This window comes from Pan paniscus, chromosome 8 (assembly GCF_029289425.2).
Source record: "Pan paniscus chromosome 8, NHGRI_mPanPan1-v2.0_pri, whole genome shotgun sequence".
Lineage (NCBI taxonomy): Eukaryota > Metazoa > Chordata > Mammalia > Primates > Hominidae > Pan > Pan paniscus.
The window spans coordinates 61544078-61615593 of record NC_073257.2 but is presented as its reverse complement, the minus strand read 5'-3'; the positions used below and the strand labels follow the sequence as shown (position 1 = coordinate 61615593).

The 71516-nt window shown below is 47.2% G+C and overlaps 1 protein-coding gene across 1 annotated transcript; it reads right to left on the bottom strand.

Moving 5' to 3' along the window:
- Positions 1-21347: 21347 nt before the first annotated feature.
- C8H10orf71 (chromosome 8 C10orf71 homolog) lies at positions 21348-49654 on the bottom strand. The gene is made up of 3 exons (XM_003809032.5): positions 49591-49654; positions 32568-32670; positions 21348-26439 (listed from the first exon to the last, which is right to left on the bottom strand). Exon 3 carries the CDS (start codon positions 26293-26295, stop codon positions 21988-21990), a length of 4308 nt encoding a protein of 1435 aa, XP_003809080.1. The 5' UTR covers positions 26296-26439; positions 32568-32670; positions 49591-49654; the 3' UTR covers positions 21348-21987.
- Between the last annotated feature and the right edge of the window lie 21862 nt (positions 49655-71516).

Genomic DNA, 71516 nt, shown 5'->3' with positions numbered 1-71516 from the left:
CTTCCAAACCTCATATTGAAATTTGATCCCAAAGTTGAAGGTGGAGCCAAATGTGAGGTGTTTGGGTCATGAGGGCAGGTCCTTCAAGAAGAGGTCAATGTTCTCCCTCCCAGATGAGTGAGTTCTTACTCTCTTCGTTCACACAAGAGCTGGTTGTTGAAGAGCCTGGCACCTCCCCTTCTCTCTTGCTTCCTCTCTCACCAAGAGATCTCTGCAAAGGCTGGCTCCCCTTTGCTTTCTGCCATGAGTGGAAGCAGCCAAAGCCCCTCACCAGATGCAGACGTGCAATTTCAAACTTTCCAGCCTTCAGAATTGTGAGCTAAATAAACTTCTTCTCTTTATAAATTGCCCAGTCTCAGGTGTTCTGTTATAGCAACACAAACTAAGACACATGGTATGTTGGCAGGTGACAAGCACTGGGGAAAAAGTAACGAAGAGGAATAGGGGAGGGGAGCCTGGCAGTGCTGGGATGATGGACTTGGGTGATAGGAGACAGAGAGGTGGTGAGGAATGGGAAGCCCTCATGGGTGGGGGATGCTAGTGGCCACTGCAAAGCCTGGTATGACACTTCCCATGCCAGGAACTCTAGGAGTCTGAATCCCTCTGGCTTTTCTCACCCAGGTGCTGTGCAGTCCAGGGCCTGCCTGGGAGCTTCAAGCAGAGCACCAGCCTATATCTCACAGCCAGCATTGCTCACAGACAACATGAGGAGGTTCTCTGCTCAGGGTCTGAGCCCTAAGCCTTGAACACCATCCCCAAAGTAGAGATGCTCCTCAGAGGCCATGGCCACTTCTGCCACAATTGCTTCACCAGATTATGTTCTTGGAGTTGGTGCAAGGAAGGAGGGAGTAACTTTTTCCAATTAAGTCTCATTTGCTTGGTCATCTGAATCTAATTCCGTCCTTTATTAAACTTGGGCCTTCCCTGTGCATGAGCTACAACTGCAGCTGCTGCAGAATCCAGAGCCTCCACCAGGTTCTGAGGAGCCCTGTGCTCCTGGAGGTCTTCTTGCAGCTTTTTCAAGCCCGTGTTGTGGGAGGAAGTGCAGCGAGCAGTGACCTTCTCAGCCTCCAGGATTGGGAGGGGTCCTGCCCCTGGCTTAGCCCTGCTAGGCTCTCAGGGCCATCACTGGACAATAAGCCTCTGCTGAGCAGTGAGGTCCTGTGGCCAAAGGAACCAGAAAGTGATGGTGACAGTGCCTGACACTTGTGAACATTTAGTGGGTGCCAGACCCTGGGCATACTAATTCACTTAATCCTCATCACCATTGTATGAGGTTGGGATTAGAATGATCCTCATTTTACAGATGAAGATACTGAGGGTCAGAGTGGCCTGCCCAATCACTGAGTAAGTGGTAGTCTGGTGGGAATGTGAACCCAGGCAATCTGATTTTAAGCCTGTGCCTTAGCTCCTCATAGGTGGGGCCTCTCTTTGGTAGTGACTGTGAGATGCCTCTGCGGAGTAGGAGTTGGGTAATTGTTTGTTACTCTGGCATGCTTTGGTTGCATGTCTTCGGGGATCTCCTTCAGTGAGAGGTGGTGACTGGGGGATACCTTCTCTCAGACCCCTTGACTGAGGAAGGCCAGACAAATGCTGCCCCAACAAATGCTGCCCTAGCTGACATCTTGCCTCAATCTCATGAGTTACGCTAACCTGGAATATGCAGCTAAGCCACTCTTGCATTCCTGACCCTTGATAGTGTGAGGAAGTAAGGTGACTTTTTTTTAAAGCCACTATGTTTTTGATATTTTGTGATGTATCAATAGATAACTAATACAGTGTTTGTATGAATTAATGTTCTGTCAAGCAGTCTACTAGAATTCCCATAACTCCCTATTCTTGTCAACACTTGGGATTTGTCAGAATTGATGATTTTTCCAATTTGATGGGTAGGTGATGCTGTTTTATTTAGACTTTAATTTACTTCATGAACTTTAGAACTCTGTTGTTAGGCACATGCACATTCAGGATTATTGTGTCTTCTTGATTAATTGGCCCCTTTATCATTCTGAAATGTTTCTATTTTTTCCTTGTTCTAAAATCTACTTTTGCTATTGCAAGTGAGAGGATCTCATTCTTTTTATGGCTGAATACTACTCCATCATGTATAGGTGCCACATTTTGTTTACGCACTTGTCTGTTGATGGACACTTAAGTTGCTTCCAAATCTTGGCTATTGTGAACAGTGCTGCATTAAGCATGGGAGAGCAGACATCATTTCAATATACTGATTTCCTTTCTTTTGGGTACATACCTAGCAGTGGAATTGCTGGATCATATGGTAGTTCTTTTTTTTTAGTTTTATGAGGCATCTTTAAACTGTTCTCCATAGTGGTTGTACTAATTTACATTCTCACCAACAGTGTACATGGTTTTCTTTTCTCCACATCCTTGCCAGCATCTGTTATTGCCTGTCTTTTGGATAAAAGTCATTTTAACTGGGGTGAGATGATACATCATTGTAGTTTTTTTTTTGTTGTTGTTGTTGTTGTTGTTTTGTTTGTTTGTTTTGAGATGAAGTCTTGCTCTGTGGCCAGGCTGGAATGCAGTGGCATGATCTTGGCTCACTGCAACCTCCGCTTCCTGGGTTCAAGCAATTCTCCTGTCTTAGCCTCTGGAGTAGGGCTGGTACTACAGGTGCATGCCACCACACCCACCTAATTTTTGTATTTTTAGTAGAGATGGTGTTTCACCATATTGGCCAGGCTGGTCTCAAACTCCTGACCTCAGGCGATCCACCTACTTCGGCCTCCCAAAGTGCTGGGATGACAGGCATGAGTCACCATGCCAGGCATCCTTGTAGTTTTGATTTGCATTTCTCTGATGATCCATGATGTTGAGCACCTTTTCATATGCCTGTTTGCCATTTGTATGTCTTCTTTTGAGAAATGTCTCTTCAGATCTTTTGCCCATTTTTTGATCAGATTATTAGATTATTTCCTGTAGCGTTGTTTAAGCTCTTTATATATTCTGCTTATTAATCCCTCGTCAGATGGGTAGTTTGCAAATATTTTCTTCCATTCTGTGGGTTTTTCCCTTCACTTCGTTGATTGTTTCCTTGCTGTGCAGAAGCTTTTTAATTTGATGGACAATTCTCGTTTGTCCATTTTTGCTTTGGTTGCTTGTGCTTTCAGGGTATTGCTCAAGAAATTTTTGCTCAGATCAATGTCCTGGAGATTTTCCCCAACGTTTTCTTGTAGTAGTTTCATAGTTTAAGGTCTTAGATTTAAATGTTTAATCAATTTTGATTTGATTTTTGTATATAGTGAGTGACAGGGGTCTAGTTTCATTCTTTTGCATATGGATATTCAGTTTTCCCAGCACCATTTATTGAAGAGACTGTCTTTTCCCCAGTGTATGTTCTTGTCACCTTTGTTAAAAATGAGTTCACTGCAGCTGTGTGGATTTGTTCCTGGGTTTTATATTCTTTTCCCTTGATCTATGTGTCAGTTTTTATGCCAGTAGCATGTTGTTTGGGTGACTATGGCTCTGTAGTATAATTTGAAGTCAGGTCATGTGATTTCTTCAGTTGTGTTCTTTTTGCTTAGGATAGCTTTGGCTATTATGGATCTTTTGCGGTTACATGTAAATTTAATGCTAGGTTTTTCTATTTCTGTGAAGAATGTCATTGGTATTTTGATAAGGACTGCATTGAATCTGTAGATTGCTTTGGGTAGTATGGATGTTTTAGCAATATTGATACTTCCAATTCACAAACATGGAATATTTTTCCATTTTTTTTGTATCCTCTTCAATTTCTCTCATCAGTATTCTATAGTTTTCATTATAGAGACGTTTCACTTCTTCGGTTAAGTTAATTCCTAGGTATATAATTTTATGTGTGGCTATTGTAAATGGGATTATTTTTTAAAATTTCCTTTTCACATTGTTCACTATTGGCATATAGAAATGCTACTAATTTTTGTATGTTGATTTTGTATCCTGCAACTTTAGTGGATTTGTTTATCAGTTCTGGTAGTTTTCTTGTGGAGTCTTTAGGTTTTTCCAAATATAAGACCATATCATTTACAAACAAGGATGATTTGACTTCCTCATTCCCAGTTTGGTTGCCCTTTATATCCTTCTCTTGTCTGACTGCTCTAGCTAGGACTTCTAGTACTGTGTTGAGTAATAATGGTGACAGTGGACATCCTTGTTGTGTTCTAGATCTTAGAGGAAAAGCTTTCAGTTTTCCTGCATTCAGTATGATACTAGCTGTGGGTCTGTCACATATGGCTTTTATTATGTTGAGTTATGTTCTGTTAAACCTCATTTTTTGAATTTTTATCATAAAGAGGTATTGAATTTTATCAAATGCTTTTTCAGCATCAATTGAAATGATCAAATGGTTCTTATCCTTCATTCTATCGATATGATGTATCACACTGATTGATTTATGTATGTTGAACCATCCTTGCATCCCAGAGATAAATCCCGTTTGGTCATGATAAAGGATCTTTCTAATGCATTGTTGAATTCGATTTGCTAGTATTTTGTTGAGGATTTTTGCATCAATATTCATTAGAGATATGGGCCTGTAGTTTTCTTTTTCTGATGTGTCTTTGTCTGGTTTTGGTATGAAGGTAATACTGGCCTCATAGAATAAGTTTGGAAGTATTCCGTCCTCTATTTTTTGGAATAGTTTGAGTAAGATTGATATTATTTCTTTAACTGTTTGGTAGAATTCCGCAGTGAAGCCATCAGATCCTGGGGTTGTCTTTACTGGGATACTTTTTGTTATGGCTTTGATGTCATTACTTATTATTGATCTGTGCAGGTTTTGGATTTCTTCCTGATTTAGTCTTGGTAAGTGGTATGTTTACAGGAATTTGTCCATTTATTCTAGATTTTCCAATTTATTGGTATATGGTTTCTCATAGTGGCCACTAATGATCCTTTGAATTTCTGCAGTATCGGTTGTAATGTCTCCTTTTTCATTTCCGATTTTATTTACTTGGATCTTGTCTTATTTTTTCTTAGTCTGGCTAAAGGTTTGTCAATTTCATTTAACTTTTCAAAAAAATCAACTTTTTGTTTGATTAATCTTTTATATTTTTTCATTTCAGTTTCATTTATTTCTGCTCTGATCTTTATTATTTCTTTTCTTCCAATCTTGGGTTTGGTTTGCTCTTGGTTTTTTTATTCTTTAAGATGCATGATTAGTTTGCTTATTAGAAGTTTTTCCTCTTTTTTGATGGAACCATTTACAGCTATAAACTTTTCTCTTAGTGTTATTTTTGCTGTATTCCATAGGTTTTGGTATGTTGTGGTTCCATTATCATTTATTTCAATACATTTTTCAATTTCCTTCTTAATTTCTTCACTGACTCACTGGCCATTCAGGGGCATGTTTAATTTCCATGCATTTGTGTAGTTTCCAAAATTCCTCTTGTTATTAATTTTTAGTTTTATTTTTCCATTGTGGTCAGAGAAGATGCTTGATATTATTTCAATTTTTCTGAATGTTCTAAGACTTGTTTTGTGACCTAACATATGGTCTATTGAGAATGATCCATGTGTTGAGGAAAATAATGTGTATTATGCAGCTCTTGGATAAAATGTTCTGTAAATATCTATTAGATCCATTTGGTCTATAGTGTAAATTAAGTCTGATGTTTATTTGTTGGTTTTCTCTCTGGATAATCTGCCCAATGCTGAGAGTGGGGTGTTGAAGTCTCCAGCTATTATTGTATTGGGCTTATCGCTCTCTTTAGCTCATATTATACTTCCTTTATATATCTGATGGTCCTGTGTTAGGTGCATATATATTTAAAATGGTTAAATCCTCTTGCTAAATTGATCCCTTTATCATACTGGTGTCTCAGTATGTCTCATGCTCCCCCAGTCCACTGTCTCTGGGTCTGGTTCAGCACCAGGCCTCACCTAAGAGTTGCAGTCCTTATGGCATAGACTGCCTTTCAAGTTTACTTGGAGGCACAGAGTAGTGTAGCCCTCAATAGTGAGGTTTGCAGGGACCCACGTTTGGACTGCTGGGGTAGGCAATTCCCCTCTGGCTAGGGCTGGTTTAAATGCTCCTTCTGTGGGTGGGTGTCAGCTGTGTTTGGTCTGGTTTTCCTTTCTGTTCTAACAGAATAGTCCCAAGTTCAGTGCCTCACAGTTTTTATGTTCTTCCTCCCCAAGGGCCCGGAGAGGCTGTCTGTGCCAAGCCACTGCCAGGGGTGGACGAGGAGTGGTGTTGGCAATTCAGGACTGTTTTTTCTCTCTTCAGTGTCTATCTCAGCGATATGAAGTTAAAACCAGGTACTATGAGTGCTCACCTGATTTTTGGTCCTTAGGAAGATGTTTTTTTCTGTGTAGATAGTTGTTAAATTGGCGTCCGTGCAGGGGTGATGATTGGTGGAGCTTTCTATTCTGCTATCTTGCTCTGCCCCTCCATCTCTGCTATTGATGTCTAATTTAATTTTCTTTTGGTCGGAGAACATACTTTTTATTGTTTGAACCCTTTAAAATTTATTGAGATTTGCTTTATGACCCAGAATATGGCCTATCTTGGTAAATATTCTATGTGCACCTGAAAAGAATATTTTTATGATGGTTGAAGTGTTATATAAATGTCAGTAAGATCAAGTTGGTTAATGGTGTTTTTCAAGTCTTCTATATCATTACTGATTTTCTGTCTACTTGTATCAATTATTAAGAGACTGATGTTGAAATCTTTGTGATATGGTTTTGTCTGTGTTCCCACCAAATCTTATGTCGAATTGTAATCGCCAGTGTTGGAGGTGGGGCCTCGTGGAAGGTGATTGGATCATGGGGGCAGTTTCTCATGAACAGTTTAGCACTACCTTGATGCTGTTCTTGGGATAGTGAGTGAATTCTTATGACGTCTGATTGTTTAAAGGTGTGTAGTACCTACCCCCAACCTTTCTATTACTCCTTCTCCTGCCATGTGAGACATTTGTTCCCCTTTGCCTTCTACTGTAACTGGAAGCTTCCTGAGGCCTCTCCAGAAGCAGAAGCTGCTATGCTTCCTGTACAGCCTGCAGAACCATGAGCCAATTGAAGTTCTTTTTTAAAAAAATAAATTACCCAGTCTCAGGTATACCTTTTTTTTTTTTTTTTTTTTTTTTTTTCTGTTTTTTTGAGATGGAGTCTTACTCTGTCATCCAGGCTGGAGTGCAGTGGTACGATCTCGGCGCACTGCAACCTCTGCCTCCTGGGTTCAAACGATTCTTGTGCTTCAGCCTCCTGAGTAGCTGGGATTACAGGCACGTGCCACCACACCCAGCTAATTTTTGCATTTTTTTTTTTTAGTAGAGATGGAGTTTAGCCATGTTGCCCAGGCTGGTCTTGAACTCGTGGCCTCAAGTTATTTGCCTGCCTTGGCCTCCCAAAGTGCTGGGATTACAGGTGTGAGCCACTGTGCTCAGCCTTCAGGTATTTCTTTATAGCAGTGCAAGAATGGACTAATACACTTTGACTACAATTTTTTAAATTTATCCTTGTCATTTTATAAGTTTTCACCTCATGTATTTTGAAGCTTTGTTTTTACTTAGGACCCCTATATTATCACCTTCACTCTTTGTAATATTTGTTTCTCTGAAGCCTGTTTGTTCAATTCTGATGTAGGCAAGTTAGTTTTATTTTTATTGGTGTTAGCATAATATGTCTTTTTCTATGCTTTTACTTTTAAAACTGTTTGTGACTTTACATTGAATTTGAATGTCTATTGACAGGTTATAATTGGGTTTTTCTTTTTCAATCTAATCTGACCATCTCTGTCTCTCATTTATGTTTAATATAGTTATCTATTTTGGATTTAAATCTACCATCTTGATATTTGTCTCATATCCTCTTTCTTTCTTTTTTCTGTCTTTCCCTCTCTTCTTTTGGAAACATTATTTTCTATAATTTCATTTCACTCCACTCTTGGTTTAATCTCATGTTTTTTTTTTTTTGTAGTTGCTCTAGAATTTACAATTTAATCCTTAATTTAAAACAACCTTCCAATATTATCATACTTCTTATAAAAACCTTACAACAATATTTTTGTCTACCTCCTTTTATCCCTTGTGCTATTGTTGACATATATTTTGTTTCTGTTTACATAAATCCCACATGCGTTGACATTATTTTTGCTTTAAACAAATATCTTTAAGTATGCTAAATGTAAAAAAATGGCTGTTTTACTTACCCACATATTTCCCATTTTTATGGTTCATTAATCTCTAGTGTATATTCAGATTCTCAGCTTGCCATCAGATATCATTTTCCTTCTGCCTAAAGAACTTACTTTTATATTTCTTGAGGTACATATCTTCCAGAGATAAGTTGTCCTAGAATTTTTTGTCTGATTTTATTTAATCTTTATTTTTGGATGACATTTTTGCTGGCCAAACACACATTGGCAGAGTATTTCTTTTAATACTCTAAAGATGTTGCTACACTGTCTTCTTACTTGCATAGATTCTGGTGATAGGTCTGTTGTGATTCTTATCTTTGATCTTTTGAACACAATATGTCTTCTTTTCCTAGAGCCGCTTTAAAAATTTTCTCTTAATCACTGGTTAGTTAGCATGGTTGTCTTCAGATTTATTCTGCATAGCATTTGTTGAACTTCTTGGATTTCTGGATATATATTTATTACCAAATTTGTGTTATGCCATTCTTACATCACTATAAAGAAATACCTAAGACTGGGTAATTTATAAAGAAAAGAAGTTTATTTGGCTCACAGTCCTGCATGCTGTAAAGGAAGCATGGCACTTGCATCTGCAGGGCTTCTGGGGAGGCCTAAGGAAGCTTACACTTGTGGTGGAAAGCAAAAGGTAAGCAGGCACATCACATGGCAAGAGCAGGAGCAAGAGCGAGTGGGGGAGGAAAGGTGCCACAAACTTAAACAACCAGATCTCATGAGTACTCACTCACTCACACTACTGTGAGGATGGCACCAAGCCATGAGGGATCCGCCCCATGATCTAATCACTTCCCAGCAGGCCTCACTTCCAACACTGGGAATTACAATTTAACATGAGATTTGGAGGGGACATCCAAACTATATCACCAAATCTGGAAAAAATCAACCATTATTTCTTGAATTTTTTTCCTTATCTCTTTCTTCCTCACTTTGATTCCAATTAAGTGTATATTAAACCCATTGATATTGTCCCACAAGCCACTAATGCTATTAACTTTTTAGAAGTTCTTTTCTATGTGTCTTATTTTATATTGTTTCTCTTGCTATATCTTCTAGTTCACTGGCATTTTCTTCTAATTGTCTAATCCGCTGTTAATCTGATCCAGTATATTCTTCATTTCAGATATTGTAATATTTATCTCCAGAAGTTACATTTGGATTATTTCTTATATCTTACATTTGTCTCCTTACCATGCTCATGTTTTTCTCTACATTCTGGAATGTATAGAACATGTTTATTATAGTTGTTTGAATGCCTTTGTCTGGTTGTTTATTATTTCTTTCATTTAGGGTATGTTTCTATTGAGTGAATTCTTTTACCTGATTATGAGTTGTGTTTTTCTGCTTTTTGTGTGCCTGGTAATATTTGATTGGCTACTGAAAATTGCTGGATTTTGTTGTATTCTTCTAAATGGAGTCCTATTTTGTATGGTGAACAACTAAGTTACTTGAAGTTAGTTGGATCCTTTAGAACTTATTTTGATGAATGTTCTATAAACTGTCCAGAAGGATAGCCACTACTCACATGTGTCTTGTGAACACTTTTTATTTAGCTAGTACAACTGAGTAACTAAACTTTGAATTTCATTTAATTTAAAACAGCCACATTTGGCTAGTGGCTACCCTATAGGACACTGCAGATTTCAAGCTTGCTTTCAAGCTTTCTAAAAGGTAGAGCCAGTGAGCCTTTATTCTAACTTATTTAGCTTCATTCCAAAGTGATACCCTTCTGAAGATTCTAGTCAATGACCTGTGTCTTGTGAGGTATTTCCACTCTGATGGGTGGGACATGAACTATTCCCAGCTTTGTATGAGCCCTGGGGATTATTCTGCATATGCATTACTGGTACTTCACTTCCTAGCAGTTTCTTCTCAGATATATGTATATCACTACTAAGCCCAAGACTTGAGAAGACCCCTCTGCACATTTCCAAAGCTTTCCTTCTGTGACGCTTCCTTCTCCCCAGTATTCTGCCCTGCAGATTCTGGCTTTTTGGGTCTCTTCAAACTCTGATCTCTGTGACTACAAAGACAAACCACCAGGCTCTTGTTGGGTTTCCCCTCCCTGCATTGCAGCCTGAAAATTTCTTTCAGATAATAAGCTGGTAAAATCCTGGGACTTACCTTGTGCTTGTGCCCTCTCTTCAGGATTCCAGTCCTATGCTGCCTATTGCCCAATATCTAAAAATTGTTTAGTTTTTTCATGCAGAAGGAAGGGAAGACAGAAGAGACATGCCTTCGTGATGTATAGTTCAGTTAGTTTTGGTGGTTAATTTTAGTGACTGGTAAATTCAGCTAAGAGCTTATTCATGGAGTATCATAAAATTATTCATATCCTTTTGATACAAAATTCCCATTAAAAGTTGAAAAGGCTTTTGGCGTAAATCAGAGTGACCCAATTTTATGGGTCTACTGATGATGATACCTTGAAAGGACACATCTCACCTGGGTTGCTGGAGTCCCTGCCTAAGTGGCAGAGAGTAAAGACTCATACCTAGTAAATCCTCTCTACAGCCATCAACATAGGGCTCAGGTTTACTTAGAAAAACCCTTACCCTTAGCTTCTTAGTCCATTTTGTTCTGCTATAACAAAATACCACAGACTTGATAATTTGTAAACAATAGAGTTTATTTGGCTCATAGTTCTGGAGGCTAGGAAGTTCAAGATCAAGGGGCTGCATCTGCTAAGGGCCTTCTTGCAGCATCATAGCATAGCAGAAGGCATCACCTGGCTCAGGGGCCATGTGTGTGAGAGAGGAAAGGGGGCCACACTCATCCTTTCATCAGGAACCCACTCCTGAGGTAACAATATTAATCCATTCATGAGGGTAGAGCCCTCATGACCTAATCACTTCCTAAATGTCCCACCTTTCAACATAGTTGCATTGGGCAATAAATTGCCAACACATGGACTTTAGGGGCCATAATCAAACCATAGCCTTTAGCATCTTCTGCCAACAGTCTGGAGGACTGAGACTAGATTGTAATGTGATGTGGGCATTTTTTGGAGGGAATTTCTTCCTACTTTCTCCTTGCTTCTGGCGGCTTCTGCCCCACCCCTGACCCTTGCAGAGTGTGGGAGCTGGGTGGGCCCATCCTTGTCAGCAATGATAATATGCTGTAGGAACTCAGAGTGGTCTGGGTTCCTTCAACAAATTCATTTAGCTGGGTCAGCTGGTTTAAAGTTTTTGGAGCCTCAAGAACTTGCTCAAAGGAAGCTGTTGGAATTTTCTGGGACATTAAAAAAATCTTAGTGGCTAATTTGACTTCCTAAAAGCCACCTGATTTGACCTTTAAAGCCACCTGTTTCAAAAACTCATAGAAAAATTGATTGAGATATGAACATGTAAAGCATCCTTTAGATGCTCTAGAAGTTTTGAAAGCTCCTCTGTGCTTCATAATGTTCAAATTCTACCCACAGATTTAAACATGTGTGTGTGGATGTTTTGGGTAGTGATGCCGTTTACCTTTTGGAGCCATTTTTCCTGGGATAATATTTATTTCTCCATCTATGAAACTAAAATTAGACAGATTCATTGGATTGAATGAGAAGAGAAATAAAATAACTATCTTAATTTACCCTCCTGGTCCTGAAGAACAGCACCCCTGCTTTTCTTAGGTGACTTAAAAGTTAAAAGCACATCTGTACTAACTTGGCCTTCCCACTTGGTAAACAAACACAATGAAGACTGTAGTCTGAAGCTGAATTATCCCTGTGGTAATAAACACAGAATTCAGGCATATCCACCACTTTCACTTAATACAATTTGCCTAATGTCTTCATCATTTCATCGTAACAAAACCAAATAATACTTCAGTTCTAATTTGAGCTTTGGATGTTGTTGTGAGTGCTGGGCAAGACTTTTGGCCTCCTTTTCTTGGCAGGCATGACATTTCTCATCAAAGAATATTAGTTAGATGTAAGTACTTACATAGGGGTTACATTGCAGGATGCCTGTTCTTGGATACCTGAGATCCCATCTGTGGGGTTCAGTCTAGAAACCACATGGGGGTTTGGGGGAAAGCGCTCACTGTGACTTGGAACCGGAGCTCATCTACATGGTGTCCAACAGCTAGTTGGGTAAAGTGAAGAAACACAATCAATATGGCATTGGTTGCTCTTCCAAAAAATTCTTTTTACTGGCTTCAACCCAACAATTTAAAATAAGAAAATAAAAACTCAACATAAGAGCTGAAAGATGTTTACTAGTTGCCTACCTTGTACCTGGCACTGTGTTAGCCTCTGGGGATACAACATGATGTGGATAGGCAAGATTGCTTCCTCCAAAACTGACCATTGCCTGAGTTAGGAAGACAAACACTTAAATAGGCAATGACAATATGTCCAATGATGGGAGAAGTACACAGTGCTGGTGGACTAAGAAAGTGAGGTGCGTGGTTAGGAGTTAAGGCATCAGGGACAGCCTCCTAGAGGGACATGACATCTAATCAGGGTACTTTAAGGTACATAATAGATATACAAGAGAAGGCTATCTGTTTTGGGTCTCTAGAAATTAGAAAAGACTGCAAGGTTAAACTCTGGAGGAATTAGACAAGAGAAGGTTATAAGGTTGGGATCTGTAAGAATTAGGCCAGAGAAGGCTGTAAGATTAGGATCTGTAGAAATAAGACATTAAAGACTGTAAGGTTAGGATGTGTAGAAATCAGACAAAAGGAAGCTGTAGGGTTAGGATCCACAGGAGGTAGAAAAGAGAGGGCTATAAAGTTAGGATCCTTAGGAAGTAAATAAGAGAAAGTTGTAAGATTAGGATCCATATAATTTAGAAAAAAGAAGGCTGTAGATTAGAATCCACAGGGAACAGACAAGAGAAGGCTGTATGTTAGAACCTACAAGAAGTGAACAAAAGAAGGCTGTAAGTCATGACCCACAGGACGTAGTCAAGAGAATGTTGTAGGTCAGGATCCACAGGAAGTAGTCAAGAGAAGGCTGTAGGTCAGGACCTACAGGAAGTAGTCAAGAGAAGGCTGTAGGTCAGGACCCACAGGAAGTAGTCAAGAGAAGGCTGTATGTAGGTCAGGACTCAAGGGAAATAGTCAAGAGAAGGCTCTATGCAGGTCAGGACCCACAGGAAGTAGTCAAGAGAATGTTGTAGGTCAGGACCCACAGGAAGTAGTCAAGAGAAGGTTGTAGGTCAGGACCCACAGGAAGTAGACAAGAGGAGGCTGCAGGTCAGGACCCACAGGAAGCAGACAAGAGAAGGCTGTAGGTCAGGACCCACAGGAAGTAGTCAAGAGAAGGCTGTAGGTCAGGACCCACAGGGAGTGGACAAGAGAAGGCTGGAAAAGGGTGAGGTTTCAGGGACTGTGTGAGAGTAGAGAGGGAAGGGAGACTGGGAGAAAGAGAGGGCTCTGGTTATCTGTTGCTGTGTCATAAAGCACTCCAAAACCTAGTGGCTTAGAGTAAAAATAACAACAATCTTCATTGCTTTTCACAGCTTTGTGAGTCAGGAACCTGGTCTCTGTCAGCCCATGGATGGAGCTGAAACAGTATGGATGAGCATGCCTAACTGGCTGGCCACCTCTCCTTCTGATATGCTTTGAATATATGTCCCCACCCAAATCTCATGTTGAATTGTAATCCTCAGTGTTGGAGGTGGGGCCTGGTGGGAAGTGTTTGGGTCATGGGGGCAGATCCCTCATGGCTTGGTGTTGTCTTCATGATAGTGAGGTCTTGTGAGATCTGGTCACTTAAATGTGTGTGGCATCTCCCCCACCACTCTCTCTCTTGCTTCTGCCTTTGCCATGTGACATGCCTGCCCCTGCTTTGCCTTCTGCCATGATTGGAAACTTCCTTAGATCCCCCACCCCACTGTCCAGAAGCAGATACCACTATGCTTCCTGTACAGCCTGCAGAACTGTGAGCCAATTAAACCTCTTTTCTTTATAAATGACCCAGCCCCAGGTATTTCTTTATAGCAATCATCACACCTGTAATCCCAGCAATTTGGGAAGGTGAAGTGGGTGGGTCACTTGAGATCAGGAGTTCGAGACCAGCTTGGCCAACATGGTGAAACTCTACTAAAAATACAAAACTTACCTGGCCATCGTGGCTCCTGCCTGTAGTCCCAGCTACTCGGGAAGCTGAGGCAGGAGAATCGCTTGAACCCAGGAGGCGGAGGTTGCAATAAGCCAAGATTGAGCCACTGCACTCCAGTCTGGGCAAAGAATGAGACTCCTTCTCAAAACAAAAACAAAAACAGAAAACCAAAAAACCAAAAAACACACACACACAAAACCAGCCTAGTATACCCTCTCGTACATACGGTCCCAGGGCCCCTCCAGACCATCTCTCCATATGGGCTGATGTGGCTTTCCTTATGGTGGAGTGACCTAGGATACACAGACTGCCTCTGTGGCCACTGGGACTTCAGGAGTGTGTATCCCAGAGGACCAGCAGAAGTGGCATGGTGTTTTCCCACCTTTGACGGAGGGGGTCAAAGTTTCTCACCTTCTGAGGCAGGGGGAGTTGAACACAGCCGCAGAAGAAAGGGCATGTGGAAAGGGCTGGAAATGGTCTGTTTGGTCATCTCGGAGAAGCTCCGGGAAGCCGAGGTGTAAAGAAGCTGTAGGGACAGGCAGGCGATGAGGCTGGAGAGGATGGAGACTCCAATGCATGATGACCTTGCAAGCTGTGCCCTGGAGCCCAGCTCTATCCTGAGGTGAGCAGGAACATTTTGATACTTCCTGGATCAGGAAGGTGCATTAATCAGGACCTCAGGCTACCCCGTGGGAGCAGTTGGGAAGGAGGTCATAATAGAAGTGGGAGCAGTGAAGAGATGCCAGCAACAGTCCTGTGAGGGATGATGGTGGGTACAGATGGATGATGGACTGATAAATACCTGGAGGTATAATTGACAGGTTTGGGGCCTAACTGAATTGGGGGCAAGAGATTGGGAGCAGGTGGGATGGCAACCAGGACTATGGCTTGGACCACCAGGCAGTGTACAATTTCTCTATACCCTAGCCAACACTTGCTATTTTCCATTTTCTTTTTGATAGTAGCCATCCATTGGGTATAAGGTGGTATCTTATTGTGGTTTTGATTTACATGTCCCTAATGATTAGTGATGTGGAGCATTGGTCAAAAGGTTTCAATCAAGAGGTATCCGCCTTTTGGGAAACCAGCACATTGGACAGTGGAGATGTGGTAACTGTGTGTGGGTCAGAACAGATGGGGGCGCCCACTGAGATCAACTTGCCCTGTGCATGGAGATGTAGTAACTGTGTGTGAGTCAGGACAGATGGGGGGTGGGGGCACTGCGATCACCTTGCCCTGTGCAGGGGTCACTCCTCACACAAGTACATGAAGACTACAAGTGCAAGAAAACAGCAACGAGGTCTCCACTTCTGTCAGCACTGGCTGGCAGTCTCTGCTAGAAGCTAACTGTTCGATTAACTATTGACTTGGCCTGCTGACTTTTTCAGGCTACATCAGTGAGGAGGAATGGGCTGGTGAAAGCACGGGAATGCCGAAGGAGACTGGTGACATATATGGCCTTTGTAAATGGGAAAGAGGACCACACGAGCCAAAGGTTTCCAAATTCAGAGGAAAATAGAAGAATGATCACGAATGACAGGAAGGCAGGTGCTGACAATGTTCTCATGAAGGGGCCTAAGGGAGGGCTCTAAAGCTCAGGAAGGATGGCCACAAGGGGTGGGAGTTGGGGCTGGGACCCAGGAGCAGGACTGATGCCAGACAAGGACCCAGGGAAATGGCATCCATGTGACAGTGCCCAGAGCAAGCTGAGACTCGAGAAAAATTCTGAGACAGTGCAAAGACTTAAAAACTAAACCACAGTTTGGCAAATGATGAGCACAAGAAGGTTAACTCCCTGTTTGGGGATAGTGGTTAGTGGAGCACCTTCATCCTCGGACATCTGCTTGCGTAGGTCAGAGCCCCAGGCTTCACCCAGTTTAAAGTGTTACCCTAAAGTGTGGTGCATTGACATGCTGAATACTTTGAACTGAAGAAGCAGCCCCAGAACCAAGGTCCCTCTGACCTTCTCTAGACCCTGTCCCACACCTCTTTGCCTCTCCCGAAGGGCAAGGAGGGGCTTTCTTGACTAAGGGAAGTTCCTCCAGAAGGAATGCAGTTGTCTTGGACTCCCTTCCCTAGCTTGTCAAACAGAGATGAACTTACAGGAAAGAAGGCTTGGAAAGAAGACTGGAGTGGATACCACACCCAGGACCCAGGGGAACTTTGCTCTAGGCCATTGTCTGTTCTTTGGACCCATTTATCTTCCCTAAAAAATCATTTACTCTTCCTCAGAATTGCAACCCCCAACTCCCTCTCCTCTATAAAGAGGATATTTAAGTTTCAACCATCTGGTTCTTCTTAGAGTTGCACACTTCGTGCAACTCCCCTGGGCTTGCATGTTAATAAATTTGTAGGCCTTTTCTCTGGTTAATCTGTCTATTGTCAGTTTATCTCAGCAGATTCAATTATGGAACCTTCAGAGGGAAAGTTTGAACTTTCCTTCAAAGGGAAGTCTTTATTTCTAACAATGCCCCTCCTCCCTTCTGTGGAAGAGTAGCCTCCTGATAGAGCTTTGGGGCACACCTGGAGGAGGAGAGGAAGGTGTGGCAGCAGGAAGCAGGCCAGGTGGCTCTGCACAGGGCTGGAGGCTGCACTGGGTGGCCCTCAAGGGCTGTCATGCCTTTCCCCATTCACCGCTTCCACATGGAGAAAGTAGTGCCTCTGAGTTCTTCTTGCCCCAGGTCCTACCTCCACATAACCTTCCACAGGAGGGTGTCCCCTGAGCAGAACTCTGGGCCTGGCAGCTCCTGGCCAGTATGTGGGGCCCAGATGTGGAACTGTGCTCTGGAGTGGCATTTGTGAGACTGGTTTAACCAGAAACTCCCGGGAATTTGCACCTCTGCATTGACTCTTTCCCACACTTGGAGAATCTGATGAGGTGAATTGGAAATAGGGCTGGGATGAATAACAAGTGTTAACAAGTGCACAGATGATTCTGAGGCCCAGGCAGGCTGGAACATTCTGCTAGAAGCCAGCAGCTAAGGGAGGAGCCCACCCATCCACCTGGTGGAAGGGAAGAGCCCTCTGCTCAGGCGGCTCTGTGAGGTGACACTGAGGAAGCCTAAACAAGACTCTGGTGGTGACAAGCTCAGGGATGTGGCTCCGAGTTTGCTCCACTCACTTTGGACTTCACATCTGAATGATTTGGAAGACCTGTACAAACAGGTGTGTTCAACTTCATGGTGTATCTAGGCCAAAATGTTTCCTACATGCACAGAGTTCAGGTTTTGCCACAGAGCTCCCCTTTTGTATGCAAATGTTTTCCATCGTGTGCCTATGGCCACACCTTGTTGAGACCTTGCATCCTTGCCGGTGGCATACTGGAGCCCCAAAAGTAGCCTGGGGTCCCAAAAGATAGTTAGGTCCCTTCTGATACCTGAATCCATCCTTGTCTTAGGAAAGGGGTCATCAGCTTCCATTGTACATTTCCAGTGGCAGGGAGCTCAGTTATCCCTAGCAGTTGACGTAATGTCAAGACGATCCTAGTGGCTGGATGTCGTGGCTCACGCCTGTAATCCCAGCACTTAGGGTGGCCAATGTGGGCGGATCACTTGAGGTCAGGAGTTCGAGACCAGCCTGGCAACATGGCAAAACCTCATCACTACTAAAAATACAAAAATTAACCAGGTGCGGTAGTGCGCACTTGTAATCTCAACTACTCAGGAAGCTGAGGCAGGAGAATTGCTTGAATCCGGGAGGCAGAGGTTGCAGTGAGCTGAGATCGAGCCACTGCACTCCAGCCTGGGCAACAGAGTGAGACTCTGTCTCAAATAAAAAAAAAAAAAAAGATGATGCTCGTCCTCAGAGATGCCTTTCTCACATTGAGTGTCAATCATCTCCCTGCAAGTCCCCCACCTAGATGTGCTGCTCTCTTTCTTTGCACAAGACATTGCTGTGGAGACATGAAGACATCCAATGCACCTCCCCAAAATTTATACAGGCTAAGCAGAGACTGACAGCACTTAGAATTCAATGCACAAATGGATCTACCACCCAGGGAAGCTTGTGAAGATGGAGATAGGGATTCTGGACTTCTCACAAGCCCCTGGTGATGTGGAGGCTGCTGCTCCAGGGACTGCACTTTACGAAGTACTGGTTGAGTATTAAAGAGTCCACCTAGAAGTAAGAGGGGCCCAAGACCCTGGCATGGCCCCTCACTTAGTGGCTCTGTGACCGTGGGCAGTTACATCCCATCCTGGCACCTTTGTTTCCTTTACAGTAAAATGAGGCTAATGAGGGCCTCTCTCAAGGGTTTGCTGGGAGGACCAAGTCCAGGCTCAAGCTCCCCACTCATGGGCCAGCGCATGGTACATGCTTGACAATGTGAGCCCTTGGTCATGTTTAGTTGAACAACCCGGGACCTTCAACTGTTTCCTGGAGGTGCTCCACCTCCATGTCCTCTCCCCAGGAGACATTTAGAGGGGTCATACTCATAGAAAAGGGCCAGGGTACTACACAGAAGATGCAGACAACATCTGTAATTTCCACAAACAACATGTTCTCATAAATCTCACCACTGTCCTACTAAACACAATGGCAGAAATAGTGGTTTTGCTGGGCAACCCCTGTGAGTGAAATATCAATTCAGAAGCTGAAGGACGTATCAACCAAGGTCTATCCTGTGAGGCTACACTGGTTCAGCTTTTGTGCTGATTAGAAATGCTGATGAACAGTTAGCTAAATTAATATGCTTTGATATGGCAAGACAAATCTATTAGTATTTAATCAATGTCATCTTTGATAGATTAAAGCTGGCGAAATTCTGAATTTTTTCATAAATTAATGGACAGCTTTGTGTTTCTTGACTTGGCTCAGGTGCCAACCCCTGAAGCCAGAGCAAGTTAGGTGTTCCTCAGAGCAACCTATTAAATTACGTAACATGTGGGATTGTAATTATCTTTCTTCTCTGTTAGATTTTAACTCCTTGAGTGCAGAGACCAGATCTTATTGTCATGGTACCATCAGCGCTCATCAAAGTGCCTGGCACAGTGCAAATGTTTGTAAAAGGGAGGGAGGAAAGATGAAAGGAAGAGAGAGAAGGAGAGAGGGAGGGAAACAAGGAAGGGAGAAAGAAGGAGGGCGTGAGGAAGGAAGAAGGCATACATGACCTCCCTCAGGAGCAAATGGAAAGAGGAAAACATCACTGGCTAGCGAGTTGGGCTTCACTGGATGGAGACTCTCTGCTTGTGTTCCCTGGAGGCATTATGTGCTTCAGGAAGACAGGCCCATTGCTGTAAGGGAGTGAGGCGTCCTTCTAGCTGACTTGCTGGGAGCAAGTCTTTATGTGTTTAGTTCTACCCACAGCCTTGCCAATATTGGTTCTAAGGAAGAAGACTGCTTCCCCAAAATAAGTTCCCCAAAGTAATATTTTCTCCTGTGGGGACATAGTTACTATAACCGTGGCTCTTATTGAACAGATGGACTCTTCCTTCATTAGACAATTCTTTTCCTTGGGCCCTGAGCATTGCAAAATGAGATATTCCTTCTCATGTTTTAGTGAGATGAAAACAAAGTGGAGAGGATGCTTGAGGTGATTTGGAGGCAGGCCAAAATGCAGCTTTGTTCTTGTCGCTTGCACCCAGTGAGCAACTCATGGGAACCAGATTTTGGGATAGTGATCTGCTTGCACTCCTAGCTGGTTGCGTGGCTGGCAACGGGTGTGGCCAAATTGAATGGCATTGGTTGGGAGGAAAGGAGAGGGCGTTGTGTGGTATTTTCACAATGAAAATCAGGTGTGGCTGCACTTGTTGGGAAAACAAAAAGGTATAAAATCTTGAATCCAAATCAAAGCCCCTGTATTTGTGTGAGTCTGGGACTTGGTTTACTGAATGCCTCCCCATCCTCCCAGTGTGGAAATGGCGCCTTTGCCAACAGGACAAGGACGATGCATCTTGCATGGTCCCCTGGGCCCTGGGCAGCATAGTCCTGGCAGCTGCTGAGGTTTCTAAACAAAGAGGGAGGCACGTTTTGCCCCTGTGTTTCCAGTAGAACAAGAATTAAGAGGCTTCTGTAGAAGCCGTGGCATGGAAACCTATCAATACCCTGGGTGCTGGTTTCCTTCCTAGCCGGCTGCCTGCAAGAGGGCACCTGCTCTGAAGATCGAGCAGGGTCCCCTCCCCAACCATGGAAATACAGGAAAATCTTGGTTTCCTTCAAGGGAAATTCCAGGCACCTAGCTAGCCCTGAGAAGCCAATGAACAACTTGATAAGCAGGAAGGTAATAATAACCTAAAACAACAGCTAAGGAAGCCAGAGTCCTGGGGTGTTTTGTTCCCTCTGGAAATTAAAGAGAACATCTCAACTTCTGACTCTGAGTTGTTTTTCAGAAACCCAGACCCCCACCAAACGGATCCACTGGCACAGAGACCTCAGAGAAGAGGGAGCTGAGGACTGAACTCTGAGCACGGCTCTTTGTTCTAAATTTCTTCCTGGGGGGCCTGGGGGAAGTCCCACTCACAAGCCAGAGCTAACATTCCTTTCTGCTAACCCAAATTTTAAACCAAAGCTTCTCTTCCTTAACCAATTGCAATTCAGAAAATGTTTGACTCCACCCTATGACCCGTAAGTCCCTGGTTCAAGATATCCTGCCTTTTTAGGCCAAACCAATGTGTACCCTCCATGTGTTGATTTACAATTTCACCTGTAACTTTGGCTTTCCTGAACATTTCCCTTGCCATTAAAAATCCATGCTTGCAAGCCACGGGGGAGGTCGGGTTTTAAGCGTGAGCTGCCTGATTCCCCTTGCTTGGTGCCATGCAAATAAACACCCTCCTTTCTCCCACTGCAAACCTCAGTGTAGATTTTGGCTTTACTGTGCTGGGCCAGTGGACCCGTTTCATTAGGTAAAACTCTCAAACTCTTCAGTTAATCCCAACACTTCCCTCCAAATCCCCAAAGGTCAGGAACTGATGGGGGGTGAGGGTGTGAACACACTTTCTTTTTGAGTGGAGGGCACAGGTACTGGTTACTAAATCAGGGCAGTCAGGACCCACTGGAGGGCCTGGCCCTGCGAAGGCATGGACAGGTGTTGAAGGGACAAGGTGGGACGCCAGACTCAGACTGTGGTAGATAGGGAGGTGGCTCTGTCAGCCCTGACCCCTACTGCCCACAGAAGTAAGACAGGAGTCCAGGAAGAGAACCGTATCTGCAAACTTGTTTCACTTTTTAAAAAGTGGGCCTTTTCTTGATCAGAAAATAGCTTTCAGAGGCAAGTTTCTCCCTGTGAAGGAAACCCATTCTGTGCAAATGATCATTTCTGCAAAATTGCCCTGGGCTGGTCCTTAGCCAGTCTGCCTGAGTTGACCTGAATGCCTGCTGAGTCTGAGCTGGGGGCCTTAGGGGTTTGCTCATCAAGGAGCTTACAAGTGAGTGGGTGGGTGTGGGTACAGAGGGACCCTTGGGACCAGGCGGTGCCCTTGCCACACCCACCTAATTTGCAGGGCCAGGGAAGAGCAGGGTGGGCCAGGAGAGGGAGGGAGGGAGGGAGAAGGGCTGGAGTAGAGTGCACCTGGGAACTGGCACGGAGGGGACCGGGCCAAGCAAGCAGCACCCCTCCATCAGAGGAGAGCCAGGGAGCCTTTGGGTGAGGTCGTCTTGGGATCCCTACTGCCTTCTGGACTTTATGGATCTAAAAAGGCTAAGTATGTGTTGACGATCGTGTGTGTGTGTGTGTGTGTGTGTGTGTGTATGTGTGTGTGTGTTGCTTGTTTTGGGGGAGGGGGAAGTAAGCTCCTCTGGGTTCATCTGGGGGTGGGGGACAGCCTGCAGTAACTCAAGAAATGCCTTCTGTGGCAAAGTCCTCTAGGTCGTCAGTGGAGATGATGCCCAGGCCCGGAGCTTCTGCACCCTCCTCTCCTGGGCTCTGGGGAGGACCATGAGGGCGCTGGCCTGCAGAGTGCGGGGTGCAGTCACCGTGAGGCCCTGGGTCCAGCTGTAGTCCAGACTCGTGGACACTCTGGGGCCTGGCGCGGGCCGCGGAGGCACGAGGGCCCTGCCTGAGGAAGGTGGGCGCGGAGAGCTGAGAGGAGCAGCGCAGCGGCATCAAGGCCGTCACGGGCACTGGCTGGAAGCCGGGGTACAGCACACAGGGAGCGGCCAGGGCGTCCGGTGGGGGCGGCTCTGGGGAGGCCCCCTCGGAGGACGGGATGGAGACCTTGACATACTTGCCCGTCTCTGGGTCATAGAAGGTCTTGATTTTCACCTGGAGTGGCAAGTCGAAGACAAAGTACTCCCCGGACTGAGGATCCTGGAGGACCTTCTGGGTGGCGGGGTACGCGGGCAGGGGTGTGAGGGACTGGGGGCCCCCGGGCCGCCTCCCGACAGGCTCCGAGAAGCCGGACACGGAGTGGCGGTGCACGGGAGGGGGCAGGGAACGGACCACGGGGAAATTGTGTCGGGGCCTCTCTCTGGGGCACAGCGGCCTTTGCTGTGTCTGCTCCAAGTCTTCCGGGCAGGGCTTTCCCTCCTGTGACTCGCCATGCTTCTCCTGAGCCTGATCCGTCTTCCTCCTCTTACTTGCCAGCTTCTTTGCCCGCCGCAGGGCTTTCTCTGTTTTGGGTGGGACTGCAGGTGGCTTGCTTGCTGTCCTCTCTAGCTGTGCAGGAAGCTCAAGTCTCCCAGGGGTGCCTGCTGGGCTGGTGGCCACATCCAGCAATGAACCTCTTGGAGAGAGGGTCCGGAGGTCTTCTGCCAACAGCTCAAGTAGGGGGTCAGAGCCGCCCTCCCACACGAGGGCGTGGGTCAGGTCCTCCCTCCGGGTGACCCTGGCAGGACTAGAGCTGGCCCAGGGGCTGGCTTGATTAGGCTCCTCGGGAAGCAGCTCTGGTCCTCCGGGGGCCTGGGAAGACTCCTCCCAAATGTTGCTGGCAGCAGGGGAGCAGGCACTGCTCTCCCGGGGGGAGCCGGGGTTGGGGGAATTCGCCCTCTCACTGGGGACCAGTCTTCTGCCAGGGGGCCCTGCTCTGGGTGTGGACAAAAAGTGACTCTTGAAACCTGGTGTTTGCTCTTTCCAACAGTTTTCGGGCTGCCATGGGGGTGGCTGGTCTTCTATGTCGCCCTCGGGTAAAGCAATGGTGGGGATGTGCCATGGGGCTGCCAGCTTCCCTGAGTCTGCAGAACCGCTCTTGCAATTGCTTGCCACGAGGCCAGGTGCAGCATCTGGTGGTGGCTTCACCCTGTCCCCCTCTCCCACCAGAGGCATAGATGGGAAATTCCCCTTTGGGGCTGGCTGAGAGACCTCCATCCTGGCCATGCTCGACCCCTGCCCAGGGTCCTCCATGACCTCGTTGGCCATGCACTTCACACGTGTGCCCCGTGTGTTAGTGGGTGTCGATGTACCAAGAATGTCCTGGTTTTCGGGGGCACAAAACCCAGGATCCTCACCCCATTCTGGCCTTGGCAATTCCTCCTCTTTGTGGCCACTGCTGAGGGAGTCCTCCAAGGACATGGTCCTCAGGAGAGGCAGCATGATAGGTTTAATTACGGGGGTAGCTCTGAGGGTGTTGTCTTTAATCGTAAACAGCATGTGCCTGTTTGAAGCAGAAGATGGTGAGGGAGTAAGGTCTTTGGCCTGTGAAAAGGTTGTGCCCTTATTTTCCCCAATCCAAGAGCCTCTGAAATTAGCTTCCTCTGCTGATGCCTTCCTGGTTCTTCCTCCAGACACACTTTCCCTTTCTCTTTGCAATGCTTCCCCCTGGCTGCGGTTTTCCAGGCATGCGTGCCCATTGCTTAAGGCACAGTACTGCAGCTCATCCTTCCCCATCACATTCTCCTTCTCATCCTTCTGACTGTCACCTGCACTCACATCCTTCCTCCTGTCTTCCCGCTGGTTCTCAGTAAACCACATCTTCTGCTGATCATCAAATGAGGCAAAGGATTGATCTGAAGAGCTGGTGCTGAATTTGGCCTTACCTTTGAGGCTTGGCATAAAATCAGATTGGCTGTCACTGTAAAACACATCTTCCTCCTCAGGAGAGAGGGGCCCTGGGGAGAATTTCTGGTTCAAATGTGTGTTCTGAAGTCCTGCTTCCCTCTCAGGTTCTGTCCCTTGGGACACAGATCTGGAGAGCCCATTCTCTAGCTGGTGGGTCTTCATTTTCTCTGTAGCCCCTCCAGGCTCAGGATCCCTATTGCAAAGCCTCAGGGAGAGGTGTTTCCTGGGGCGGTGTTCCCTGGAGTCTGGACACCAGCCGGATCCGGCAGGACCCATCTCCAACTCTCCTTCCACCTCCTTGTTCTCATAACTGCTTCTCTCAGCAGCCTCCCCATTGACATAGAAGGGGGCTTTGGCAATAGTCGGAGCTGTGCTAAGAGTTAGATAGCTGTCTGCAGAGGGCTCACTGGGGTCAGCTGTAGGGTCCTTCTGGGGATTGATGTGTGATGCAGTGGGGTCATCAGCGGGTCTCTCCTTAGAAAGCTCATTTGGAGGGCTTTCCTCAAGCCCATTGGGGAGGATGACACCGTTGCTCACAGGTTCTTGCTTTCCATCAATCTTACCTCTAGTTTTCTCATCAAGCACTTTCAAGAGAGGTGAGGAACTGTATGTGCTCTTAACACGCTTCCGCACGTCCTTGAGGTTGAACAGCAGGCTAGGGGCTTTGGACTTGTAGCTGTCTCGAGACTGACATTCACTGGGCTCCTTCTCTTGGTATCCGTTTAGCTGTCCTGGGGGTGATGGGGTTCGCTCTGCTGGCTGGCTGTCTGCTGAATCCAGGGTGTGCTTGCTGGGTATGATGGGGGTCAGGAGCTTACTGATGTTAAAGGGGGGATCATAATGTTCATTGGGTTCCACAGGCAGGTCAAGAGCATTGTTTTCTGAAAACTGTTCCTGGGGGTTGTGTTTTGTGTACAAAGGTGGGCCTCTCCTGTTGGTCTGTGTCTTTTCTTCTGAAGTATCTTGTAGACTTTCTTTCCCTTTTTTGCCAGTCTTTGGCTTCCTCCATGGGGGCTGGGCTGGCTTCTCTTGAGAATCAGGCTGTGAGCTGGGAGCTTTTCCTTCCACAGCAAATACCTGGGCTCCTGGATCCCTGCACCCCCAGGGTACAGATGTGGACAGAGCCCCTGCTGCGAGTCTGTTCTCTTCCTGACTGCAGCTGGCCTGGACCTGGCAGGGAGAGACTGTGCACTCAGGAGGACAGGGTTCTCTTAGCAAGGTCGTGTCCCCATAGTGCTTGGGAGCTTTGCTTTCTGGGACGGTTCCAGCTGTGTCCTTTCTCTCCAGCAGCTTTGGTTGGTGGGCATTCCATGACTCAAAAGCACTATTTTCACTGTGCAGAAAGGTACCTTTGCCTCTCCCAGGCTCACCTGTGACTGGCTTGTGGTGTGGAGAGGGGAACTTTGACTCAGATAAGGTGGCCGTGTCATTGGCTGCCGGGAGGAAGCTGCTGGAGCCGTGACAGGCCATTTCTGGATTCTTGGAGGACTCCTGTTCTCCGTGCTTCCTGCCTGGCTGGTAGCTGTTCTGATGGGTGTTGGAAACTTCAGCGGGCACCCTCCTGACTGTCAGAAAGGCAGAATCGAAGCAGAAGTTGACACTGTTTTCTGGAAGAGGAGCGAATTTGGGAGGATTTTTCAGAGCCGGAGGCTTGCTGGCAGTGGGCCTGCTCTCACAACGTTGGCTCTCGGTCCTGTCGAAAGATTTAATTAGTGTTGATACTTTGGAGACAGGCTTGTTGCTGCTCCTTAGGCCGGAAACTGGCACCTCCAGTCTCCTCTGGACTGGCGTTGGTGGGGGGCTGGTTTTGGGGTACTTTTCCTCTCCCTGAACGTACTTGGGTAGCTGTTGGAAGGTGGCCGCCCAGCCCGAATGTTCCGTGCCCTGTGACGGTAACTGGCTCCAAATGCCACTTTTCCTCTGGGTGTGGCCCACTGTTCTCTGGTGAAAAGTCCCAAACACCTGTCGGGTGATATCCGGGGACACGGCCAGATAGGAGTCATGGAAGGATGTGTCCTCGGAGATGCACAAACTCCGGAATGCCCGGTCTGTTAGGCTGCTCACCTCCCTGTCTGCATCATCCAACACGCTGCCGATGCTGGAGGAGTCGCTGAACGCGTCTGTGCACTTCTTATTTCCTTGCATCATCTGTTGGCTCCAAGAAAGCTGTCCTTGTCAGCCGGCAGGTGTCTCTGGTGATGATTCTGTCAAGGTTAGGTGTTTCCCTCTTCCCCAAAACTAGAGCCTCTCATTGACCAGATGCAATTGCAAAGTGGGGATTTTTTTTTTTCTCTGCAAAAGAAAAAGGTGCAGGGCATGAACAAAGTATACAGCTCTACACAAGAATATGTGCTGGTTCAGGTGGAAAATGGTGCCTGTGAGGGTTAATTTTATGTGTCAAACTTGGCAAGTTTGCTATATGTCTAGACTGTAGACCGGTCTAGCTGTTTCTGTGAAGGTATTTTTTAGATGTGATTAACACTAAAATCAGTAGACTTTAAGTAAAGCAGTTTAATCTTCTATAAGGCAGGTGGCCCTCATTTAATTAGTTGAAGGCCCTAAGAGTAAAAAGACTGAGTTCGCAAGCAACACAAACAAAAATAGACAAGTGGGATTACATCAATTCAAAAGCTTCTGCACAGCAAGGGAAACAATCACAAAAATGAAAAGGTATTCTACGGAATGGAAGAAAATGTTTTCAAACTGTGTATCTGATAAAGGGTTAATATTCCAAAATACATGAGAAACTCCTACAACCGAATAACAAACAAAACAAAATGAAACAAAACCCCAAACCCGCGATTTAAAAATGGGTAGAGAAACTGAACAGATATTTCTCCAAAGAAGACATAGAAATGGCAAACAGGTATATAAAAAGGGGCTCACCATCACTAACCATCAGGGAAATGCAGATCAAAGCCACAATGACATATCACATCATGCCTGTTAGGATGGCTATTATCAAAGAAAGAAAAGATGACAAGTGTTGGTAAGGATGTGGAGAAAAGGGGACCCCTGTACACTGTTGGTGGAAATGTAAATTGATGTAGTCACTTTGGAAAACAGTATAAAGATTCTTCAAAAAATTAAGACTAGAACTACTATATGATCCAACATTCCCATATCTGGGTACAGGCCCAAAGGAAATGAAATTAGGATCTTAAAGTATCTGCACCCACATGTTCATACTCACAGTGGCCAAGACAGAGAAGCGAACAAAATTTCCATTGATGGATGAATGGATAAAGAAAATGTGGTATATGCATACAATGGAATTATTCAACTTTAAAAAAGCAGGACATTTTTAAATTTATGATAACATGGGTGAAACTGGAGGACATTTTGTTAAGAGAAACAACCCAGTCGCAGAAAGACAAACACTGAATGATGTCACTTACTTGAGGAAGCTTAGATAGTCAAACTCATAGAAGCAGAATAGAGTGGTGGTTGTCAGAGGCTGGGAAGCAGGGAAGGGGGGAGTTATTTGTCAAAGGATGTAACGTTTCAGTTATGCAGGATGAATTAGCTCTGGAGATCTGATGTACAGCAGGTGTCTGTAGTTAACAATATTGTGTTATGTGCTTGAAATTTGCTGAGGATAGATATTATGTTAAATGCTCTTATCACACATACACAAATAATAAATAAAAGCGGTGGGAGGAAATGTTTGGAGGTGATGGATAGTTTTATGCATGGATTGTGGTGATGCCTTCATGGGGTGCATACTTATCTCCAAACTCATCAAACTGTACACATTAAATATGTGTGGCTTTTTGTATGCCAATCATACCTCAATAAAATGGCTTAAAAAAAGACAGTCCCTTGAGGAAGAGGAACTTCCGCCTTTGGATCATCTTTGGATTGGAGCTGTGTCATCAACTCTTCCTGGGTCTCCAGCTATTCCCATTTTGGACTTGCCAGCCTTCACAATCACTCCAGCCAGTTCCTTAAAATAAATCACTCCCTCTCTATAGCCACATATCCTATTGGTTCTGATCTTCTGCAGAATCAGACCCATGCAGTGCCTGAAGTTCAGTGGTGTTTTTGCAGAGTCCTTCCCTGATATTCCATGGGTGTTCCCTCCTTGCTCATCTCTCTTGCTGTGCATGGTTTATTTTCTTCATGGTACCAAGCATGATCGAAGATTAAGTTTACAACTTTGTGGCCTATCCCATGATTAGACTGTCAGTGCCAGGCATATGGGGACTGCTGGGTTGTCTGTTCGCTGATTGCCCCTCATCCCAGAACCACCCTAAGAGGATATGCTCCCCAGAGTCTGCATCACCTGGGCCCCTTACCTCTGGGACCAGCCTGTGGGGGTGGCCAGTAGAGGTGCTGGCAGGAGCCTGGAGGGAGGGGGAGCCAGTGTCCCTGGCATTTCTCCACCCCTCCTGCCTTGTGACATGGGGACCAGAATCCTCTATAGCTATGGCCCCTCCCCCAGTCTCTGACTGGGCTCCGGCAACATGCCCCTTGTGCCCAACTCTACATCCCTGGGGACTCCCTAATTCTCCGTTACCTCTGTTATAGCCCTTTCCTTTTTTTTTTTAAAGTGGCAAAATACACATAATATAAACATTTCATTTGAATTAATTTTAAGATACAACTCAGTAGTGTTAAGTATATTCGTATGTTCGTGCAATCAATCTCCAGGACTCTTTCATCTTTCAAAACTGAAACTCTTTACCCATTAAGCAACAACTTACCATTTCCCCTCCCCTCTGGAAGCCACCATTTGACTTTTTGTCTTTATGAATTTGATGACTCCAGGAAGCTCATAAAAGTGTAATCATACAGTACTTATCTTTCTGTGACTGGCTTATTTCTCTAGCATAATGTCCTTGAGGTTTATCTGTGTTGTAGCATGTGCCAGAATTTCATTTTCAAGGCTGAATAATATTCCACTATATATGTGTGTGTGTGTGATATACATATACATATACGCCCACATATATGTATGTGTGTGTATATATATATATATATATAGCTTGTGTGTGTGTACATATATATACACCACATTTTGCTTATCCATTCCTCCATTGATGAACACTTGGGTTGCTTCCAAATTTTGGCTATTGTGATTAATGTTGCCACAAATGTAGGTGTGCAAATATCTCTCAAAGATCCTGCTTTCAATTCTTTTGGGTATAACCCCAGAAGTGGAATTGCTGGATTATATGGTTGTTCTATTTTTAAATTTTTAAGGAACTTCTAGACTGTTTTCCATAGTGGCTGTACCAATTTTCATTTCAACCAAGATTGTGCAAGTGTTCCAGTTTCTCCACATCCTCGCAACACTTGTTATTTTCTGCTTTTTTTTTTCTTTTTGAAAGTACCCATCCTGGTGGGTGCATGGTGCTACATAACATTCTTTTGTGGATCCTGTCTGAGGATGCCGCTTCCTTCTGGAATACTTACAGCTTCCCCTGGGACACATACCTCCCATTGCCTAGAACATTGCCTGGCCTGGGGGAGGGGATAAGAGAATGGGTACATAAAAAGTTACATAAAATAGCAAGTATTGACCCCAGAGTGGATGCAAGTGAGGGGTGTCTGGAAGAGTGGACATCTGGCAGGGTGCTGTTAAGTGTTCAGCTGGCAGATCAAACACTGCCAGAGAACTCCCATTCACAGCAGCAGAGCTGAGCAGGCTATGCTCTCCCCTCCTTGCTTGGCTGGCCTTAGTCACTGCCAGAGCTCCAGGGGATGGATGGTGAAGGCACTCCCATCAGGGAGGCCTGGCCACATGTCAGAAGCCCCAGATCCTGCCTGGCTCCACATCCCCTTGCTGAGTGACCATGGGCTGGCCACAAGCAGCCTCAGTGCATCTCTCTCATCTGTATCTGTGCTGTGAGATTGCAACCATTCTTTGTTTCTGTAGAGTGGGGATCATGTGGCCTCACTGCAAGGTTCCAGGAGGTTAGGGGTAGCATCCTGGCATAGGCTCAAAGCTGCTGGGCTGTCAGTAATGTTTGTCTTTCATCCTGGAGGCCAGGCTTCATTGGGGTCTGTTGTTTCCGTCTCTTGACCACAACACTCTGGTGAGTTAGCAAAGCTGATTCATTGGCAGACTGACTAGTTTCTGTGAAAGACAGAACTAAGCTGGAGAAAGGATGGGACCTGAGTTCTAGTGGACTGAATGAGCTGATGAGTAGCTACTGACCTGCTCTGGGAAGGCCTCTCTGTACATGCTCCTCAGCCCTACCTTGAAAGGCAGGCTGCTGGCTCCCTGGAAAGTACACACTCATGACAGCATATGCTTTTTAGAAGGCTGCATACAAGGGGAGAGCATCAGCCCACGTGATGGGTGGGGGAGACCCTGAGGGCTGGCTAAGCCCACGCCTTCCCCAGTAGAAGACACATGCTCCGGTCTTCAGACTCCCATGCAGCTAGCATGGCCAGAGGACATGGCTGTGGTCACAGGGATGGAAGCAGCCAGCAGTCTGTGAAAGTTCCTGCCTTTCTAATCAAAGGAGCAATTCCTGTTGTCTCCGCTGTGTCAGTGCTCTTCTTCCTGCCTTGAATGCAGACAAGAAGCCAGAAACTGCTTGATTTCTTTGCTGGGGCTGCCGTAACAAATGATGGCACAAACATTGAAAATGTATTGCCGCACAGTTCTGGAGGCTAGAAGTCCAAAATCGAGGTGTCACAAGGTTGGTTCCTTTTGAGGGCTGTAAGGAAGAATCGATCCTAGCCTTTCTCATTGGCTTGAGGACACCCGTCTTCTCCCTGTGTCTTCACATCATCTTCCCTCTATGCTTGTCTATCTGTCCACATTTTTCCTTTTTAAAATCTTTTAAAATTTTCCAATTATTAAAAAAATTTTTTTCATTCTGTCACCTATGCTGGAGTGTAGTGGCGTAATCATAGCTTACTGCAGCCTCAATCTTTTGGACTCAAGTGATCTTCCCACCTTGGCCTACCAAGTAGCTGGGATTACAGGTGCATTACACCATACCTGGCTAATTTTTCTATTTTTTGTATAAATGGAGTTTCATCATGTTGTTCTGGCTTGTCTTGAACTCCCAGGCTCAAGTAATCTGTCCACTTTGGCCTCCCAAAGTGTTGGGATTATAGTCATAAGCCACTGCGCTCTGCCCAAATTTTCCCTTTTCATAAGGACACCAGTCATACTGGATTAGGGCCCACCTTAATAACCTCATCTTTAAGTATAATACGTCTGTAACAGCCTTATTTCCAAAAGGTCATACTCTGAGGTAATGAGAGTTACGATTTTTTTTAGGGGGTGCATGATTCAACCATAATATTGAATTCACTTTGCAGCCCTGAGAGACAAGCAATGGCCACTGAAGGCCAATCTGCAGAGGATGGCAGTGTGGACAGGTGAGGAGCCCAGGTCCTGGCCAGCACTGCTAAGCCATGAGCCCATGGCAGCACCATCCCACTTGAATTTATGTTATTGAGGCTGGTGTGGGGTTTGATGTAACCTGAGTGGCTTTGACCACTATGAGTCAGGTTTTCTGTATCCTGAGATCCTGTCAAAATGGTGAGGAGTCTCCTGATGTCCTAAATGCTGGGATTCCGATCTTGGCAATGGCTGAACTCAGTAATATTGGGGGTTTCTACACTTTGAATGAAAATAAGATAGCTTTCATTAAGATGAAAATCGGTTAGTTGGAGACCTAAATTCAGAAGCTTAGATAGAGTCAACCAAGCAGTCTCTACCCAATTAAACACACCCTCGTATTAGTAGGTATTCACTATTTGTTTTTTGAATACTCAGCTTGCATCCTCTGAGAAAAAGCACTTGATACCTTGTGGGAAATTTCCTCTCCCCTTGGTTTTCAGTCTTGGTGGGGCTGAAAGTCAAGGTGACTGCAGAGGCTGCCGAGGGCCAAGAGCAGGTGTGAGACCGAGGACAGGCCCATGGACTGTAGCAATTCTCCTGGAGCTACACAAGGACGGAAGTGTGCTCAGGCTTCCTTGCTGGTGGTAGAGCTTTCACTACGCTCTGGGACATGCCTGGCCCCTGACATTTCCTGGCCTGGAACTTTAGCCGTCACCTTGAGGCTACAAGACCTCCATTTTTCTTTTAATACATATGAATTTCTGCCTCATTTGTTGAGTTTCTGCTTCTGTTGCTTGTGGCTGAAGAACCCTACCTGATCTTGGGTTTATATCCTCATTCTAAACAGTGGTGAAGGATGTTCATTGATCTTCAGAGCATTCAGAAAATAACCACATTACTTCTGCCTCAGGAAAAAGAGAGACTCCCTCCCCACGTTGCTAGCTTTATTCAGATAATTTCTTCAGTTCTGATTTGATATACCTGGGGTCAGATGGAAAGTCAGAGACTTGACCTCATTCTCCCCCCACCCCCAGCCCCCATGGTACCTTTCAGCATAATGGCCAAAAACAGAAGGTGTTTCTAGATGCCTACTCTTAGATTAGTTCCATACCTGTTACAGCACTGGAAGCTGCAGGTGCCTGCCGTGCTGGATTTCAGGATCTGTAGTTTTAAAACGTCTTTTTATGCTTATATTTGGTGTCATCACTGCCCATCTGGAAAGAAGAAAAATAATTTCAGTGGAACCCAACTGACCAAAGGGCCAAGCGCAAGTTCATTGGAAAAAGTATCTTTTATATTTTTTGAGACAGGGTCTTGCTCTATTTCCCAGGTTGGAGTGCAGTGGTGTGATCTTGGCCCATTGCAACATCTGCCTCCTGGGTTCAAGCAATTCTCCTGCCTCAGCCACCCAAGTAGCTGGGATTACAGGTGTGCACCACTATGCCCAGCTAAGTTTTGTATTTTTGGTAGAGATGGGGTTTCACCATATTGGCCAGGCTGGTCTCGAACTCCTGACCTCAAGTGATCTGCCTGCCTTGGCCTCCCAAAGTTCTGGGATTACAGGGGTGAACCATCATGCCTGACCCAAAGTATCTTTAAATGTCAGTTATACAACGATGTAGTTGGCCTTCAAAAATGAAAAACAATCCATACTTGAGCTCAACAAAGTTCCAAAAATAGGCATATTTGACCATAAGGTCAATTTATATCCCTTCTAATATCCATTAATTTGTCCATGGCCCAAGACGTTTTTAGAAACCTCTTTTAAGCCTTTCAGTTTTCTAATATGATTGACCCAGTTGTGAATTATTTTTTTGCAAATAAAATCTGACTCAAGGCCCTTTTCCCACTGAACTGGTAAGTTGGGTTTTGCAGCAAAGAGAACTGGAGCAGTGAAAGTCAAGTCCACTCAGCAAGTGGCAGCACAGTGTTAGATTCATTGTTGGCAGGAGGCTTGAGTCTTCTGACAGCTAAAAGAACCAAAAAGCTGCCCAGGAGGATATTCAGAATGCTCAGAATGAAGAGTGAACTAATTAAAATAAATCCACTCTGCACATTTTAAATGCAGACCTTTGGGGTTTCCATAAGACCTTTCCCAGCTTGTAGCTCCTGGATATTAATCTAGTTCAAGGTAGTTTATTAATAATATTAATAATCATAATTGCTTGAATTTGTGGTGTCTATTTCTTTGGAGAATCACAGAGGTGCTCTGTGTCTACCACCATACGGCGAGGCCCCATCCCTGACTCCCCAGGCTGGCTTAGATGGGCCTCCTTCATGTTCCCAAAGCATACTGGGTTTACCTTTTCCATAGCTCAGCTCTGTTGTCACTTCATGCATCGTGACCCATATGTTTCAGGAACTGATGATCGCTGCTTTCCCTCCTCACTAGAAAGGAAGTTCCTTGAACCAAGGAAGGGAGTCTTGTATACTGAACTCAACAAATGGAAGCTCAGTCACTGTTTGTGGTAATGCTCTGAATTGGGTTATCTTTATTCTGATTTTTATCCTGGAGGGCAAACTGAGGCACAGAAAAGAAGGGAAAAGATAATAGGAATTTTGTTGAGAAAGACTCCTGGCCTTGGGTCTTATGGCCTTCCAAAAAATTCAGATCAGTCCATTTGCATCTCTAAATAATAAGGCCACTCCCCTGCCCACAGCTCCACTGAGATCTGACTTAGGGATGAGGATGAAACCCATCTGGTGCCACACATGGATGAGATGGAGGTGCAGAACGACATAATGGCATTTATTTTGTGAATGGTTAGGGCACCCCTCACCCTGTGCTTGGGCTTTCCCCCTAGGCAGTTGCCTCATGGACTCACTGACATTGCTGCTGGCATGAATTTTCCAGATGCCAGTGAAAAAACTCTCTTGCTTACCACTTTGAACCATTTGAAGGAAGCCACTCTGAACTGGTGAAAATTCTTGCTCATAGAGCACTTTGCCAGTGAAAAGGTGTGTTCCCTTCAGGCAGCATGAAGGAGGATACAGTGCACATGGCAGGGCCATGTTTTAAACAAGATCTTGGAACCTGGTCATGAATGCATAGAAATAAACATCGATATTTAATTATGACCTGGTCAGTTCCTATTTAAGTCTGTGGCCTTCAAAGACTGTTCTCTTAAATGCTTCATATCTCCCCCCTACCTCCATTATTTCTTTACCCATTTCACTCTGCCTTTAATGTCTGGCCCCCACTCCTTCCTGATGGATGTTCTGATGGCATTTTTGCTCCTCATCTGACTGAACTTCTAGGCTGCAATCTAGACTCGTGGCCATTGTCTACTTAAGATACTCTTTCACTTTGACCTTTCCTTCTCCCCTCCCTGTCTGGATGTTTAGTCTCTTCCTCTCCTTGACTGCTGGATTTCCTCTGCTCCCAGCCCTGGAGCCTCTTCTCTTCTCACTCTACAGTCACCACGCAGGCGATTGTCCCCACACCATGGTCCCCGCAAACATCCACACACTGAGGCAGCATCCAGGCCAGGCCATTTGCCTGGCTGCAGTCCACGCCTCCGCCCACCCACCAGGCAACTCGGTGCCCCTGTCTCACAGCCCTTCCAACCCACATGTTTAAAGCAGAGTCCATGAGCCTTCTGCAAGCCAGCTTTCTCCCTGGGGACCTCAGAAACCTGACGTCACCTTCGACTTCCTCCTCCTCCTCCTCCCAGTGCCTTTCCCTTTGACATCCATTTCCTAGTTCCCATGAGTTTCATCTCTGAAGGTCTCTTCCTTACACACCAGTCTCCATCTCCACAGTCACTGTGTGGACCAAGCTGCTCTCTCAAATCCTTGGGCCACTGCAGCAGCCCATTCCTGCCCTGCACCAAGAGGCTGCTTTCAACACTCAAACTTGTTCATATCAACATTTTGCTTAGACTCTCTCGATGGCTTTCCAGTTTTAAGGAATGAAGATCAATCTCCTTAACACAGATCCTCTCTTTCCAAACACACCTTGCTCCATCTTTCCCCTCATGCTTGGCTTTCCAACCAACCTGGTCCTTGTCCAGCTTCATGCCACCCTACTTCCTGCCTCAGGGCCTCTGCTCATGGTGTTCCCTCTGCCTGGACTTTTTTACTTCCATCCTTTCATCATTACTGGGTTAACTCCAACATGTGCTTCAGAGCCCAGTTCACATGTCCCTTTGATGATGCAGCTTCTTCAGGCTATTCCAAGGCTGCCCGTTACATCCCTTTATCATGGGCTATACCCATCATTTTGCAGCACTTACCATAATTATAATTAAGCATTTAACTGGGCGATTTGTTGTTAAATGTTTGTCCCTCCTGCTAGCCTGAGTGTTTATTGGTGGCGGGGTCCATGTCTGTTTCTTTTTCATGCAGCATAGTGCACAGTGCAAGCAATATCTGTTAAATAAATGAGAAAACCCTTCCACCTGTCATGATATTACTCACACTTTTGACAGGCTTAGCAGAACTTATTTTATTGACAGTCAATTATAATCCTATAATCACAGAATTATCACAAATTTCATATTAGTGAATTTGAATCCAAGTGGATTTTATTTACTTTTTGATTCAAAACCCCTCAAATACGTAAAATTCCCCTCATGGTAAGAGATGGAAGCAGGTGGACGGGATTGTTCTTAGAGACTGTTGACAAGCTGGCTCCAGGGAAGTTGTCCCTCAGCAGCGTGGCATGTACTGTGTATGTCTGGATTGCGTTTCTATCAGGGGGAGATGAAAAGAGACTTCATCGTGACTTCACCATTTCCCAGTTGGTCTCTCACACTGCTCTCAGTGCTCTAAGTTGGGGAGTGGCTTTGATGCCTTCTGGAGGGCCAGCGTCCAGCAAACTTTTGTTGAGTACATTACCTGGGGCTCTGTTTACAGCCACAGTGTGAATGGTCATTAAGTGATGCGTTATCTAAATTATAGGGTCAGTGGATGAAATGCTGGCTTTGCCCTCTGCCTCCAGGCAATTGTGCAGGACTCAACAGCGCCATGTTCTGCAGACCTCCAGCACTTCCTCCACTGACCCAGGCCAAACTTGCATCAGATAGAGAAGGTTCTGCAAAACACCAGAGCACACTAGGGGAAACAGGATCCCTGGGCAGGAATTTTAAAATGGACTCTCCATTTGAGCCCCTGGAGAAGAGCGAAGGGTCTGCCATGCCCACTGTGAATATGTGCATGGGTGAACTGGTAGTGCCCTGTAGCCTTGGAGCCCTGAGAATTACACTCAAGGATGTGTATTTTCTTCTCCTTATTGTAGGGTCATCTTTTTGAATCAGACTACATCAAACAAACTCAATCTGAACATGTATCCCCATGAATCAGCTTTTCCTTGAGATAAGTACCGAAATACCCTTTGCACAGTCATTGCTAAATTCTAACTCTTCCAAAATGTTTTCTCACATGATGCTTTTTTTCCATGCCATGCCTCATGATGCTGTTATTATTGACTGGGATGTGCTGCTTTTTGCGGATACAATTCTCTCCCCCTCCTAATCCTTTACAAATGCCTATGCAGACCCTCGAGTCCCTCTTGGCAGGGGAGCTCTGCCTGCTCCCACACCCTCCTTCCTCCAGGCCTGTGGTGCCCTGTGCCAGGGAAGGGCAGGACCCATGTGTCCTGGACTAGATCCCTCAAGTAGTAGTCCCTCTTCCTGGAATGTCTCATCTGTCCTCAGCCACAACTGCTGACAACTTCCTCCTCTGTTCTGTTCCTCGTAGAATCTTTTCTTCCCTTTTTATCACTTACATTGCTTTATTCTTCCTGCACTGCGGTGAATCTATCTCTCCCACTAGACTTTGAGATCCTTGGTGTGAGGTCCCTGGCTTGGTTCATCTTTTACCTACAGGGTGCCTGGTGCACCCTGCTCACTGGGAAATGTTTTCAGCTCTGGTTGTTGAGTGTACTTCTTGGACCCTGGGATGTGATGACAGAGGCTTACTGCAGTGTGCAAAGGGACAGAGGTCCATGTTGCCCTTGTCTTCCTCTGGGCTCCTGGCTGGCAGCCAACCCAGGCCTGAGAAGGTCATGCAGTCCAACTTCCGCTGATCTATCCCAGACCCTCATGTGTCCTAGGTTGTAAGGATGGGAAGTGTAGGGGAGAAGACTCACAACTCCTACATGCCAAGCCCTATTGCAGGTGTCCCCCACATAACTGAGGAGCTTGTCAGGTCCACAGGACCAGAGCCCCACTGGGTGACGCTGGAGGTCCCAACTCAGGGACCACAATCACCCATGAGGAGAGACAAAGTGCCCTCAGAGGGAGGACCCAGATATTCCATGTCTCACAGCTGGTGAGTGACAGAGTGGGCTTGGGGCCGGGTCTTGGTGGTCCTGGGGACACTGCACAGAGGGAACAGTTGGTGGTCTGGCATGGTCGGGCTACTAGATTGAGCAAATTAAAAATACAGGACATTGAGTGAAATGTGAATTTCAAATAAACAATAAATACTTTTTTAGTGTAAGTGTATCCCACGCAATATGTGGGATACACTCATACTAACAAAATTATTCACTATCTGAAATTCAAATTCCACTGGACGACGACTTCCTCCTCCTCTTCTTCTTCTTCTTCTTCATCATCATCATCATCTGGCTACCTGAGGGTCTCACCAACTTTTAGCACTCAAAGTGGATCACAGTCAGAGGAAGCCAATGCAGTGAGTCAATACTGGGATGACACAGTGACAGTCACAGCTCATGTGTATGCATCACCCTGTAGTTCATGACACATTTCAGCATCCGTGATCTTGTTTGATTCTCATGACTCCTCTGAGGCAGGTTGAGTGGCCTTGTCACCATCTCCTAGGTTGAGAAACAAAGGCACAGAGAGGTGCAGGATGTTGCTCAGTGCCACACAGCATGTAAAGACAGGGAAGAACTGGGGATGAGTCAGCCTGGGCTCACCACCTTACCACCTTCTTCTTTCTCCAGGAGGAAACCCTGAACCTCTGGCCTGTGGATTCAGACTTCCTTAGGCGTGTCCTGGGAGGTGTTGCCAGCCCCGCTTATGGCTCATGGGCTGGAGTTCATGGGAGAATTGGTGTCTCTGGGGGAGAAAACGAGGGTTTCATTTCACTTTCACGTCATGTACTAAGGATCTTCTCAGCTGAGTTCTCCCAGACATCCACAGAAGTGAAACTTTTGATTGAGCCTGTAAACATGAGTCCTTCCTGTTTGGGGAGGGCTCTGGTGCTGCGGGAGGCTCAGGCAGCTGGGCTCTGCAGAGCTGGGGGCTCCCCTGCAGGCCCAAGGTGCACCCGTGAGCTGCTGAAGATATGTTCCATTTTCCTCCTCATCCCTGCCCATCTTTCCACAGGAAGCCATTGGGGTTTGCTTTGTTGCTGGGTTTGACCACTTGCCGGTAGTGTGGTTTTTGAGCCCAAGATCTTCGGGTGAATTTAATTACCTTAATTGAATGGTGCTTTCACTTCTTAGAGAAGGGGAAACAGGAAGACAGTGGAGATGGCAGGGGTTGGCTTTATCACACCCAGAAGGCTCTAACAAATTGGAATTGATTCCTCTTGCTCTTCTTTCTGGGTTGGTTTTCTGAGCCATCGACTCAGGCATGTCTGACGAGCAGTTCAGTGGAGTGAAGTGTGACAACTCCTCCCTGTCTATGCACAGCCTGGAGCCCTGCTCACAGATGGTCCTCCATCCACAGATGCACAGCACACACAGCCTCCACCACCCCACGCCACAGGGTGCCTTGCTGGTCAGTTTTGGGCCAAGCTCTCGACCTCTCTGTGCAATTCTAACAGCCCTCTTGCTTTAGAGGGGAATGTCCTTGTCTATGGTCTATGCTTTATGAGGAGAATGTCTTAGCTTGAACTAAAATATCATAGGCTAGGAGGCTTAAAATCGACATTTACTCCTCACAGTTCTGGAGGCTGGAAAGTCCAAGATCAAGGCACTGGCAGACCTGGTTTCTGGTGAGGGCCGTCTTCCTGGATTGTAAATGGACACTTGCTTGTTGTATTCTCATACAGCAGAGAGAGAGACAGTGAGTGTGCACATGTATTAGCAAGCCCTTTTGTGTCTCTTCTTATAAGGGCACTGATCCTATCACAGGGGATCCACCCTCATGACCTAATTACTTCCCATAGGCCCCATCTCCTAATACCATTCCACTGGGGTAATCTCAGTGAATTTTGGAGCACACACATTCAGCCCATAGCAGCCAACAGTGAAATGGCAAAATTTACTTCCTCAGTTGAAGTCCTTCAGGTGAGGGCAGCAGACACGTGTTGAGTGTCTGTGAAGCAGCAGGTCGACCCCTGCACCTGCCCGTGCTCACTTATTCCTTGATAACACTTGGCATGATAGGCTCCCCTCATCATCTTACAGCTGATGAAACTGAGCTGTGACTGGCTAGGTCAATCGCTGGTCCCTTGCTTAAGGCCTGGGAGTGCTGAGCAGGGCCTCACCCAGTCCTCGGCCTCTGTGCCCTGCTCTCTGGCCCCAGGTTGATGCCTCCTCAGTGTCTCCCATGTGGGGCTCGCTGTGTCTTTGTAACCCCTTTTACTTTTGGAAATCAGAAATTATAAGTTCATTTAGACTCCTAGAAGAAAGCGTAAGATCTTGTAAGCATGACTTGAAGCTTATTTATGTATTGATCCATTCAACAACTACTTATTGAACACCTGCTTCATGTCACCAGTTTTGGTGCTGGAGATATAGCCATGTGCAGGGCTGACCCGGGCCCTCTCCTCACGTAACTGGATGGATCCTGGGAAGTTACTGCTTTGTAAAAGCACAATTACCTCTGATTGCCTTAGATTGGCTTCCACTGGGCAGTGCCTCTTATGTGTGTAAAGCAGAGATTTGATATGCATAAGGGTCATTGTGCATCCAATCTGGCCATTTTGGCTCCACTAGCCTGATATTTGGCACATGGGAGAGGGGTGTCAGCCTGCAGCCTGGCCTGGCTTGACTGGACCCAAACTCAGGTTATAGACTGGGAAAGCCAAAGGCTCTCAAACTGACTCTGAGGCCACTGTGCCCTGGGAGAGAACAAGTTTGGCTTTGGCCAGCTCCAGGAACATGATGTGGTTGGGTGCCATGATGGCAGTGTTGGCCTGGTGGGAGTCTGAATCTTCTACAACCATATTACATGTGCAGGAGCCTCTAAATCTTGTAGCAGGTAGAAGTCCAGGATGCCCCAGGGGTTGTGGTTGAAGAAACCACCTTGCCTGGGCTTGTCAAACCCACAGAACTGGATGTGAGCAGGGGGTACCAGGGGCTGCTGCCCTCTGGGGAGACACTGGAGGAGTGATGCTTTCTCTGTGAGCTCAGCCCAGCCTGAAGCTGACTTCTGGCCTGGGTAGCCAGTCTGCCATGTCTGGATGGGTCATTCCGCAGAAGCTTCCAAGTGCTGCTCAGACCCAGGGCTGTGCCTACAGTTGAGGCCAGGGAACAAGGCACAGGGAAGGCCGGGCTTGGTCTAACCCAGGACATGAGGGTGACCAATACCTGGCATCACAGACCCAGGGAGGGACCCTTATGGCAGGAGAAATGAGAAGTCACAGGAGAAAAGAAGAGAGGAGGAGAATGGGGCTGGGTTCAAGCAGTCTCCCACAAACCTGTCCCCTCCTGGTTCCTGTTCCCTGATGACCAGGGCAGGCCAAGCGATGTTTAATAACCAGCTCTCTGGGGCAAAAAGCACTGGATTTGTAGCACTGGCTAATTTCTTGCTGCCTCCCTGATATCCCAGGCAGAGTTGGGACGAGGTGTGCTCAGTGGGCCTTGCAGGGTGCAGGGGGCTCTGGTGCACCTCTGCATCCCAGCAGGCTCTGGAGCTCGCACTGCTTAAACTTGGGTAGAGTCTCACTCCACAAAGGCTAACCTGCGAGCTGTCAGCAGCACCTCTTTGCACAGTTTCTGACCGCTTCTGGAGGTGGAGCATTATGGAGGATCACTCCTTGGAACTCCTGGTGGCCAGATGGGCTGGACTCAGCCAGACACCATCTCTGGACAGTCCCTTCCACTAGGAAGGAGCTCAGGCCTGGCACTGCCAGCTGCTCCACGACACTCTCTCAGGTGTTCTCTGCAGACCTCAAGGGGCCCAGCCTCAGCAGCCAGATGCTCCCTAAGCAAAGAGCCCTTGGCTTCTCCTCGTGAGCTCAGAGGTGCCCTTGGCTTCTCCTGGCGAGCTCAGAGGTGCCCTTGGCGTCTCCTTGTGAGCTCAGAGGTGCTTTATAGGAGCAGCCATGCTGGCATCACAGGTAAAAGTAGGAGCAGGAAAGATCTGGAAGGGAGAGCATGTGATCCCAAACAACTCTGTTCACCCTGTCTTCCTCTCCCAGGGTTGGGTGAGTGCCAGTCCTGCTCCACTGCCCAGGAGGGGAGTTGCCTGAGAGGCAGAGATTTTGGGAGAAAGCAGGGTCAGCCTGACAGCCATGGTTCTGCTGCTCATCCTTCCTACCCTTGCACCTCCTTGTTGCACCCAACCCAAACTGCAGGGCCACCCCCACTGCCAGGCCAGCTGCTGGAGAAGGGACACATGGCTCCTTCAGGAGCTCTGGGGCCATGTGAATGGTGGGTCCCCCTGGGATCTGGGCACAGGTCCTCGTGCTGCTCTGTGCCCTTTAGCCATGGTTGCTGAGTACAACCGTGCTTGAGGGACATGGCATGTGAGAGCCTTTCTCATCTGCAAGTAAGTGGACCCCACGCCATGCACCTGGTACAGGTGCTCCCAATAGACTTTCTAAGTCCCCACATCACTGGCACTGCCCAAGTCTCTGGCCAAAATCACCCCTGGCTGAGAACTGCTGTTAGAGAATCAGGGAGGGAGCACTAGCCCAGCACCAGGCTCTTCCTGCCTTCACTCATTCATGTATTCACTTGCTCTTCCCCTCCACATTTCCTAGGAACATCTTGCCCTGGATTCTGGAAATGGCAGGACCTGACATGAGAGTCATCAAATAGGCAGTACCAGCAGTGCGAAGAGCGGAGACCCAGCTCTAAAGTGCTGTTGTCATGGGTGTCACTTAACTGCTACACCTGGAAAAAAGGGATAATAAAAATCAGCCCGGCTGTGCCCGCCCCTGGGACTGCCCACTCCCAAGGTTGCTCCCCGTGCTGGACACAGGAATTTTCATGGAATCGGTCCCTGTGGCAGGCACTGCTTGAGAGTCTCTCGATGCTGGAGTCAGCCAAACCACCAGGTCCTGGATCCCCACCACAGCAGGGAGGACGCCTGGACTAGAAGGAGGTTCAGAAAGCCCTGACCATTGCAGCCCCGTGCCTCACCTGCCAGGTCGACAGGGAGCGAGTGAATGGCATACACATCCTCCTCTCCGTGTCTCCACAGAGCAGAGGTTTCTCCTCTACATGTAGTAAGAAATGCATTTACATCATGGCACAGAACATGCTTGGAGACATATGTATCATGGAAAACCAGACAAAGCAAAGCTTACCCTTCTTATATGTACTGCTCCATCCTAATCTAATCTATTCGTTCATTTAAAAAACCTCTTCACAACTTAGTGATTTCAGGACTCAGTAATGACTTATGATCTATAGTGATTTAAAAAAAACTCTCTGAGACCAGAAATTTTAGGCATCCCTAATTATGCCCAACTTACGGGTGCCCTGTTTCTGGTAATGCTAGATTTTCATCTGGATGGAGAATTGGAGACCCAAGGCCCAAACACAGTGACTGATCAGATTCACTTGGGGAGGGGAGGAGACCCCACCCCCTGGTGGCAGGTTCATGGGCTGGGCCTTGCCTTACTGCTCTAGCTTATGTTTCCAGTCTCCACACAGTGCCTATGCCTAGCATGGGGCCTTTTATTTGCTAAACAAGTGAGTGAATGAGTAGGTGAGAGAAATTTCTCTTATCCACTGAGTGGGTAATGAGCACCTGGTATAAAGGTACTTTATAACCTAGTATTATTAATATTTATTATTTAATTAGTATTCACAACAGCCTCATTACACAGGAGTTACTCTTGTTCTTTACAGAGGAGAAACGTGTGTAGCACAGAATTTAATACCTGGTGGTGTGGGGCTGGAACCTAGGGCTGCCAGAGAAAGGGACCACTTGGTCCCTTTCACCTGTCTCTAGAGAGCCTCCTCTAGCAGCTTCTAGAATGCCAGCTACAGGTTAAAAGTCTCTGCTCAGCACCACACTGTGCCTTTGGGGACCCACCTGCCCCTGGCTACCTTGCAGCCTCCATGCTCCTGGTTCTTACCCACAGGTCTCCTTAGAGCTCATCTTGAGACCTATGGCCATAAGATGTCCTTCTATTCCCCATACCCCATGACACCTGGGATTCCATAGCATGGGGTGCAAAGAACTTGAAACCCTGCCCTGGCCCTTACTTACTGGGGCACATAACTCTCCAGTTAAGAGCTTCAGAATCAGACAGCTTTAGGACTTGCCACTTAACTTGTGTGAGCCTCAGTCTCACTTTGGTGACCTTGGGGCAAATGGAAAGGCAGACCCAGCAGCTTGATGCTTGTGGAAACCCCTTATGGATCAGGAAGTGGGTGGTGAAGGGACAACTGTAACCTATGACCAGATTCCACCTTGGAGAGCCTTGTCTAGACAGAAGCCCACTTGAGGGCTCCTGGAGGAAGAGACATTTGTTTTTGCTGGGATGGGGGTATCCCCTCAGAAACCATCCTTTCTCCAGCCCCTGGGAAGGGAGCCAGGCACTAAGGGGAGGGGAACCCCCTGAAAGCAGCCCTGGAGGGTGCCAGCCTTGGCAGAGAGAGGAGGTTCAGGCAGGACTCCTGAGAACTACGGGAGGGCAGGGTTTCTACAGAGTCCATCGCATCGTCTATAGACCAGGTTCTCCATATGTAAACTGGTGCCATGAGGTTGCGTGACACAGGCAGAGAAGCAGAGCTGGAAGAGCTGTCACCAAATGTTAGCCCCCTGGCAGTCCCAGGCACCCATCCTGTTGATGGTGCTCCTGCGACCTGTCCCTCACTCTGTATCTATGGCCTCACTCAGTGGGCGCAACAACTGGCAAATTGAATAGGGCTGACGGAAAAGGAATTTTAGGTGGAGAAATTGAAGGTCAGAGAGGTTAAGGAACTCACTTAAGGTCACACAGCCAGAGAGCAACAGAGCCAGGATTCAGGGCCAGGTCTCTCCAGAATGCAGAGAGTCAAGAGATGAGATGGTCTTCTATCTGCCACAGGTTTGTGCAGGGCGAGGAGTGGGTAGCAACCCCTCTCCTAGCAAATTCTCAGTTATCTCTCTCTGCACCTGGTCCCGCCAGGGAGCATTTGCTTTAGTAAAGCTAGAGGAGGCATCTGTAGGACCTGGCTCTCCTGCAGAGGTCATCTTCCCTGGCCTGGAAGCCACAAAGCTGTGTGCATCTGGGATAAGGAGAAGGGGACCGCACACAGAGCACCCCTGGGAATTCCTAAGCCTCCCACATAGGTCTGAAGCTGTGCCTGGCCTTCTCCTGTCTCTGCTGGAGGCTGGAAAGTAGCTGGTAGATGACTGCTGTCCTTTCTCCAACCAGCACAGCAGGGGTGAGGCGGCTCAGCCAGGGGAAGGAAAGGGGAGAACAGGCTCCTGCAGTGCAGTGTAAGGAGCTGACCAGCACCCAACTGCTTCATGGAACTCCTCATGGCAAGGAAAGCCATTCAGATGTGGCCAGCCTGGTTCTCCTTTTCAAATTTAAAGCTGAAAGATGCTCCTTTAACAACCATGTTTATTTCAACCTATGGCTGTGTTGATGTGAAAAACTTGGCTCCTTGGAGCATCTCCTGTTGTGTCTGAGAACAGTGCCAGCCCCTTGCCCCCCTTTCCCTTCTTAAGGAAGCATCCTCACGCTTTTCAGAATGCCCTGGGGGCTGGCTTAACAGTGCTTGATCCCGCTCAGGACTCAGGAGATCTGCTGGCCCTGAGACCGCACCTGGAGAAAGCTGATCTGGGTCTTGAGTGATGGGAGGTTGCCCCTGCTTCAGGGAGGATGTACTAACAAGTCATAGTCTCTTGGGCCACTCGGGTCTGATGCTTGTCAGTGGCTGTGGTTTGTGCCATGTCTGCCCTTGTCCTGAGCCTGGTTCAGAGGTGGGAATATCATTTTCCCACTCAGGCTTGACCTCCCCCCCACCCCATGTGCTGAAGGTGCTCAGATCCATGACCTCTTCCGCACAAGAGGGGAGGTGGTCACCATGTGTGGTCACTATGGGGTTGGGGTCAGTCCTGTATGGTGCCAGCTGCTCTCCCACTGAGTTGTGAGCATGAACCAGCTGAACTCTGAGGCACAGGACTTTCTCCTTGGTGACTCTGGAAGGTATAGGCCCAAGCTGGAGTTTAAGTGGGAAGAAAAAAATCTCTAAATAGGACAGTGGAGTGAGGAGAGCAGTTCTTGTATTTCTACCACGTGCTGGGAACTTTTCATACATTTGCTCAGTTAATGCTTACAGGACTAATGTGGGAGCTGTTATTATTCCCATTTTACAGAGGAGAAAGCTGAGGTCCAGGGGGCTTGCTGAGAAGTGTCAGGGCTGACCTATGAACCCAGATTTGCCTGTCCTGTTGCCCCTTCCGAGCCATAGGCTTCCAAGCGCAGTGTGGAATCCCTGCAGCACCCTGGGCAACTTCCCAAAGTCCTGAGGAGCTGGGGTGAAGCCTGTGCACCTCTCTAGGCATACTCAGCTTTCCTAAGGGAGGTTTTGATTCTAGTGATGGGATAGCCTCCTTTCTAGAGAATCTATTGGGAGCTCTGGGTATCAGGAGGCAGTGAGTACAAGACATGGGAGTTGCATTCAGATCACAAGCCCCTCATTCACTGTGCATCTTTGGGCAAGTTACTTAACCTCTTCAAGCCTCGGCGCCTGCCTCCGTGAGGGGGCTCACAAGACCTACCGTGCTGGATGGTTGAGAATGAGACCAGATACTCCAAAACTTTGCACACGGGAGGTCTGCAGCCAATGATTTCCACAGGGGAAATGGTGGGCAAACTGAGGGCAAGAAATGGCTTGCATCTAGTGGTTGTATCCCAGGGGGCCTGAGCTCTCACCCCTTGACCTCTGCAGTCTTCGGCTGATCTGCCTCTGAGGGTGGCAGACACAGCCAGGTGAGAGGATGAGCTGGTGGTGCTACTGTGGCCTGGCAACCCGGGACAGGGCAAGCCAAGGGGCAGCTCCAATGTGACCTGGCATGACCTGGCCCTCACAGGCAGGCTCAGTGGTGCCAGATCTGGAACCAACCTCCTGACACAGTGGGGAGTAGGGAGAGAGCCTCAGAAACTCCTTCAGAGGCTTCCCAAGCAAATTGGAGAGCCTCCCCTTCCCCCTGCCCTCCTCAAGCTTCAGGTGAAGGCTTTGAGGTGGGAGATATCCCAGATGAAATCCTTCCCTCCAGCCATTCTTGCAGGCCCTCAGCAGCTCAAGCCCAACTGGGAAGGGGGTTAGTAGTGAAAGAAGGGACTAACTGAGGCAAGGGAAGACAGCCCAGAGTGGTGTGGGCCAAAGGAGCCCCTGGGATTGGCCAAGCAGAGAATGGAGGATGCAAGGAAGGCCTGCCCATCTGCCATGTGTCATGGCCCAGAAGAACGTCCCTTTCCCCTTCATCTAAGACAGGGAGGTCCCTAAGTCTGGAGAGGAAGCTATTCATGGTTGATTGGTTGTTGGGATTTTCTTTCTGTCGGACTTTCCCCAGGCTGTCTGACCTGGGCTCAGAAGGGAATGCACTTTGCACTGAGCTGGCTTCAGTCTTTCCCCTGAGAACCCAGGTCAGCTGAGTTCTGCTCTTGCCTCCCCTTGACTTTAGGAGGCTGTGGATTAATCACACTGTATTCTTCCCACAGGCAGCCCCTTCCAGGGAATGTTCCAGAGTGATACCAATGACTTAAATTGGGGGTGACACATCTGAACATCAGCATGTGCTCTACATGCTCCATGTTTGGGTCTTGATAGGCCTCCACTGATCCCTTGTCCTTCCCGCTCTGTCCCATCCACTAACTCATGCCATGCAACCCTTGGAAACCAAGTAGAAACGAAGGGGTGTCTGAGATTTTTCCAATTAACTAAATGAAGCATATGATTGAGATAAAGACTATGGACTGGCTGGATTTTGTGAAATGAGGTTTAAACTCTCAAATGGAAATAAAACCAAAATCCACTCCAGCCTTGATGGGCCCTGTTGGGGAGCAGCAGCCCTGTGTGCCCCTGTAGCATGGCCTTCTCTCGAAGCCATTTGCTTCCCTCCAGTAACCCAGGGCATATGGAGTAAAATCCCAAGAGCCAATGAGGAAGACGGCCCAGTCCTGGTGCCACCAGCAGGCTTGGGTTCTTGAGATTTCTGGCAGAGACTGGAGGAATAGGGCTATTTCAAGACATGAGTCCTCCCCTCTTCAGTAAGGGTCTCCAGGGCTTCCTTAGGGTCAGGAAAAGAGAAAGACACTTACTTCTGTCCTGGCAAAAAGAAATCAAGGTGGGAGGATGCAAGGCCATCTCTGGCCTTCCTGTCTACTCTCAACAGCTTTCTCTCCCCAGGTTCCAGGAGACCTAAGCCCCTCTGCTCCAGGACACAGCATTCTACCAGCCCCCTTCTTACCCACCGCACACAGTTGTTCCCTTCCCAGTGAGCTTCTGGTCATCCAAGAGCAGACAAACTTGTTCCCAGAGACCCAGGGGCAGATGTGTGTTGGACTTGGGTCACCCGGGGAAGGCTATTTATAAATCACCCCGATAAGCACAATCTGCCCTGCTCGGCCCAGGCCACATGGACACGCTGTGTGTCTGGTGATTCTACTGCTAAACTAACCCTCCCAGCACCGTGACAGCAAACTGGACATTTCCTGTATCAGCCAGGCCTAAAAAGTGGGCCCTGGAAGGTGCAGGAGGCTCAGGAGCCAGCCAGCCACTGGTCCTGAAGGGTCTGGCTTACAAACTATTCTAACAGCAAGAACTTTCACTGCTTTTTTTTTTTTTTTTTTTTTTTTTTTTGTATTAAATTGACCCATCTCAAGATGTGTTCTTGTAACACAGTGGTCAGCAAACTTTTTCTGTAAAGGGCCACATTGTAAGCGTTTTCAATTTTGCAGGCCATATGGTCTCTGCTGATACAGTGTAGAAGCAGCCTTAGATAATATGCAAATGAATGAGCGTGGCTGTGTGCCAATAAAACTTTATTTACAAAACCAGGTGCTCAGACCACAGACCAGAGTTACCAGCCACTACTGCAAAAGGAACTCAAATGCTGGAAAACAGGACCTCATTTACTACACACATCTGTTTAATCTGCTCCCCAGGTTCCTATACTTATGGAGCTATCCGAAAGGCCTACACAATGATTCTTCTTAAGGCTATCTAGCTTTCCACACACATTGACCACTGCCGTTCTCAATGTTCAATTCTTCTCCACCAGAAAATAAAAGAGGTAATTTTAGACTCAGTCAAGCATACCCTGTGGGAGTCTGGTGGGGGCCCTCCCAGGGTGTGTAAGAACAGGCAGCCTGTGGCGGGCTTTGTTTTGGGGACACACATGCTCGCAGAGCCCACAGGCCAGAACGTCTCAGTCACCAGTTTTTCTCTTTGTTACAGCTGGTGTGACCCTGCCTGGCCCAGCGCTGGGGGAGCTAAGAAAGCCAGCCTCCCTCAGCCCTGAATGCTGAAAACCTGGGACCATGGGGTGCCCCCCATTTGACAGCACAGTGGCCTGGGCACATCTGTTCACTCACTCAGCCATGTGGGAGCAGAGATCCCTGACAGATGACACCTAAGGACAAAGTCACACATGTACACGGTTCCGGGTACGTGGTCCCCGAGGCCCATCCAGCACACCAAGAACCTCAGCCCCAACACCAATGGGCTCCCAGCACACACATACCACCCTGCACAGCACCCTGGCACCGAACTACTTCCCCAGCACAGCATCGGCCCAGGGGGAACATCCCTTCCGCCATGAGCTTGAGCCTCCCTGCCCACGCTAAGGAGCCAGACAAGCGTCTGGGCTGTACCTTCCGCTCTCTGCGTGTCCAGCTGCTCAGGCCTCCTCGGGAATGGGAGAGAACCCCGGCTCTGCCCAGCAGCCAAGACTTCTTTCCTCTTTATCCAGGCCGCCCAAAGGTGATAGGAGAGTGGATTCAGGACCCAAGCCTCCTCTAGCTCACAAACCTACCCACCTGAGGAAGATCAGTGACCAGAAGCCGGCCAGACACGGGAAGTCCGCGAAGCTTACCTAAATAGAGACCCAGCCGGGGGAAACCAAATGGTGTTCTTGGTGGGGAAGAGGCAAACAGTCCGCACTGCAACACCCGCGTGGTGTCAAGTAACAGTCAGATTAAACAAACAGCCTCAGCTGCTATTTTTACTTCCAAATCAGCCACGAGTAACAGATCACTTGGGGAGTGAGAAATTGCTTGCCGCTTAGCCGGACCCTAACCACGATTCCAACTTCAATCCAGAATGATTGCTAAAGCTATTCCAGCACCTAGAGTCAAGTAAAAATATCCCGAGGTGGGAAGGAAAACATTTGTTTAGGGAAACATTAAAAACAGGAGAGTGTGTGCCTTGGAGCCAGAGCCCGGAGCCCTGCTGATGTCCCGGGGCAGAAATAGCCCGTTTCATCATCGGCTCTGGACGACCGCCGCCCGCATTCCTCGAGTAAGGAGCCGTCCTCTGCTGTGCTTTTGGAGCAGAATAATATGCAGCTAGGGGAAGGCCAGGCTGGGTCTCAGGGTGAGAGTTACAGAAGGATATGAAATAATCGGGGAAGAGGCAAGGTAAGTGTCCACTTGGCGAGCTTGGCTACAGCAAGCCCAGTTGTTTGCAAAGTCCAAGCACCAGTGGACAAGTCCCGTTCTGCCAGGCTCTCCTCTCCACCTCTGGGAAGGGCTGGCCTCCCTTCAACCCTGAGGTGGGCTCATGCCTGTCTTCCCAATGGCTGCTTTCTGTCTCAGGCTGGGGTCACCTGCTCCCCAAACTGCCCGCAGATCCCCCAACTTTTTCCACTGGTTTTTCCTTGGCTTGTGCCATGCCAGCTCCCCGAGTGCCTTCCTTACTCTCCCAAGCTGGCCCTAGGATAGTCTGCTTGCTACCAGGATTTAATGCAAGAGTGGTTTTTTTCCCCCCTTTCTCTCCAAGGTTCTTTTTTATGCTTCCCTGACTGTGGCCTGAGAAAGCGGAGATGACTGGCCCCCGCTGGGTGTCCTGCTCTGTGCAGCCCTCAAAGCCTCTGCAAGTTTGCAGTGCGCTGTGTCTTTGGGTCTATTTGCAGACCGTCCCTTCTGCCCCTGTGGGCTCTTCAAGGGCAGCAACCTGTGTCCCAGCCCCAAGCTGGGGCCTGGCACCACCTCCAGCCTTGAACCGGCTGACAGCCAGGGCCACAGGGACCCAGGTCTATGTACTTTTGTCTAAACCAAGTCACAAAGAACAGCTCCTCCTTGCCCTGCAGACTAAGGTGTGAGATTCCAACCAGCAGGAGCATTCAGACCCGCCTCCTCCTGGGAGCCTCAAGACTTGCCTTTTGCCCTGAGAGCTTCAGAACCTCGCGGTGGGGATGATTACTTGCTGCTCCGCACTCAGAGATGCTTTGAGGGAGGCCCAAAGTGAACCCCTCAATTTTACCCACCCACCTCCCTACCTCCCCATTTGCCAAACAAACACATGCCAAAAGGTCAGATAAAAGCCATCAACTTGAGATGGGAGCCAACATTTAAAAAGTACACAGGATTTTGAGCCCTGGCTCCATTATTTCCTAGTCAGTTGACATGTCGCATACTTACCCTTCCTGAGCCTCAGTTTACCCATCTCTAAAGTGGAGAGAATGCCTGTGCTCTGTGGGATTCAGGGTCAGGGGAGCTCATGTACATGAATATGCTCGTCTATTGCAAGGCTTCCCAAAATTTTAGTCATTTATTTGTTATTTTTTGCCATGATTTTTGCTACACCTCAACCATCTGTATCAACATTTACTTACTGTTTTCCTTTAAAGAAAATTTAAATTGACTTGCTTTTTTTCTTGAACAGAAGAACTTTATGGAAAACAACAATACTTAATAGATCATGGATTTGATATATTTGTTAATTTCCCTCCCTCCCAGTACACATTGAAACAAATTTACAGTCAGTTCATATGTCATCTGTTTGACCCAAATCATTTTGTTCCAGATGTTAGAAAATGTTGCATTACTAAACCTCATTTTATGGAGGAGTTTGCTTTGGGGTGTGAGTAACATGAGCTGAAAGCTTCGGCAGGGCCCCTGGTCTTCCTAATTTGCTTTCCTCCCCTCCTTAGCACCTTCCTTCCCCAGCTTACTTTTCATTCTTCACAGGTGGAGAGCATGACCTCATGTCTTGTTTAGGATCCTAGAAACAGCAAGCTTTGCTCTGCAGCAGGAGCGAATGGTGTTTGCTTGAAGTGGCTGATTGAGGAAAGAGCACTGTGGGATGGCTGGGGAATGTTCCGGGGGCCGGGCACTGGCGGGTAGCTTTGTCAATGACATCAGCAGGAGGGGTAGGGAGAGAATAATAAAACACAGTTGACCCAGCAAGAGCCTGTCCTAGGAGCAGGCAGCCCTCAGAGCTTGGCTGGAGGCTCCATCCAGCAAGCCTGAGCATAGCTGACACCTGCAGAATCTAATTTCTCCTGGATGTCCCCCCACCTGCCCTGTGTAATAGACTCTATGTCTGTGCCAGTTACAGCGGGTATCCTGATGCAGACCATCCCCAGCCAGAAACACAGCCGCAGAACTGAGCCCAAGCTCCAGACCAAAAACTGAGCCCAAGCTCAGGGTCTGCATGGCCCAGAGCTGGCATCTGTCTGGGGGACTGGCCCAGGCAAAGTGACCACTGTCATCCAGTCCAGGAGCTGTGAGCTGCATGGAAAGAATGTGAATGAAGACACAACTCTAAATGTGGAACCATGGACGCTATGTGAGCCAGTGTGCTCCCTAGCCGTCCAGAAAAACAAGGCCCACTTGTACATTCTGCAAGAGCATAAATAAAGCTGTCCTCAGGTGGCGTGCTGTGGTGGCCCATCCTTGCAGTGGCTTCACTGGCTGCACCCCTCAGCAAGGCCTCTGGAACACTGTGAGGGCAGCACACCCACCCAACAGCGTGGGTAAAAAACGGTCTACCTATGGCCTTGCCGCACGTAGTGATCGCTAACTTAATTTTGCAGCAAATTTAATCTGCTCTGTATTGGTATTAATTAGAAATGTTCAAAAGCTGGTAATAAGGGCAGTGCAGAATGGGTCCTTCAGGCCAATTTCTGGTTCTGGGTATTTGAAGCTCATATCCCTGCAAATAACAGGAAGCCACTCACCTGATTCTTTTAACTTTGCGTCCTGGTTATATGTGACTTCCTGTCGGGGAACGTTTCTTCATTATCACCCAGCTTTCCTTTAGGAGTCATTTCTGTAAAGTTCTTCAGGACGGTGGTACATTTCCATGGCTTAATAATAATAATAGCAAGTGAAAATGCTAGCCAGCAAATATAGAATGCTTACTTTGTGTGCCACATGGTTCTAAGTCCTCACATCAATTAACCCACACCCTATACACCCCTGATCATAGGTCCCTGCATGATTTTTTCCCATCCCCATGAATCACTATCCATTGGGGAGCTAGGGAAGGATGAGACATGGAGAACTGATATTTCCTGAGCACTCATTATGTGCCAGGAAAACACTTTCTGTGCTTTGTTCCACAAAATACTCAGTCTCCCTGTACGATGGCAGCTAATGTTTCCTTTTTAAGGATGAGGAAACTGAGGCTTGCAGAGGTCCCAGGATGCCACAGCTAATAGCAGCACAGAAGATGCAGACGAGGGCTCATCTGCCCACCTATCCAGTTAGTACTCTCCCAGCCCAAGTGCAGGACACAGCCACCTGTTCTCCTTGCCTCTCCCTGCAGAGAGGGCAATGCCTGCAGGGCACCTCCTTAGCTACCGATTTGTTATGGGGATTCTGTGGCCACTGTGAGCACAGCACGAGTGTGTTTCCAAGCCTGATGGCAAGATGGTGCCTCACTGGAGGAGCCCTCACTTCAGGGGCTTAGGCCCAGCTGGGCTGGCTGCCTGCTGAGGGGCCTGAGCCGGAGGACCTCTCTTGCAGGAGCACTGGGTTGGTGGGGTGTTGCCTGCTAATGTGTAGCTCAGAGGGGCTAGAGTTATGGGGGCAGGGCCCTGTTTGTAGCTCAGAGCTTGAAAGAGCCCAGGTTGCCGAGGCCCCTTCTACAGGGCTGCCCTTCTCCCTATCTGACCAGCCTGGTGCTGGGATGGCGATAGTCACATTCAACTGAGGGTCACCCTGGCTGAGGCCTCTCCTCAAGGCTGTTCCTTTAGGATTCTTTGTTTAGGACTTTACGATGGAAGACTTAGACATAAGAAACAGAATCTGTGAAGGAAATCCAGTTTATTAAAGTGCTACCAAGTCTTACAACAAAGCCATGGCAACCAGCTGGGAGGTCGGCTTCCTGGTGGATCTGGGTGTAGTTGCTCATCTCTCCACACTCAGAGAGATCTGGAAGCCCAGCATTAAGAGGAGCTACTCCCTAGAGGACGGGTTGACAAACTTTTTCTGCAAAAGGCCAGATGGTAAATATTTTCAGCTTTGCAGGCCAGTGGGTCTTTGTCAAAAGAGCTCAGTTAGGCCATGATAGCATGAAAGCAATTAGAGACACTCTACACAAACAGGAGTGACTAACACGGTAAATAAAACTTCAGTTTCAGAGTTTAAAAGAAGAAAGTTGATTTTCATACAATTCCATGTATTACAAATATTCTTATTTTGACATTTTCCCTCCAATTATTGAAGTGTGTACAACCACTCTTAGCTCACAGGGCTGTCCAGAACAGACAGCACAGGGATTTGGCTCATGGACAGTTTGCCGACCTCTGCCCTAGAGCCACTTTGTCCACTTGAGTGGCCACCAACCCTATGTGGCTAATGAGCGCTTGAAACATGGCTGGTCTGAACCAAGATGTTCTGTGAGTGTAAAATGCACACTGGATTTCCTTAGTACAAAGAAAACCTTGGAAAATATCTCAACAATATTCTGTATTGATTACATGTTGACATGACAATACCTTGGACATTCTGGGTTTAATAAAATATATTGTTAAAATTTACTTTCACAAGTTTCTACTTTTGGAATGTGGCTCTAGAAGATTTGAAATGACATATGTGGTGTGGGCTGTATTTCCACTGGACAGTGCTGGGCTCTGCTCCTGGTCACGGACCCTCACCCTCATTGCCTGGTATGTCCATTAGGCCAGACTCGACTTGGGATCAGGGCTGAGCTGCTCATGGCGAAAGAGTTTCAATTTCTCCACCGCAATTGCTCTGAGTTCAGTTGTTAAGCAGAAACTTTCTCAAGTGTATTCCTAGATCATGGGTATTGTTGTTCCCATTTGCTTCCACCATTGTTTCTAAAATTTATTGGGCCTTAAAATGAGACTTTAAGCGCATGAAGAAAAATATGGTGAGCATTGCCGTTTTCCAGGCACCTCCAGAAGCTGCATGCTGGGTTAGCGGTCTCATACACAGTGTGGATTGGATCTTCACAACCATTCTGGGAGGGAGGCATTCTTACCTCCATTTCCAGATGCAGAATGAGGTCAAAGAGGTGAAGTCCCTCACCCCAAATTACGTACTTGGCAGCAGAGCTGGTGTCAAAGTCAGGGTTCCCTTTCTCCTCAGACCACTCTTTTCCCTGGTGCCATGTCACTAACACGGTGGTGGAAGCAGGGCCTTCTTGGAAGAGGTGCTTCCACCTCCAGTGCAGAAGCAGAGCAGGGATTCCGCAGAGCAGCCTGGCTGAGGGGAAAGAGACTGTCAAGGCAGGGCTGGAATGCAAAGCCCAAGCGTGCTGTTGCTACTCTGCACCCCAGGTGCCACCTGTTCTCTTTCCCGTAACGAGAACAGGGAGCAGGGAGAGGAAGACCACTGTGTACCTGTCCCACACCCACTGTGGCTGCAGGGTTTAGTGCAGAATTGTTTTAGCCTCAGAGGTGGACCAAGGTAAAAGTCACCAGCTCCAGCCTTACGGGCTTCTTGCCCCTCTCTGCATGCAGCTCCACCCTGCCCCAGGGCCTTCGCACCTGCCTATCGGATCCTCTGTTCGGAGTGCTCTGCCCCGATCCTGACATGGGTGCTTCCTTCTCACCGTTCAAGCCTCAGCTCAAGTGTCACTTCCTCAGAGAGACTTTTCCTGGCTATCCTATCTAGAGACCCTCACCCCGACCCCGGCTGACCTCTGTCACACCCCTCACTCTATTCTTCATGGTCATGATCACTAACAGAAACCATCCCACTTCTTTGTTCCTGGGCTGTGCTCTGTCTATGCACTCCCTTCTTCCAGAAAGCAATTCCAAGACGACATCTATTTTGCCTGCCTCATGTTCTTCCGTGCACTTCATGTGCAATGAATGAGTGTGAGCAGTGGTTCTCAAGTCCCCCGAAGGAGGAAGCACCGATTGCTGGGGCCCTCCCTCAGAGTTCCTGCTTCAGTGGGTCCTCTGTGGGGCCTGGGTATGTGCATTTCTAATAAGTCCTCAGGTGATGCTGATGCTGCTGGTCCAGGGGTCACCCTTGGAGAAGAAAGAGCACCTGTTCCTGGACAGGCTGCACGGACTCTCTTCCACGCTTGCTGTGGATGATTTCCTGGGAGCTGCTGTTCAAGAGTGGCTTTCTACTTAACTTGACTCAACAAATATTTACTGAGCACTTCCTGTGGATCAGGGACTTCTGGTTGCTTTCTCATTTGTAACCTCCTTTTCTCCTCACTACATTTCTGAGGTGATTTACTGGCAAGAGAGCTGAGGCTTAAGAGGTTGAATAAATGGTTCAAGGTCACAGAACTAGGCATAGGTGGGGCTTGGGCTGGTTGCAGGGGGTTCTGGCACCTGGCTCAGGTGGGTTCCCATCCTGCCCTATTGCTCTCTGAGGTCTGGCCTCCCAGGAGCCTTTGGGTATGGCTCACAGGTGCCAGGTATGTCCAGCCATCTATTTCCACTTCTCTGTGTGCTGCTGGGCAGAGCCACACAGAACTCCAGGTGGTACAGCCAGGAGAGTCTGTAGCTGAGCTGCTAAGTTTGTGAATTTTGGCCACAGGGTCTTAAGCACTGCACTCTCAGATCTACCTCACACCAGCTGTGTGACCTTGGACATATGACTTGATTTCTCCAAACCTCCATTTGATACCTACGTCATATGACTGTTGCAAATATTAAATGGGATGATGCAAGTGCTTAGCATGGGTAGGTACAATAAGCTAATGAAGTCATTTTGTCATAACTGTGATTGCCTTGGCTCTCTTGTGGTTGGGTTGGAGGGCAATAGCAGGTCTGAAATGATTGAGAACTTGGGAGCTAGGGGCTGAGGAGGCGGTGAGTGGAGGACCAAGAAGCTGGGTACCTCCCTGCCATGCAGCATTACGCAGCTGTAGAAAGGAATGAAGACCATCTCTCCATCCTTGCAGGAAGTAATTCCCAGGACAAGGGGGAGAAACATGGGTACAGTGTGTTTACCATTCACTGAAGGAGAGATTATAGATGTATGCCTATTTATATGGATTTCCTGATATTAAAAGAAAACCATAGAATAATTAAAAAATGATTATGGGGAAGAAAGAAAACAGGCTGGTGGGATAAGGAAAAGGAGCTAGGTCTCCCTGAATCTACCCTTTTTTTGGGTAGATTTGACTTGGACCCATGACATACCTTCCAGAATTTTAAAACTAAATTAAATCAAAAAATTTTAAAAAGAAGCACCTAAAAACTGAGAGCAAAATGAAACAAATGAACCTAATGCATAGGTGGCATGATTTCACAAAAGGAAATTATATCAAATGCTTTTCAAATAAGTAATTTGATTTAACCCATAATGGGAATATACCCGAACACAAAATTATGAATTTTAAATAAAATCTTAAACTGTTCTTAGAAATATTGATAGATGACAGATAGAGCAAATAGGTAAGTATGGGTTATTTTCTTAGAAATATTTAATAGGGACTTATAAACAGAAGGCATGTCTGTGTCTCGGGTGGTGACAAGACAAGATGATGGATCCCTGTGCCCCTACCCCCAGACCCAGGGCTCATATACCACAGGGGAGGGGTGGCTCAGGAGGGATGTGTAAGACAATTGAAGTGTGACAACATTAATGTTATTTGACCTAAGGGCAGGATTTACAGTCAGCTCCTGCTCTAACTCAAGGAATAACAGATAAATGGGAAATCTTAGAGAACTTCCTGTAACAGGGGTTTGTCAGAAGCCAATGTGGTGGATTAGCTTAAATTGGTAAGTATGTTCATGTCATTCAAAGCAAGATTTTTAGTGTTAGAGAAAGAAGATGCAAATATAAAACCAAAATATGAAGTAACACTCTATGCATATATTTGAATATCAGTATGAACTCTTAATTACTTTCTCTTAAAAATTATTTCTTAACTGATAAGATCTAGAAGCCATAACCAACACAATAGCAATGAGCATCGTTTATACCTAGATTTTTGTCTCTAGATACCATTTCTCATTAAAAAGAACAGAAAATGTGTAAGAAGAGTCTGGAACTTTGGCGTCACCAGAAAGGCAAGCAGGCTGTGAAAATCTCCTGGGATCATGTGATGAGAGCCAAGGAGCTGACTTTGGGATGCTCCCACTAGGAAAGATGACGGAACAGTGTGTACATCAGTAGGGATGAAAACCGGAATGGATAGAAAACACATGCAATATGTTTAACTCATGAGTTCATAACACTACTAAGAAAAATAACAGCTCAGACAGCATTCCTTGGTCCCTTAGCAAGACTCAGGGAGCAGCTTCATTCTCCTGAGAAGTGGGCCAGGGTTGGGAACTTAGCCTGACTCTGCTATGTGAACTGTACCAAATAGTCCAAGCCACCAAGTGATTGATGAAGGAGGGTTTCTCTAAAAGTAAAGATAAAGATGGAAGGCAAACTAGAATATTATAAATTTTCAAGGCTCTGATGAAATCACAGCTTAATACAATAATTGCTACTGGGTTACCTATGAAAATATACAGGAAGTGTTCTTGCCAAAACACCAAATCTCAACAGAACAAGCCTCTAAACCTTGATTTAACTCCCAGATGACAGGAAGAACAGGAACAGAGGAAACAGATAAATGACACCATAAGGGAGTAATTGGCAGGATCCAGGAAAATTGGAAAAATCTGTGGAAAATTCTGTAGGACAAGAGCCAATTTGTATAACAAACACATTGTTGAATATAAGGCAGGTGAGATCTATTGATTAAAAGACGCTAGAGACACATTGACCAAATGTCATATATAGACCCTCTCTGCATCCTGATTCCAGCAAAAATTTATAAGACAACCAGGGATATGTGAAGGCTGCCTAGGTATTTGATTAAGTTAAGGAACTGCTGCTGATTGTTTAGAAGTGATAGTAGCATTATGTTGATAAAAGAGGCTTTACTGTTCAGAGAGACCTACACTAATACTTACCAATGAAAGCCAACGCCTGGGACCTCTTCAAAGTAATGCAGTGTACAGAGAAGTGGTTTGAGGTATAGTTGAAGAAATTTTTCTGAAGTTGGGCATTTGTAGTACTATCCTCTTTACTTTTCTGTACATTTGAAATGTTCCATAATTTAAAAAATGGAAAATTCCCTGGGGCAGCGAGGACAGAGAGGGTCAGAGGGAGCTGACGAGGAGGTGGGAGCTCCTGGGAAGGAGAGAGACGCAGCCAGGGAATAAGAGAACGTGGGTGGGGCCCTGCGGGAGCCAGGGTGAGATCTGAGACTGTCCCTCAGGCCACATGGCAGAGGAGGTGGCCCGTCCTGCAGACTCCAGTCTGTCTGGTCACCTCACTTAGGGTTATTTGATATAAAGTGGCTTCAGGGAGGCCAACAGCCCTACAAACATTGGCAAGTACACAAAACATCAGAAACAATTAAACATCCAACTTTACAGATTGGTTGCCTGGGGCTGCCCTTATAAATTAAAAACTTAAAAAAGGAGAAAATATTTATGGTAGATTGTTGAGTAACCAAGTAAAAAATGGAGGTCATATATTAATGTAAAAACATGAATATTCATGCAAAAATGTATTTATATATTAAGATAGTCTCAAATACTGTATCACCAGGCATTAGAGAAAAAATGCCTAAACAACAAATAGTGAAGAAAAATATGTGTGTGTGTTGATTTCTTCTTTAAAAAACAATGCATTTTTCATTGAGGTGACTTGCAGCAGAGTGAACACCTGGTCTTACTTTGGACAAGGGACACTTTCCATTTCCCCACCCCACAAGGGTCCCTGAGGTTTTTCCTGCTGGACCCACATGAAGGTGAGTGGCTAATTTCACCTGTGATGTTAATGCCCCTAGAATGGATGTATGGGATGGTGGGGATAAAAATACCCCAGTGCAGGTGGAGTTTCTCTAGAAAGCCCAGAGCTATCTACTTTCTCCCAAAGGCTGGTCAGTGGACTTTCCCCAGGGGCCAGTGCTATGGCCTGGTGACCTGTGTCTGGGGCAGGGAGATGCTTCTTGGAGCCTTGCAGGTCCCAAGTTTCCTTTATGGCATTGTCTTTGCTTCAAAGGGTCACCTCAGCCCCAGCAGGGAGGCAGAGGTGCTTGTGTCCACAGATGGGCGGCCCAGCTCCTGCACCTTCCACTTTGTCAGAGCTGCGGGGCTTCCTGCTGGGGAAAGCAGTATGGCAATACCCCTGCCCTCACACACTAGAGGAGGTTCCTTTGCATTCTTCAGGCCGGAGCCTTTTAGAGCACAGAGTAGGAAACAGATACTCACAGTGGGATGGGCCTTGCATGCTGTGCAAGGTCAGGGCAGAGCCAGACTGTGCGCCCTCTGGTGAGCAGGTTTGCAGGCCACAGTCTTCTCTCTGGGGTCGCTATCTGACATTCGGGTCTCAACTCCTCCAGACTAGCTCTGCTTCTTGAAGTTTTGAGAGGCTTCCAGAGGCCAGAATTCAGGGAGCTCTGAGGCTTCCATGTAAGTTTCTGGGCATCCACTCGTCGCTGTTCCTCGGTGTGGTGCTGTCGGGTCTGCAGAGGGCTTCCTGTCACTGTCTCTCTTGCACTGGTTCTTGGCACAGCCCCGGCAGCCTCATCACCCTCCACTTTCCAGCCTTGGGAGCACAGGCTTGGAGACTTATGGAGAGTCACATGGTGAGTCCAGTGAATAACAGCTGGTGCCAGAGCCCAGAGCTGGACGCGCAGCCCCTTGGCCAGGGGCTTTTCCCTCGGTTTCCCACTCCTGGCCTTCATGGAGGGTCCTGTACATGCCTTTCTTGCACACCCCTGGCTCTGAGCTCCAGACATGCCTAGTATAGCCCAGGGCCAGAGGAGGCCCAAAATGCCACAGGTGTGTTTTGTCCTAAAATAAATTGGATTGATAGCAGCATTTAAAAATCAAGAGATTTTTGTGTTGATTGCTCCATTTCTGGCTCATTTTAATGGGAGATCAGGCACCACAGGGTGGCATTCTCATATAGGGGAAGGGGCTGAGCTGAGCAGGGATGTCCTTCAGACAGAGCCTGTGCCTTCCTGCGAACCACCTGCTACCTTCACTCATTTACAGAACCTGCCAGGCCAGAAGACTTCCGCATTTGCGGCTCTATTCTTGGGCTTCGGCTGTGTTGGAGACAATCGCTGGATCACAACAAAGCTAACCTGCCTCCCGGTCTCATCTCAAGCCAACTGCAGTGCCAGATGCCCTGACACCTAGTCCCGTCTTCCTCCCAACACTGCCTGTGGCTGTCCCTGAACACGGGGAGCACTGGATACCACATTGACTTGAATTAAGTTCCAAGAGGACATAGAACAGGAAACCAGGAACTCTTCTGCTCACATTAATACTACATAAGGCTTATCTTCAGAAACGTTTACCTGCTGTGAGCAGATACGTCTTCATGAAATATGAAATCCACCCAAATTTATTAAGACTGCCTGTGTAGTAAGTAGTGGGAACTCAAACTGAGCAGCCCTCCGTTAGAGTCTCATTATTATTATCGCGTTATTTATTTATATCCTACCCTAAGACAGACATGATGTAATCCAGTAATTAAGATTGTTATGATTGAATATTTATTAAGCACCTACAATAAGCCAGCCACTGATCCACATAAAATGAGTCTTTACCCTCAAGAGCTCTAGTCTTGCTGCCAAGCGGAGCTCAGCGCCTCGTGGAGGGGAGCAGGGGGGTGTTTAATGGATTTGTCTTCTCTGAGCAAGCCTAAGAAATGAAGCTGATCAGAAATTGATCTGAGTTTAGTCTTGCTGTTCAATTTGAATGAAATGAAAACAATCTATCGCTGGCTTAGGAGAGGACTGGGTGTGCGGAGGGGCTCTCCCCAAAGTGCCCCAGCCAAAGATGGAGGCCTCCAAGACACAGGTGGGTGGCAGCTGGGTGAAGGCCTGAGCTTTAAATTTATCCTCAGGCTGAGATTGGGCTGCTCTTTTGTGCTTCTTATAAACTTAGCTGTGTTCTGGCATGTTGCAAGCTAACACTTGCTGGGTCCCTACTGTGTGCCAGGGGCTGGGGCTGCAGAGGAGAACCAGGCACAGCCCAGGGCCTCCTGAAACCAGCTCTCCACAGGATGCCCTGCAGGCTCCTTTCTCCCTCTGCAGGCCTCCGGTGCCCCCCACAGCCTATGGCGGCTTCCTTGGCCTCTCCTCTTTCTGGTCTCTCTTTCTATCTTCTTGCTTCTTCCTCTGCACTGGGCCACTTCTCCTTAAAGGGACCTGCCGGCTACAGCCTGTACTCTGCTCCCTCTGTCTCTCCTTGGCCTGGCAACACTTTTTTAATTCTACACTAGAGTGAAGAATAAACAAATGAATGAAGCACGGAGGAGTCAATGAATAGGCACAATCGTAAATGTGTACCCAGCATTGATACAAGAACTTCTGTGACCAACGTTCTTTGCTTACAATTGTTCCCTAGATTATTTCTGTGTTTGGGAAGAGAGTGGAATGTCCGCTAGGTTCTTGTGTGCCTTTGGAAGGAGATGTTTTGAAAACTGACACAGACATGCCATGCTTCCCTTAGCACCAGCCCTGACTCCAGCATTTGGTTCAGATAAAATCTACTTTTCTTTTTTTTTTTTTGGAGACAGTATCTCACTCTGTTGCCCAGGCTGGGGTGCACTAGCATGATCATAGCTCACTGCAGCCTCAAACTCCTGGACTCAAGGGATTCTCCCACGTCAGCCTCCTGGATAGCTGGGATTACAGGTGCACATCATCATGCCTGGCTCATTTATTTTTATTATTTTTATTATTTGTAGAGGGAGGGTGTCACTTTGTTGCCCAGGAGGGGCTCAGACTCCTGGCTTCAAGCGATCCTCTCGCTTGGACCTCCCTAGATGTTGGGATTACAGGCATGAGCCATCGCACCAGGCCTGATAAAAACCTACTTTATCCTGAAAGGTGCCTTAGTCATTTCCACAAAATATCAGTTTTGTAAAAATGTTATGATTTTCTTTTTAAACTGTGGTAAAATACATGTAACATAAAATCTACCATCTTAACCATTTTTATTTATTTTATTTTTATTTTTTGAGACAGAGTCTTGCTCTGTCACTCAGGCATGTCGCTCAGTGGCACGATCTCTGCTCACTGAAACCTCTGCCTCCCAGGTTCAAGTGATTCTTCTGCCTCAGCCTCCTGAGTAGCTGAGATTACAGGCGCCTGACACCACGCCCAGCTAAGTTCTGTATTTTTAGCAGAGACGGGGGTTCATCATGTTGGCCAGACTGGTCTTGAACTCCTGACCTGACGTGATCCACCCACCTCGGCCTCCCAAAGTGCTGGGATTACAGGCGTGAGCCACTGCACCTGGCCCTTAACCATTTTTAAGTATACAGTTCTGTAGTGTTAGGTACATTCTTATTGCTGTGCAGAACTCTTTTCACCTTGCAAAACTGAAACTCTGTATCCGTGAACAACTCCCCATCCTCCTTCCCCCAGGCCCTGCAACCACATTCTACTTTCTGTCTCTGTGATTTTGATGACTCTATGTTCCTCACATCAGGGGAATTACACAATATTTGTCTCGTGGTTGGCCTCTTACTCTTTGCATAATGTGCTTAAGATTCACCCATGTTGTAGAATGTGTCAGAACTTCCTTCCTTTTACAGGCTGAGTAGTATTCTATTATATGGGCGAACCACATTTTGTTTCTCCATTCATCTGTTGATGGACACTGCAGTTGCCTCCCCTTTTGGCTATTGTGAATAATGCTGCTACAAGCACCAGTGTACAAATGTCTGTTCAAGTCTCTGATTTCGTTTCTTTTGTGTAAATACCCAGAAGTGGGATTGCTGGATCAGATGGTAATTCTGTGTTTGATTGTTTTAGTAACCACCATACACAGTGACTGCCCCATTTTTCATCCCCACCAGCAGTGCACAAGGCGTCCAATTTCTCCACATCTCACCAACCCTTGTTATTTTCTGTTCTTTTGATAATGGCCATCCTAGTGGGTGGGAGGTGGTATCTCATGGAGGTTTTGATTTGCATTTCCCTGATGATTAGTGATGTGGAGCATCTTTTTAAAAATAGTTTAAACAAGCATCTAAACACAACTTAGAGAATCCTCATGCTAGGACATGCTGTGTGGTCAGGAACTGTTTTGTCTCACTTTGTGTAGATAAGATGGGCACAGATGGCCAAGGGCGAGAGCCTGGGTGACCCACTGTGTAGCCTCTTCCCTTTTACTCAGTGTGGAGCTTCCCAGCTTCAGGGTGTGCTCTGTCACCCGTGGAACACCCAGCACTGTAGAACCTGTTCTCACCCCTGGTGTTTCTGCCTGAATGGGGCTGGAATGGTGCTCAGCCATATAGGGAGAAGGTTCCAAACCCTCCCAGGGGAGTCTGAGATGCAGCCAGGCAGGGGTCCGTGTGAGATCCTTGGGGTCAAAGAGGGGACACAGGCCCCCGTGGAGAGGCGGGTGAATACCTTGCCTGTGGGCAGGTTTCTCCTGGTGCTGGCAATGAGGCCACTCTGGGCAGCCCACTTAGGATCCTGCTTCCTGATGCCATCAAAAACCCTCAACAGAGGCCCCAGTTCCAGGCCTTATGAGGTTTCTATTGCCAGGCTGCAGGGTGCCTCTTCCTCATGGAAATTGAGCTGTCACTGTTATCCATGTCCCCACTTGGGGGGGTGGGACATTTGCTTTCCTATACTATTTTTTCGATTGGAACTGGTTGTGAAGCTGCAGCATCTCCCAAATGCCTCTGAAGACAGGACTTGCCTGGAGGCTTGGTACAAAACAGATGACCGGGTCTCTCCCAGGAATGTCTAATTTGGTAAATCTGGGTTGGGCCCAACAGTCTGTTTTTTTGTTTTTAAGCAAGCATCCAGCTTATCTGGAGTCAGGAAAGACTACCCTGAAGTGTGCAGAATGGCAGTGTGGTCTCGGCTTCCCTTGGGTGGTGACCCACTGCCCTGTGTCCCCATAACAAGTGCCTCTCACCACATGGTACTTCACTCTTCACCAGAAGTTCTCTAAGTTCTGCATTCTAAAAAGTTCTAAGAGGTTCTCTCAGTGTGGGCCCCAGGCTGACAGCATCAGCACCTTGCAGCTTGTTAGAAATGCAGATTCTCAGGCTCCACTGCATCAGAGACTCTAGGGGTGGGCCCAGAAAGCTATGTTTTTACCAGCAAGAGGGTTTTCTATAACCTTTGGTCTTCGCAGTACAATTCCACACATTGCCTCCTGCCACCGTCACACTTCGTAGGTGGGGAGACTGGGTCCAGGGGGCGACGTGGTTTGTCCAGAGTCAGACAGCCAATGGGAGACACAGCTGGAACCCAGGCTGAAGTCCAGACTCCAGATCAGATGCCCTGTGAGCCCCTTCCCTGGAGATCACAGGGGCCTGTAAAGACAAGGGCCTGGAGCCAAGGGGATCCAGAAGGGTCTGATCCCTGGTTCTGACTTCACTGCAAGGGACATGAGGAGCCAAGAATGAAAGCAATGACATATATACCATACAGGTATGCCTTTCACATAAACTAGATTTATCCAATAAACATATAAACAACCTCCCACCTAGGACACCCCTCCCCCTCAAACAAAACCCCAATTAACTAGGGTGTAAGAGTCTCAATTACATCAAAGAGGAAGAACTCTTAAAGGATGGCCTCGCTAGGCAGGCCAGACATGGATGTGATGTCACCACCACCAAGGGCATCAGGGAGAATGACATCTGCCAGAAAATGAGACTGCCATTGACCATCGTTTTAATTTAGAGCAAGATAAAGCCACTAAACCCAGGCCACACCCTTGGGGAACTATTTTAATAGCCATTGCTGTCGAAATGCCGGGCCTGCCCGGAGTGGAGAGGAAACCTCCAGCGCGGCTGGGCTTGAAAGAGAGCAAGACTTAACGCAGAGCTGTGACCTCAGGGAATGTTTTCCACCTCCTCTAAGGAATGCTGGCCACCCCTGTGCTCCCTCCCCACCCTCCCGGATGGCGGGATGGAGAGGCAATCAGAGAAGAGAGCTGGCATCTGGCATCAAATTCCAGTTTGGCCTCTTACTAGCTGTGTGGGTGTGGGCAAGTTATTTATCCACCCTGTACCTCAGTTGTCTTGTCTAGGAAGCAGGCATAATATGGCCCTGGTATTGTCGTGTTATATTAAGCATAGACAATGTGTAGGGAACTTTTAGCTCCATACTTGATCTGAGGTTGGCGGCTCAGTTAGGAGAGTGATTTGTTTGTGCTCCTTGAAAGAGGCTTTTTTTGCACAGACCCTGCCTCTCTGGGTCCAGGCTGATGGGTTAGCAACAGACAGCAGTGCCAGGAGGCTTCTTTGTCTCCCGTGAGTCCACTGGACCCAAAGCCATCACTACTGCCTCTCAATGCGTCCCTCCACAGAAAGGTGAACATGGCCCGGTCTTTGATCTCGTTTAAGTCACAACACAAAGCTTGTTGTCTCCATTTTCCTAGTGTCATTTCCTCCTAATTCAGACCCGACCATCATCTTTTCCTTTTAAAATTCTGTTGGGTCATTCCATTCTTAAAAATTTTCCATGTGCCCTTACAATTCAGTCATTTGAGCAGTGGTGGTGATAAGGGAAATGCTTACAGGTGTGTGTGTCTGTGTGTGCATGTGTGAAAGTGTGAGTGTGCGAAAGTGTGTGTGTGCATGTGTGTCTGAGAGTGTGTGTGCGTGCACTTCTGTGACATGGGCAGTTTTGTGGGTTAGAGTTTTCATGTCATCTTACCAAAAAGATACGAAGCTGATTTCTACTATTGGGGCTTAATTTTCTAAGGCCTTTACCCTGAATTCTCTGTAGATGTCATTATGTATGCCATAAAAAATAAATGTATCCTCTAAAATGTTCCGTATTTTGGAAATGCTTCAACACTGAGAGTTGGTCGTACACACAAGGGTCTCGGATGGAGCCATAGGCAGCTTCATGGATGCCTCTAGGAGGTCATCGCGTCTCGTCACTCCATACCCAGGGAGACCAACGCCCTGAGGGGAAGGAGTCCCATCCAACGTATCCTGGAGGTGGAGGGCAAGCCAGGCGTTTTTTCTCTGCAGCACAATTGAGTGGGACTGGCCCTTAGAATGACCTACAAAGAGACCAAAGCAGGTGGATATCGGCCACTCTTCCTCCGGGGCTGTCTAATGCACGCGAACTCCATCACTGCCCAGAAAAACCCACTCCCCGGTTTAAAGCTCCTAAGAGTGCTGAACATAGCCTGCGGACCCAGCCACTCATCCAGACAGTGTTCCTGCGCCCCCTGGATTCTGGGTACCGGGGACCCTGAGATGCACAGTCACAGGCGGCCCCCACCAAGCTCAGCACGCTGCCCCCTGTTGGCCGCTGGCCGACCCTGCAGGTTGTGTTGTATTACCAGGGACCCTGCAGGCCTGGGCACTGGGGCAAGGCAGTCTTCTCCGGCTGTGGCTGCAGGTGGGAAGGGCTCGGCATCCAAGGGAGAGATTGCCTAAAGTTCAGGGAGCCGAAGAGGGAGCCAGGAGGTTTCCCTAGGAGGTGGGCTGGAATTTGGCGGGTTCAGGAGGTTTGGGGTGTTGGAAAAGCATTGTCATGACCTGCCCTCACTGGGGGAATATGCTTGGGTCACACACTTAAAATGGTGAGGAATTCCTACAGCTGGTGAAACAAAAATGTGTACTGCAAGTTAAAAGGGCCAGGAACCTGTCTGTGTCTTTCTCTGAGTTGAAGGAGTCCTCTTTTTGCATTTCCTTTCTCCCTTCTTTCCTGAAAAAATGTATTTTTCTCATCATAGGCAATTTTGGGGGAAAAAACGGGAAAGTGGGGAAAAAAACTGCACCCAGGAATGTTGCTAATGGGGAAGGCTATGAACGTGTGTGGGGCAGGGGTATAGATGGGGACATCTCTGAACCCTCTGCTCAACTTTACTGTCAATCTAAAACTACTCTAAAAATAAAGTTTATTGATAAAAAACAAGCAAAAACTCCACCCATAGTCCTGTATGCCATTTAAATGCAATTCATTTATAGTTTTTACTTCCTTTTTTCCTATAGTTATGATCTGGATAATTTCATAACCTTTTTTTTCATGAAACTTTATAACAAAAGCATGATCATGTTACTATGAATTCTTCTGAAACACTTTTTTTTTTTCATTTTTGAGATGGAGTCTCGCTCTGTCACCCAGGCTGGAGTGCAGTGGTGTGATCTTGGCTCACTGCAACCTCTTTCTCCCTGGTTCAAATGATTCTTCTGCCTCAGCCTCCCAAGTAGCTGGGACTAGAAGGGCACACCAACACACCTGGCTAATTTTTGTATTTTTAGTAGAGATGGGGTTTCACCATATTGGTCAGGCTGGTCTTGAACTCTTGACCTCGTGATCCGCCCGTCTCAACCTCCCAAAGTGCTGGGATTACAGGCGTGAGCCACAGCACCTGGCCAACACTATTTTTTAATGGCTTAATATTCATGTGATGGGATTTTGATGTTATGTGGCTCTTTACAAAATGTCACGATGAAGATGTTTATAGGTAAAACTTATTTAGACTTATTACCTTCAGATATGTTTGCAGATATGTAATTACTGGGTCAAAGAGACACACATTATTAAGCTCTCTATGCATACATATTGCAAGATCACTTTCCACTACCACCACCAGCAATGAGTAAGCCTTCCTGTTTGAGCCCATCTTTGGCAGCATTAGGTATTTTCATTTTACCAGTTCTTGCTAGTACGGAGCCTCAGCTCCACAGAGACACCCCTGGTGATGTCAGAGGCCAGATGTAGAGTGCTGAGTAGGGTGCCTGGTGAGCACATGGCATGTGGATTGGGGGAAGTGGTCTTTTAGTCACCACCAGGGCACGGCACCCTTCTTGGGTTCCTGGTTACTGATAGGGAGACCAAATGGAACAAGCCTGGGTGGACACAGACCCTGAGCTTCTCTTAGAAGGCAGCACAGGGTGCCCTGTGGCAGCGATGTGTAATGTGGAATGCCGCTTAGGGCATAGTCCTAGGTTTGAATCCCTTCTCTGCTATGCTCCTGGCCATATGATTATGGGCAGGAGGTCATCTCCTGAGTCTCTGTTTTTCTAATTTACTGTGAGGCTAAAAAGCTCCCAAGCAGAGCTATTTGGGGAAATGAAAAGGTGACATTCCCACAGGAGCACTGCATGTCAGGCTAGCTCTTTTCTTTGCTTTGTTTCCAAGTCCCCCAGCAACCAGGTCACAGCCTACACCTAGATGCTTGACCTAAAAAGCACTGGGTGGCCTGGCCTTGCCTGCATGTGCCATGTTCTGAGGTCTCTATGTGCTGGGAGCTCTGCAGCAAGCAGGAGTTTTCATCGTGGGGGGTGAGGGACAGCTGTGGCTTCCTTTCCAGCTCTGACAGGGCCTCGAATCTGGGGAAGTGTCAGGTGGTGAGCCTTCCATCATTCTTCCTCCTCATCTTTGGGATAAGATCCTGAGATGCAGGCTGGTAATTGCTCAGGAAAATAAAGCCTCCTTTTAATCAGGTGCTAAAAGTGCTTTCAGCAGCCTCGTGCAGGGCTGCTGACAGAAGTAGTCTCAGGCCAATTTTGTAACACTTCAAACAGCAGAGGTAAGATTGCTTCTGGAAAATTAGTGCTCCCTGCCTTGATTTGCTTGAACCACTTAGCACAAGTCAACCCCAGAGATGGGAAACACTGATGCATCTGTAACTCAAATATTGCTGCAGTCCTGGCTGAGAACTTAGGCAAACCACCTTCTTGGAGTGTTGCTTTCAGTTTCTTCATCTGTAGAATGGGGATAAATCGACAAAAACTACAACTCTTCGATTAGGAGGATGGAGGGAAGAGGAGAAAAAGTCATGGCGTTTATCATGCTGCATGCTTCTCCTGTTCTATTTCATTTGATTTTTCCAAAATTTCTAAGGCAAGAGGCATCATTATCTAGGATTTGAGTCCGTCCTGCTGAACAGCCCAAGTTCCCTTCCCAGAAAAGAACTCTGTAAATGCCAATGCACACAAACTCCCTGCTAATGCCGTAATTACTCAGGGATGCTAAAGGAAAACTGGCTTTGCCAGCCACAGCCGATGTGTTTCTTAATCCCCTTGTGCTCAAATTCCTCCTGCTGCAAGCAAAGCTGATTGATTTTAGCTTCTGCCTCCTAACAAGGTTGCTGTGCTGCCTGTTTCTCTCAGGTGAAAAGCACTAAGCAGATTACAAAACCTCCCTAACATTGGAAGCAAAAATGTGTTCAGAAAATGGAAACTTGCCCAGAGTAGCCAATTGAGGCTGCACAACTTGGGCGGCATGGGAGTGAGGGCGGCGACTCTCTGCCACCTCCCTCCTGCTCCCCAGTGCTATGGTTCTGCTGCTCATAGATAGCATCTTAGGTCAAGCAAATGGCTAAATATAGCCAGTCTCCCAGCTAGGCTGTCATCGGGGCTGTCAGCAGCACTGTCCCAGGTTTTCAGACTTAGTTTCAGGCTTCAGCTTGACAGCCAAGCTCAGTTACGGGGTGGGGCTTTTGTTTTCAAGATGAATCCCACCTCCCCTCCACTCCAATTTTAGGCCAAGGGACAGACTCCACAGAGTGCCTGGAAGGCAGATAGGGAGTGGAGTGGGGATGGAGAGAGTGTTGGTCCCCAATATCCACATGTGGCTGAGTCTTGAAGATCAAAGTCTCTGACTCCTATGCCCCATGGGCCTCAGGGAAACACTGCTGCCCACTGGGAGCTGTTGGGCCCATCAGCAGAGCCAGCATTGTCATTGTCTTACCACCAGCAGCTTGGGATCTTGGGCAGCCGCTGAAACTCTTTGGGCCACCAGTGGCCTCATCTGCAGGAAGGAGTAGCGGTAGCTTCACACTGGCTGTTATGGTGCATAAGGGGAAGTGAGGCCAAGTCCATGTGGGTGAACCGGAGGGCCTCACACAGGTGGAATTCGTGTATACTGAGTCTGTCACACATGTGCTTTATGATCAGCCCTGCCACACAGAGATCCATTTCAGTGCAGCCAAAATGTTCTGAGATCTCTATGTGCTCAGAGCTCAAAGCTCAGAAAAATGGTGCGCTCGGGGTGCACAGTCAATGTAAATGGGACTGAAAGCACGTTTGATAGTATCACAGTCTCCCCCTCTCCCCATCTGCCTCCTCTCCAAAGCGATGATCAGCTGTGGTGTTCCCTGGTCTATTGGTTGAGAATTCTCAAGGAAGAAACCAGTTGAGGCAGAGATGCACAGCTGGGTCTGGGCAAGGCTGAGGGGGTGGGGCTTAGTGGGAGCATTCCCTGATAGAGAGGTTGAGAGATCCAGGGCTACTGTACTTTACTGCTCCATCTAAAACTCCAGGAGTGTTCTTCCGGGCCAATGGCACATCCTGGATTTGTGCAGCCCACAGTCTGTGCAGCTGATGCAGTGGACCCTCTTGGGCCACCTTGTCCCTTGCAGATACAGCCTGGGTGTATGCAAACTTCTTCTTCACTCTTCTGGGCCCACTGGCTCCCGGGTTAGGGGAAGGGACTGAAAGGAGCTGAGTTGAAGTGATTTATTTTTATTAGCATTCATTCCCTCTATCCAGTGGTGCAGTGCAGTACAGTTTGTTCACATGGATTTGAATCATCCATTTATTCTAGAAGAATTTGTTTTGTAACCACCATGAGCCAGATAATAGGGGATACAGGAGTGCACAAGACAGACAGAGT

What these genes read in the sequence shown, in the direction of transcription:
- C8H10orf71 (XM_003809032.5), bottom strand. Translation starts at nt 26,295, where the DNA reads ATGATGCAAGGAAATAAGAAGTGCACAGACGCGTTCAGCGACTCCTCC.